The sequence below is a fragment of the Homo sapiens genome, chromosome 4, assembly GCF_000001405.40.
Source record: "Homo sapiens chromosome 4, GRCh38.p14 Primary Assembly".
Taxonomy (NCBI): Eukaryota; Metazoa; Chordata; class Mammalia; order Primates; family Hominidae; genus Homo; species Homo sapiens.
Window position 1 is genome coordinate 111,309,947 of NC_000004.12, and position 72,089 is coordinate 111,382,035.

Sequence of the window (72,089 nt, forward strand, 5' to 3'; positions counted from 1 at the left end):
TTTGGGATTCCAGTGAGAAAGTGTCCTGAATCTCTGTACTGGCTTCTGAGAGCTTGGTTTTCTATTTTCCTGGGATACAGAAGCTTTTTAATTAGTTTGTTGATTTCTAACAAAGAGAATTTATCCATAAATTGTTGCTGAATTGGTGCATTTGTGGGTGAAGTAGTGTCTAGGGCTTACTACTCTGACATTTTCCTGATGATATCCCCTTATCCAAATTTTGAAGAAAGAAAGGAACACTTCCTAATGCATGAAGACAGCATGACCTTAATACCAAAATCTGACAAGGAGTATTACAAAAGGAGAAATTTGTAAAAAAATATGACAAGCGCATTTACAAAAGAAAATGACCGGCTGATAGCTCAATATCTTTCGTAAACATAGATGCAAAAATCCTATCTCGATAACATACAAAGTACAGCCATATAGAAAAGATAGCTGGTATACTGCAGTTATATTTCTGGAATAACATATATTCCAGGTATGTAAGTTTGGTGTAACATTAAAAAATAATGGTATACATTTCATATAAACAAAATAATGGAAAATAAATGAACTATCTCAATAGATACAATAAAGGTATAAACTCAACACTTATTTATGATAAAAAACTCCTAGTAACCTAAGAATACAAGGTAACTTTTAAAATCTGGTAAAATATATTAACAAAACCCTATAGTTAATATCATACTTTGTAGTGAATTATAGTACTTTTCTTAATGATGAAATATTATTATTCCCAGAATTTATGATATATGTAAGAATGTCCCCATCCCCATTCCATTCAACACTGTACTGGAAATCCTAACAAGTTCCATAAGCCACAAAACAGAAATAAAACTCTAAAATGAGAATTTGATGACTATAATTGATAATATTGTGTTGTATATTTCAAAATTGTTAAGAGAGTAAATTTCAAATTTTTCTTCACAAAATATGTTAAGTATTTGAGGTAATGGGTATGTTAATGAGATTGATTTGATTGTTTCATATAGTATACACATATAACTTTGTACCCCCTAAATACATACAATTATAATTTGTCAGTTTAGGCTGGGCATGGTGGCTCATGCATGTAATCCCAGCACTCTGGGAGGCTGAGGTGGGCGGATCACTTGAGGTCAGGCTTTCGAGACCAGCCTTGCCAACATGGTGAAACCCCATCTCTCCTAAAAATACCAAAATTAGCCGGTCATGGTGGTGCATGCCTGTAATCCCAGCTGCTTGGGAGACTGAGGCATGAGAATCGCTTGAACCCAAGAGATGTAGGTTGCAGTGAGTCAAGATCTTGCCACTGCACTCCAGCCTGGGTGACAGAGCAAGAGACTCTGTCTAAAAAAAAAAAAAAAAGAAAAGAAAAAAGTTTAAAATAAAATAACAAAACTCAAATGATTGAAAGTATAAAAAAGAAAACTCTTAAAGGACATAATTGCATGGGTGGAACATTTTAAAATAATTTGCTAGCAACCCATTAGAATTAATAAATGAATTAAGCAAAGTCACTCAGTTCAAGGATAATTTAAAAAAGAATGACATTTCCATATAATCATAGAAAATAATTGAAAAATAAAATGTAAAATTGCCATTTATACTAACATCAATATTATTACATATATTGCTAGTGAGAGTTTAAATTGTTATAATCACTCCGTGATACTGGCAGTTTCTACTAAATGTACACATAATCTTGCCCCATGACCCAGTAATTTCATACCTAAGTATACATCCAAATGAAATTAATGCATATGTCCATCAAAAGGTTTGGATATTATGTTCATATCAGTATAATTCATAACAGCTCAAAAATGGAAACAACCTAAAAGTCCATCAACTGTAGAATAGCCATTAAACAACAATAGCAAAAAACTCAAAATTCCTGCTATGTACAGCAACATATATGAGATGACTCTCACAGACATAATGATGATCAAAAGGGAACAGAAGCAAAAACGTCTATGCAATTTTATTTCATTCATTTGAAGGTTAGAAACTAAAAAATTAATCTATAGTAAGAGCAAATTATGATCACTCCTTAGGGGTACATAGTATATGTGTAAAATTTTATATATTTACTATACACTTATGATCTATGCAAGTTACTATATATATATATGATACCTGAATAAATATATTTTAAAATGTAAAATTCACAATACACACAACAATAAATATGTATATGTTGCATAACCCACCAAAATTGTCATCAAATTATATAAGCATAAATTTTTAGACATGCAAAAATAATTGTTAGAAACCCAAATTTTTATTGCAAATGTTAACATTCTTTTATATAGCACTACAAAGTTTGGGGTAATAATGCATACATTCCATTGAAATTGTGTCAAGAGTTTAAATAAAGTTATAGATATTATCAGCTAATAAATACAAGATAACATCAATAGTCACCAATGTTATAAATCCAGAATCAGAAAAAGGAAGAGCTCTGATTTTTACAATTAATAGTTAACAGGGTACGCTTATAAAACACAATTGAATTAACTAAAAAAGCCTCAGAAAAATTTGGCCAGGTAATAAAATATAAGAAAGGATTTTTCTTATAGGTGCATAACTATGTAGATAAACTGTGTTTAAAATATTTTATTATACATTGGTGATAACTTTTAAACATACGTGGAAAAAAATAACTTGAAATAACATAAAATATATGAGAATAATTTGAATAAGAAATTCATGAGATTATAAGAAGACTATACTTTTTAAAAATAGATTTTGTATATTTTTAAGAGCAAATTTAGATTTTAGGAAAATTTAGTGGAAGGCACAGAGATTTCCCATATACACTCTCCCCCATGCATACATAGTCTTCCTCATTATCAACATCCATTACCAGAGTGGTACATTTGTTACAACCAAAGAATTTACATGAAGCCCCATTATCATCTAAGGTCAGTAGTTTAAATTAGGGTTCACTTTTCGTGTTGTACACTCCATGAGTTTGAACCAATGTATAATGACATGTATTCACCATTATAGTACCATACAGAGTAGTTCCAGTGCTCTATTCATCCCTCTTCCCTACCACCAATCTTTGACAATCATTGATTTGTATCCATAGTTTTGCCTTTTACAGAATGTCATGTGATTGAAATCATATAATGTGCAGCCTTTTTAGATTTGCTTCTTTCACTTAGTAATATGCATTTAAGGTTCCTTCATGTATTTTCATGCCTTGATAGCTCGTTTCTTTTTACTGCCTAATGATATTCTATTGTATTGATATAGCACAGTATTTTTTTTATTCATTCATCTACTGAAGGACATCTTAGTTGCTTCCAAGTTTTGGCAGTTATAAATAAAGACGTTATAAACATCCGTATGCAAAGTTTTTTTTGCAGACAGTTTTCAATTCATTTGGGTAAATCACAAGAAGCAAAATTATTGGATTGTACAGTAAAATGTATGTTTAGTTTTGTAAGAAACGATTAAACGATTAAACTGTCTTACAAAGTAGGTGTAGCATTTTGCATTCTACCAGCAATAAATGAGAATTCCTGTTTCTCAATTTCCTTGCCAGCATTTGATGTTGTTAGTATTCTGGATCATGGCCATTCTAATGTGTGTGTAGTGGTAATTCATTGTTGTTTTAATTTGCATTTCCCTGATGACATATGACGTGAAGCATGTTTTCACATATTTGCTATGTGTATATCTTCTTTAATGAGGAGACTACAGTATTTTGCCCATTTAAAAAATAGGGTTGTTTGTGCTGTTATGGTTGAGTTTTATAAGTTCTTTATTTTTTTAAGTAACAGTCCTTTATCAGATATGTGGTTTGTTTTGCAAATAATTTCTCCAAGTCTGTGAGTTGTCTTTCCATTCTCTTGATAGTGTCTTTCACAGAATAGAAATGTTTAATTTTAATGATGTCCAGCTTATCAGTTCCTTATTTTATGTGTTATATCTTTTATATTGAAACTAAGTCATAACCAAAGCCAAAGTCATCTAGATATTTTTTCGTATGTTATTATTTTCTAGGAGTTGTATAGTTTTGCATTTACATTTATGTTGTTATCCATTTTGAGTTAATGTTTATAACATATTACAAGTGTGTATGTAGATTCATATTTTGCATGTGAATGTCCAGTTATTCTAGCATCACTTGTTGGAAAACTATCTTTTCTCCATTGTATTGCATTTTTTTCCTTTATCAAAGATTGGTTGACTTTATTTATTTTTTATTGATTTATTTATTTATTATTTATTTATTTTTTGAGACAGAGCCTTGCTCTTGTCACTCAGGCTGGAGTGCAATGGCATGATCTTGACTCACTGCAACCTCCGCCTCACTGGTTTAAGTGATTCTCCTGCCTCAGCCTCCTGAGTAGCTTAGATTACAGGCACTGGTGACCATGCTCAGCTAACTTTTTGTATTATTTTTAGTAGAGATGGGGTTTCACCATGTTGGCCAGGCTGGTCTCGATCTCTTGACCTCAGGTGATCTGCCCACCTCAGCCTCCAGTTGACTATATTTATGTGGTTCTATTTCTTGGCCCTTTATCCATTCCATTGATTGAATCATATATTCTTTCACCAATACCACACTGTCTTGATTCCTGTAGTTTATTAATATGTCTTGCAGTTAGATAGTATCGGGTATGGTTTGGCTCTGTGTCCTCACTTAAATCTCATGTTGAATTGTAACCCTCCATTGTTGGAGGAGTGGCCTGGTGGGAGGTGATTGAATCATGGGGTGGACTTTCCCCTTGCTGTTCTCATGATAGAGTTCTCACAAGATCTGCTTGTTTGAAAGTGTGTAGCACCTACCGCTTTGCTTGCACTTCCTCCTGCCAGGCATGTGAATACTGCCAGCTTCCCCTTCATCTTCCTCTGTGATTGAAAGTTTCCTGAGGCCTCCACAGAAGCAGAAGCCTGTATAGCCTGTGGAATTGTGAGTCAATTAAACCTTTTTTTAAAATAAATTTCCCAGTCTCAGGTATGTCTTTATAGCAGTAAGAGAATGAATTAATACAGTCTTATTTTCCAATTTTATTTTTATTTTTCTGGTTTAATATTGATTTGGCTGTTCTCTGATTTTTGCTTCTTCATATAAACTTTATAGTAAGTAAGTTTGTCAATATCCACAAAATAATTTGTTGGATATATTATTTTTCTGAAAGATATAAAGCTATGGGGTGACTTGATGGAAATATTTATTATATTCCAGAGTAGAGAGAGTTAGTAAAATTATTCTTTGAATTATTCATGATTTTATTTCTATCATAACTATATAGAAAAATTTTAATACTAATAATGATAATAAAATTTGTAATATCACTTTGGAGTATGCATTTAATAATTTTTTCGTTGTGTTCATGTGATTGCACACATTTTTATTTCATAGGATTTAGATCATAAAGTTTTATGAACTATAGCCTCATAATCTGATACTTTCCAATAATATTATGACCAATTTCTTATTAAAATATTAAGAGAACAGTTTTACTAGTAAAACAAAATTACATTTAATACATCATTCGTAATTGACTTGATTTTTTAATCAATTTTTATATTTATTATATAGAAAATATCCCTATAAATGAAAATACATGTAATAAAGAAAGAGGTGTTCATTCTTTTCAAAATTCATTCTTGGGTTTAATGTAATAATTCTAACCAAAATGCCAGTGGGATCAGGGGTAGTAGCTAATGTTTCTAAACTCATGTAAAAAATGGCTAAAATTTTTATTTTATTTTATTAATATTATACTTTTTAAGTTTTAGGGTACATGTGCACAATGTGCAGGTTTGTTACATATGTATACATGTGCCATGTTAGTGTGCTGCTCCCATTAACTTGTCATTTAGCATTAGGTATATCTCCTAATGCTATCCCTCCCCACTCCCCCCACCCCACGACAGTCACCGGAGTGTGATGTTCCCCTTCCTGTGTCCAAGTGTTCTCATTGTTCAATTCCCACCTATGAGTGAGAACATGCATTGTTTGGTTTTTTGTCCTTGCGATAGTTTGCTGAGAATGGTGGTTTCCAGTTTCATCCATGTCCCTACAAAGAAGGACATGAACTCTTCATTTTTTATGGCTGCATAGGATTCCATGGTGTATATGTGCCACATTTTCTTAATCCAGTCTATCATTGTTGGACATTTGGGTTGGTTCCAAGTCTTTGCTATTGTGAATAGTGCCGCAATAAACATATGTGTGCATGTGTCTTTATAGCAGCATGATTTATAATCCTTTGTAATGGGATGGCTGGGTCAAATCGTATTTCTAGTTCTAGATCCCTGAGGAATCGCCACACTGACTTCCACAGTGGTTGAACTAGTTTACAGTCCCACCAACAGTGTAAAAGTGTTCCTATTTCTCCACATCCTCTCCAGCACCTGTTGTTTCCTGACTTTTGAATGATCGCCATTCAAACTGGTGTGAGATGGTATCTCACTGTGGTTTTGATTTGCATTTCTCTGATGGCCAGTGATGATGAGCATTTTTTCATGTGTTTTTTGGCTGCATAAATGTCTTCTTTTGAGAAGTGTCTGTTCATATCCTTTGCTCACTTGTTGATGGGGTTATTTGTTTTTTTCTTGTAAATTTGTTTGAGTTCATTGTAGATTCTGGATATAAGCCCTTTGTCAGATGAGTAGGTTGCAAAAATTTTCTCCAATTTTGTAGGTTGCCTGTTCACTCTGATGGTAGTTTCTTTTGCTGTACAGAAGCTCTTTAGTTTAATTAGATCCCATTTGTCAATTTTGGCTTTTGTTGCCATTGCTTTTGGTGTTTTAGACATGAAGTCCTTGCCCATGCCTATGTCCTGAATGGTAATGCCTAGGTTTTCTTCTAGGGTTTTTATGGTTTTAGGTCTAACATGTAAGTCTTTAATCCATCTTGAATTAATTTTTGTATAAGGTGTAAGGAAGGGATCCAGTTTCAGCTTTCTACATATGGCTAGCCAGTTTTCCCAGCACCATTTATTAAATAGGGAATCCTTTCCCCATTGCTTGTTTTTCTCAGGTTTGTCAAAGATCAGATGGTTGTAGATATGCAGCATTATTTATTTCTGAGGGCTCTGTTCTGTTCCATTGATCTATATCTCTGTTTTTGTACCAGTACCATGCTGTTTTGGTTACTGTAGCCTTGTAGTATAGTTTGAAGTCAGGTAGCATGATGCCTCCGGCTTTGTTCTTTTGGCTTAGGATTGACTTGGCAATGCAGGCTCTTTTTTGATTCCATATGAACTTTAAAGTAGTTTTTTCCAATTCTGTGAAGAAAGTCATTGGTAGCTTGATGGAGATGGTGTTGAATCTATAAATTACCTTCACAATATTGATTCTTCCTACCCATGAGCATGGAATGTTCTTCCATTTGTTTGTATCCTCTTAAAAAATTTAAAAGACATTGAAAAATGAAAGATGGATAATGGAAAATGACTTGTTCTATCTGTCCTATAAAATGCTATATATCCTTTTTAAACTTATTTATTATTGGTGCATTAATAGGTAGACTTGAAGCAGAACAAAGGAACATATGCTGCCGAAGTATGTTTCTGTTGTCCATACCTTTAAATGCCAATCTAACCACCACAAATACCTCCCAAGTAAAGCAAATGTGACAGTCTTCAGGCAGGTGAGCCTGAGGTAGAGCCCAGGACTCTACCAGCTTAGACAGAGACTGGAATAACCTATTGATTCTCTGTGCCAGAGGCAGTGCTTGAGGTCCAGAGGCAGAGATATCTGGGATGAGGATCAGATCATAGTAGAGCCTATAAAAATATTTGTTCTATGGGGTTCTGAGGTCACTCAAGGAAAATAGAGTCTATGGCCTGTGACATTATTAATTGTGAGGACCTGGACATCTCTTTGGCCCCAAGAAATTTGATTCAATTGCATAGTTAGTCTGAGTCCTTACTGCACTAAGGCTGGAGACTACATGAGCAGTTTCATCCAAGAGAACTTGGCAAAAGAGAGGCTTTATCCTGCCACCTGGTCAGAAGACAACCATCTTATCTCTTGGGACACTCACTACTGGTTCAGAGAGGGAAAGTACACAGATTATCTACTGGTAGGTAGACAACTGGAACTACCAGAGGAGACATAAAGCAACTTAAAGCAGACCTTAAGAAGACTAATGAGTACTAAAAACATCTTGGGATAAAAACTCATGCTATTTGAAAGAAGAAATGTTAGGAAATAAATTAAACTGAAGAATACACACACACACATACCCCACCATACATACATATATATATATATATATATATATATATATATATCTCATATATATATGATTACATCATGGGAAACCAAATCGAAAATTTAACTAAAAGCAGAGGAAAAACTATAAAAAGGATTGGAATCATGAAGAAAATGGAGGAAAGATAGTAAACAGAAGAAGAAAAAGAAGCAGATGGAGGGGAGGCAACATTATATGCCTGAGGACAAAAACACAGCTCACAAAGGTAGCAGTAGTTCTGAAATCTCGAGAGGAGAAGATGAAGAATAAAGAACAGTGTTAAGGAATAAACCTTGTAATGTATATATTAATAGTTAAATCTAAATGGATAATGACAGAATGCGCAAGAATATATCAGACAAATATGGAAAAATAAGAAACCTATAGCAGGGAAAAAACTAATAATGGTCCAAAAACCAAACATTTAAGTGACCTCAGCCAAAGTTAGGAGTAGCAGGGACAAAGACATGTTTCTCTAATGTTCTCTTAAAGTTCTCTTGAAATCGTCATGTGATTAGGTAACAAAGAGGGAAAAAAAATGCTTTAAATATTATCTCTTTCTTAAAGTTCTCTTGAAATCGTCATGTGATTAGGTAACAAAGAGGGAAAAAAATGCTTTAAATATTATCTCTTAGTGACAGAGGAAGGAGCAGGAGGAAAATAGACCACCTTGAATAAAGACTTATGGTTTGTATGTTGCTTTGATATAATAGCAGAGAAACAAATTGTGAACATTATAAATTATAAAATAATTCCTTGTTAAATGAAAAAACCAGAACTTTTAAATTAACAAAGGAAAAATTGAGCATGCGTGATCAAAGACTCATAAACAAAAACTGAAGGAGAAATAAAGAAAAACATAAAATACATACACAGCATAAAGTGAGATGGATGTTTTAAAATCACACCAGTTTTTATACTAAATATTGATTTGTGAATTTTCTCACTTTGGAAAAGAGACAATAAGGCTGAGTTAAAAAATAAAACCCATAATGTGTAAGATACCTAGTAAATGCAAGGACCAAAAAAAAGTGATTTTTAAGAGTAACCATTCAAATACAAAAAATAAAGAAAGAGTGGCAAGATCAAATAAAATTTAAAGTTAAAATCAGGATTTGTATCAAATGAAGACAAAAGTCACAGTTTATAAAGTGATGTAACAGTCATAAACCTACATATGGTTTTTAAAATCTACCAAATATAGGAATCATAAATTATAAGACAAGGAAGGAGTTCTTGAAAGATATTAAATGAAAAGAAAGATGTCAATACATTTTTTATGGACAGATTAGTAGACCAAAAATAATTAGTACTACAGAGCAATGTCATTCAATACAAACTAATGCAAGCCCATATGTAATTTTAGATGTTCTAGTAGCCACATTAAAATAAGTGAAAAGAAATAGATGAGATTAATTTTAATAATATTTTTAACTCGTGTCCAAAATATTATCATTTTAACATTTAATTCATTTAAAATTATTTAAATATTTTTGCATTTTTTATACTAAATCTTTAAGATCCTTTGTAGAGTTTACATTACATTTCAATTTAGACTAGTCACATTTCAAGTACAAAATTTATATATTACATACAACTGTTCAATATATACAATGTGGCTAGTACCCATTATTTTGGTCAGCACAATTATAGAGAAATTATATATATAATACAATAACAAACATGATATAAGAGAAATATATAAAATATTTTATCCCCTGAATAGGAAGAATATATTTTCTTCCATGTATATTTAATATTCACAAAATTTAACCATATATTTAGATATAAACAAAGGTTTAACATTTTTTAAATTGGAAGTTTTACCAGTCACATTCTTTGGCTCAGGAAAAATAGGAAATGTAAATGAAGAATGACCAAAATACTCATTCATTAGAGATTTAAAAATACTCCTGAATAATCCCTGGCTCAAAGAGAAAATCAAACTGAAATTCTGTACCTCTGGAAAGCAATGTAAAGAATACTTTATGTCATATTTGACACACAGAAAACTGAAAAGATTTGTTTAGGGTATATTTATTCATTATTAAGGCTGAAAAAGTAAGACTTGGAAAAATTTAATAAACTAGAAATGGAGTAAAATCAACCAAAATTGATTAGTAAAAGAAAACTAATACATATTTTTAAAAGGAGTAAAATGCAAAACAAAAAAAATTAATAAAGGATAAATAAATGTAAGAAATAGGTTTTTGCAAGACATAAACAAAATCTTAACAAGTTTCATCAATTAAAAAGAAAGCTGGCAATAAAAAATAGCACAAGCTTAAGAAGAAAGTAAAATACTTTTTAGAACCTTATTGTAGCACTATGACAGTAAATATTAAATCTAGGGGAAATCGATTCTTTTCAGTAAACTATAACATATGAAAACTAAGAAACAAGTTGAATAGAATAAATAACCACAAAAGAGATTGCAAAGGTGATAGAGGCTGTTTAATTTAACTGCTAAAAGCAGCCTCTCACATCAGAATACCTATGTTCAAATTCATTCTACCAAGTAATAGGTATTTGAGCATAAGCACGTCACATAAGCTTTATCTGCATTGATTTTCCTGTTTGTAAAAAGCAGATAACAATATTTATTAATTCATTAAGTGATTAAAAAGATCAAATGAATTAATAAATATAAAACTTTAAGTTTTCCTGACAGAAAATTTTGTGCAGCTGTTTGCTATCTTTACCATTCCATTTAGTAGCAGGCTCTTTGAAGAAAAAAAATCAATTACTCAAATATCACAGATCATAAAAATCATAGGATTGTTTTCTATTATGACATTAGTACTCAAGCATATTAGTAAAATGGTAAAGATAATCATTCTTTATGAACTTATAGTAAAAGACCTAAAATAACATGTAATCCATCAGAGCATGAAAAAAAATACAATATCAAGCAGATTTATTCCAATAACCCAAGGAGGGTTCAAAAGCATTAATTTCAAAGAAAGAAGTCATATAATTATGTCAATAATTACTGAAAAGGCATTTGATAAGATACAGACACCATTCCTAATAAAACATAAGCAAAATAAGAATAGATGGAAATGACCATAATACAATAAAGTAACTTACCCTGAACCACATACCACCTGCAAATTGTGAAATACTAAATTCAATTCTAGACAACCAGGAAAAGGAGAGGAGTGAGCAGTTGAATAGAATGTAATTATTTACTCAGAGATGATAGAATTACACCTTCATAAAATGAGAGTCTAGTAAAAACCAATGAAATTACTAAAGTTTGCAAGTGACTTGATGTCATATAATTTTTAAAATTTGCTCTATGCTAGCATTAAGTACCTTTAAATGGAAATGGGAAGCTTCCATTTATAAAAGCAACCAATATAAAATAATTAGGGATCAGTTTAATGAAAAGTATAGTACTTATATGAATAATGTAGCATTATATTTAGACATAAAATAATGTGTAATAAAAAGAAAAGATCTATTTTGTTATTTTATAAGAATATTTTGTATCCTCAAAAGTTAAATCTACCTTAAATTAGAGTAATGTCCATTAGAAGCTTTTGCAATTCCATTAGAACCTTCATAGATTTCTTTGAACTCTATAAAATAATCTTCAAGTATATATGGAAAAATAAACGTCAAAAATCAAGAAAACAAGAAATAAGAAGATGTATGAGATCATGGCTCATCAAATTAATATATAATATAATTCTTTTAGTCATGAGTAAATCATACTGCTTAGGCATAAAGCAATACTTCAGCAGAAGAGATTATAAAATACAGTTAAATATATACACGAACAAATACAATGGGGCAATAAATGGTACAGCAAACTGCTCTCTGGAAATAAGTAAGTAGGACCTTCTAATTTACTCTATGTGTTCAAATAAATTATAGCAATAGTAAAACTTTACATGTAAAATTATAAAACAAGCATATTTTTAAAAATCTTAGTAGACAATATTACAAAACCTTGGGGCTGGGAATATTTTTTAACTGAAACAAGACTTTATATATCCAAGTGGATGGATGACTAGCTAGACTGAAATAAAGGTGTATAGATATTCCTTTCTAAAAAAATGAAACCTAAAAATGATAGCAGGACAAAGTCAAATGACAAACTAGAAATAAGAAAAATATTCACAATGTAAGAAAGCATTATATTTACATGATGACCTTTAACATGCATATAACAACAAAAAATAACTCCAGTGAAAAATAAGGACAGGATATGAAAAGTCACGCCAAAATGGTAAGTTAAAATGTTTAATAAAGACATTTTAAAAAACCATCTGTTTGAGAATTTAAAAGATGAATATTGCTGATGAAAATGCAGGGATAAAATTACTCTCATACAATGCTGATGGTCAAGTTAATATGCTATGATTTATCTGTGAGCAAAATATTGAGAATAAATGCCTGTGGATAAGAGAGCAGCAGAATAAACCGGGGTGCATTCATGCTATTGAATACTATGTAAGAATTTAGGAATCTTTAAGATCTACACTTCTTCGCCAGTTCACCTGAACAGAGAGATACAGATCAACTACAAAAATATCCATTCAGTGATTAAAAACCAAAACAGCAACTTTAATGCCCTGTTATCCTGCTAAAAATTGTACATATGCTTTATTTTTTTAAAGTGTTCAAAGCCCTTGGCAAATTCTCCACTTCCTTACTATGCATGGGAAATTTCCTTCTCATCTGTATGCAATGAATGATAGCACTTACCAACAGATACCAAGACAAATATCTGTTAAAATTACCAAAGAAAATATATGTCAATTATATTTTTATGTGATTTTCATTTTGAGTAAATAAACTTAACTTCATTTGTATATCCTATCTGGCATACATATTTAAAAATGAGATATCATCAGCTTCCATGGCCTAACAAACAAAGTTCCGATAATTTTTGAATTCTTATATCTGCTTCACCCTTTGCTGCTCATACAATACAACTTTCAGAAAAAGCCTCTAGCAGAGTGAAGGCTTGAGGACATTGGGTACCGTGGATAGGAGGACAGAGTAGGACCATGGAGGGAAGAATGTTGAAGAAAACATACCAAAGTTTTATTATTGGTTTTCTTAGAGCTGTGGCATCCCAGGTGATTTAGATTCTTCTTTATAATTTTCTTTATTTGTTAGGCAAGGATTATTCATTATTGTTATTATCACACAATATAAGAAAGATATATTTTTAACAATAACACCAGCAATGAAAACACATGTCTTAAAGATGTAAACATTTTGGGGGTAGGGAGTTAGATAAAAATAATTGGCTTTAAGCTTTCTAGCTGTTAATATGAGAAAAGCAATCTGTTCAACAGGTCTAACTCTAATTTTTCCTCCTTTCATCGCTGTGACATGCTGACAAGAGAAATCACATTTTCCACTTGAGTAATTTTTGCTTATATACATTTGCTCTTTGGCGCTTTGGGTAGAATAGGGCAGTTTAAGAATATTCAACTTGCAGTCTAAGAAAGCAAAAAGAGAACTCCAATGAAAATGATCCTCTGAGTTGGTTAATTCCTGACATAGTTATCGGTTTAATCATGCATTCCTTTTTGTTTTGAGTAGAGAAGTGCTGTTAATGTTTTCGATGTGTGTTGGTTAGGAATTCATGGTTCGGAACCTGTCATATTGCTAACAATTCAATTTTGGACATAAGTTCTGAGTCTCATTTTTCATTTGGAGTACAGAGATCATTTTCATTTCTGTTAACGTAGCTAGTTTTGTGATAGTATGCATGAGATTTTTAATTATTGTACTTTTTCACAGTTTTGTATAACTTTCATGTTCTTGTCATAGAACCGTATTAAGAGCCTTATAGAAACGATGAACAGAAAGCTCTGAGGCACATGGCTTTGGTAGTAATTAAATGGCAGCACATTTCAAAGCTATGGATATTTAATGTCTCCAAAGTATCAGTTTCACATTCGGTTCAATACTGTGTGTGGGAATGAAATGCAGAACAGTGTGTTATCACTGCTTAATCATGTAAATGGTATTCACATGTTAGGCCTCTGTTCTTAATTGAATTCTTGCTTCTTTATTTAGAAACTAAGATTTCTTGATAAGGTTAAATTGGTTTTAAACAGAAACATATTCTTAAGAAATTAATTTTCATATTTTCTTGCTGTTACTCAGTTGTAAGTGAATGTCACAGTGTGTGGTGGTGTGAGGGTGCTTCACATTTTACCTTCATTCCGAAGATACAGCACAGAGCTGATGAGCAACGCAATGGAGATGGAATACTGACACTGGAAGCATATCTATGGCAATAATGTACTTTCATTCCTATTTCTGAACACAAAATGGTTCATAAACACCTGAAATTACTACAAACTGGAAATTTAAAAAAAAATTAACTACACTGATTTTTTAGTGTATCTTTCCTGAGGCAATAACTTTAGATGTATCTCCTGTATCTAAGTAACAGAAAACATTCAGATGCTTAAGTCTTTCAGGCAGCAATGGTTTTAGTTCGGTTGCATCTAACGGACATTTCTTATGACTTACTAAAAATAGCTACTGCAGAACGTGCTTTAAGGTATATGTTGAGAATCTTTTTATTTTTGAAATTACTTATTTTGCTTCCTGATCAATGAATCCTTCATATTAATGAGTTTTGGAGACATTATCAATTGGGCTTCTGAAGTTCTTTTAGGGTATATGAAATTCCAAGAAAGCAGCTAGTTCATTGTTAAATTAAACATGGTTATTTATATATTAATGACATGTATATAAAACATTTGCTTTTAATTTCAGTTATTTATTTTTTTAATGGAAATAAAACATTTGAAACATTAGAAAACCTGGTGAAATAGGAGACTCCTGACTATCGCTTCTTCCACAGACAAACTGAGTAAACACCTACACACAAATCAATTCTCTCCAAGAGAAAGGCAGAATCCAGTTGAAAGACTCCTACATACTGGATGACTGAGAAAACATCCGCATCAAACCAATAGGAAAAGCAGATACACTTGTGAATTAACCCCACCCTGAACACACTTGGGAAGGAAACTCCAACTTTCACTTTATCCTGAGGGGTGAGGGACTTGTAGCACACATAGTGTTCCACTTTCACAGTCCTTGTGAAGGGCTTGGCTCTTAAATCACTGTGCTGGAGGAATGAAAGAGACAATCTTCAGAGGATCTCCCTCAAACACAAAGAACAAAATGGGGGTTTGAACCATGTGAGCACCCTTAGCTGTTTGTTGTAGTCCCCTGAGATGAGCCCAGATTTCACCTTCCCCACTGATGAGGTGTGATCACATGCTTTTCCAGGAGCACCCTGTGGTTCTGGCCTCTAACAAGCCAGTATCTGGGAGCCTATATAGCAAGTAAGAATAAACCTCTTGGAGACTAAATGGGAGGATGATACTGCACTGCCCACACCTTCTTCCGTTGCTTACTCCAGTGATAGCTCTACAATCTCTGTGGTAAGAGGTTGGAGGCCACTACCAGCAAGAATGGAGGGACAGCACACCCTGTCTGCCCTGCCCTGCCATGCCCTCTTCCCTGGTTTGCTCCCATGATAAATGTCTGTCTGCAATCCCTCATTAGATGGTGGCAGAAGGACTCCTATGTGCCTGAAAGGGAAAGTAGGCACTCCCTGACTCCCTGAACCTTTTTCTCTGGATTGCTTCAGCAATCACAACAGAAGGCTCCCCCTGCAAGGGATGGGAGGTGTGAAACTTCTTCCACTTGCTTGAACAGGACAGCAGACACTTTCTGCACCTTTTCCACCAACTAGCTCCAGTGATAATCCTAGCCCTGAAATATCTCCATGAAAACACATTTGAGACCTGTGTCAGTAACCATGGAAGTTATGGCACTCCCCACACCTTCTTCTCTGGTTTGTTCTAGAAATAAACTCTTGCTGTCTTTCACTGGAAGGAGGCAGGGGGACATCTTCATGTCTCTATGGGAATGCAGATACTCCCTGCACCTCCCTCCCTTGCTTGCTTTAGCAATAAGTCCAGGCCAGAAGTCTCTGTCTATTAGGAGGGTATGAAACTTGTGCTTCCTTCAATGGGAGAGTGGGAACTTCATGCACTTTCTTCCCTGGCTTTCTCCTGAAATAATTCCAAATATACAGACTCTCTCTGAGAGTAACTTCTGCATGCATCAAGTGCCCCAGCTTTTCAGCCTTCATCCTAAGAACTGACTCCTAAATCGCCTAGCTCTGGGAGTTAACAGAGCTCTATACTATCGAGTTTCTTAGACCACAGAGGAAAAAAAAAAGTGACTTTTAAACCTTTAAATGGTCATCAGTATTTTCTGAGGTTCAAAGTGAGCAATCTGATCAAAACTACGGGCATGTTCCTCAGTCCCTCTTCTTGGTGTAGAGCAAAATGAGTGGAAGGTTAATTTTGGTTCTCAGCTTTTCTGCAAAGAAAGAAGGATAAATCTAACATAAATCTAACAAACAAACACCCCAACCTTTCCTGCTTTATCCCAAAGGACTGGCTTCTATCCTACCTCTCTCAAGGCAATAACATGACTTGACACTTTTTAATTTCTCTGGGGCTACAAATAACAAAGGCAGCAGGTTGGACAAATACAAAGAGTTGAAAGGCACCTAGAATCACTGACTGTGCTGACTGAGGAGAAACATATCTTACATAAGACCAGAGTAACAAAACTTAGAGAGCTTGCTTGTTCATTCATAGCATGTACTGAAATCAACACAGAGAGTCAAGGAAATTGAAGAAACAGGGAAACATATTCCAAATAAAAGAATAAAATACATCTCCAGAAGCCGATCTTAGTAAAGTGGAGATACAACCGCTCTTGAGTCAGCTTGTGGTGAATGCTGCCTGGCCTAGGACTCACACTTCAGGGCAATGGGGTCCTTTCTGGTTCAGGGCAGGTCCAGAAATGCCATCCAAGGGTCAAATTCTAGAATCAGGTACCCCAATAGCCTCCTTGGTGCTCTTCCCAGCATAGCCATACTGGTACCTGAAGCCAGTAAGTCTCAGAGGGTCACCCAAGGCTTGCTACATAGTACTTGGGTATTGCTCCTGGTCATTAAGGGCCCAAGGGCTCTTCTGTTGGGAGATGATGAATGCTGCCAGAACTGGGCCCTTTCTTTCAAAGCAGTGGGCCCCCTTCTGGCCCAGAGCATGTCTACAAATGTCATCTGGGAGCAAGATCCTGGAATGAGGATCTCATGACTCTGATTGGTGCCCCTCTCCTGCTATGGCTGAATTGATACCCAAGATGTAAAGCAAAGTCCTTCCCACTCTTCTCTACTCAAGCATAAGGAAGGGGTCTTTTTTGGAGCTGTGAACTGTGCAGCCTGGGGTTAGAGGAGGGGTGATGCCAACACTCCCTTAGCTGCCCCAGCTCGTGTCTCAGTATGTCACATCCCCGCACCAGTCCACTGTCTCTGGGCCTAGTTCAGCACTAGGACCTGCCTATGAGTTGTAGTTCTTGAGAATTCAAGTTTGGACTACTGGGATCAGCGAATCCCCTTCTGGTTAGGGCTGATCTAAATGCTTTCTCCATGGGCAGCATCAGCTGAGTTAGGTATGGTTTTCCTTTCTGCTCTAACAGGACAGCAGTGAGTTCAATGCCTTACAGTTGCTGTGTTCTCCCTCCCCCAGTGTCCAGATATGCTCTCTGCACCCTGCCACTGCTGCTGAGGGGAGAAGAAAGGGTGGTGTCAGTGATTAACTACTGCTTTTTCTACCTCTTCAATGCCTCTTTCAGTGATATAAAGTTACCACCAGGTACTATGAGTGCTCACCTGGTTTATGGTTCTTATGAAGGTGATTTTTCTGTGTAGATAGTTGTTAAATTGATGTCTTTGCAGGGAGGACGATTGGTTGAACCTTCTATTCTGCCACCTTGCTCCTCTGATTTGCATATCGTTTTCAATTGCACACAGATCATTCTCCAAAATAGATCGTATGTTAGGCCACAAAATAATTCTTAACAAATTTAAGAGATTGCAATTATATTGAGTATCTTTTCTGATCACAATGGCTTAAAACTAGAAATAAATAACAGGAGGAATCTTGGAAAACTCACAAGTAAATGGAAATTAAATAATATGTTCTTGAACAGGCCGGGCGCAGTGGCTCATGCCTGTAATCCCAGCACTTTGGGAGGCCACAGCAGATTGATCACTTGAGGCCAGGAGTTCAGGACCAGCCTGGCCAACATGGCGAAACCCTCTCTACTAAAAATACAAAAAGAAAAAAAAAAAATTAGCCTGCATGGTGGCACATGTATGTAATCCCAGCTACTTAGGTGGCTGAGTCATGAAAATCACTTGAACCCAGGAAGTGGAGGTTGCAGTGAGCTCAGACTGCACCACTACCCTCCAGCCTGGACAGCAGGGTAACTGTATCAAAAAAAAAAAATCTTGACACAAACGAAAATGGAAATAAAACACACTAAAACTTATAGAATCAGCAAAAGCAGTCTTGAGAGGGAGTTTATAGCAATAAGTGCCTTCATCAAAAAAGAAAAAAGATCTCAAATAAACAACCTAATGTTACATCTCAAATAACTAGAAAAGAAAACTATAGTTTGGCCAAACTTCACAGAAGAAAGGAAATAGCAAATATCAGAGAAGAAATCTGCTAAATAGAGACAAGAAAAACAATAGAAAAGATAAACCTAAAAGCTGGGTTTTTGAAAAGGTACACAAAATTGATAAATTTTATCTAAACAAAGATTATATTCATCGGTGAAAAGCTGAAAGCTTTTCTTTTAAGGTCAGGAACAAAATAAAGATGCCTACTCTGGCACCATCTATCCAACATAGTAATAGAATGCCTGGCCAGAGCAATTAGGCAAGAGAAAGGAATAAAAGCCATGCAAATCAGAAGGGAAGAAGTAAAATTATCTCTATTTGGTAATGGCATATCTTATATATTAAAAACTGTTATTTTATAAAAAAGTAAAAACTGACAAATTCAGTAGTTTCATGCTACAAAATTACCACACAAAAAATCAGTAGCATCCCTATATACTAACAACAAACTATCCAAGAAAACAAATTAAGAAAAAAAATCCCATTTACAATTGCATCAAAATAAAGAAATATAATACATAAATAAAATTTTAGGAAGTAAATTTAACCAAAGAATTGGGAGATCTGTGCACTGAAAACTGTAAATCATTGATGAAAAATTGAAGAGGACACCAATAAATGAAAAACTATTCCATGTTCCTAGATTGGAAGAATTAATATAGTTAAAATGTCCATACTACCCGAAGTGATGTATATATTTAATTCAATTTCTATCAAAACTTCATGTTATTTTCCACAGAAATAGAAAAGAAATCCTCAAATTTGTATGGAACCAAAAAAGAGGAAAAAATACTAAAATTTATATGGAACCAAAAAATACCCCAAATAGCAAAAGAAGTCTTAAGCAAAAGGAACAAAGCTAGAGGCATCCCACTTTCTGATTTCAAAGTATATTATGAAACTAATTGTAATCAAAACAGCATGATACTGGTATAAAAAGACACATCAACCTATGGAAGAGAGTAGAAAGTCCAGAAATAACCCCATGTATTTACAATCCTTTTACTTTTGGAAAAAGTACCAAGAACACACAATGAGAAAAGGACAGTCTCTTCAATTAATACTTCTGGGAAAACTGGATATCCCCATACAGAATGAAATTAGACCCTTATCTCACAGCATATACAGGCTGCTCTCCATATTTACTGCTTCTGCATCTGCGGATTCAACCAACCACAGATCAAAAATATTTGACAAAACTAACAATAAAAATAACAATAAAGCAATAAAAACAATACAAATAAAAAACAATACAGTACAGTATATTAACTATTTATATGGCATTTACTTTATATTAAGTATTATAAGTAATCTGGAGGTGACTTAAATTATACAAGAGGATGTGCATAAGTTATATGCAAATACTATATCATTTTATATAGGCATATCTCATTTTATTGTGCTTTGCTTTATTATACTTTGTAGATATTATGGGTCTTTTTTGTCTTGTGTTTGTTTTTTACAAATTGAAGATTTGTGGTGACCCTGTGTGGAGCAACACTATCGGCACCATTTTTCCAACATTATGTGCCCATTTCCTATCTCTGTGACATATTTTGTTAATTCTCACAATATTTCAGACAGTTTCATTATTGTTATATCTGTTATGATGATCTGTAATCAGTGATCTTCAATGTTACTATTGTAATTGTTTTGGTGCACCACAAACTGCACCTATATAAGACAGCAAACTTAATCAATAAATGTTGTGTGTGTTTTGACTCCTCCACTCACTGACTAGTCTATCATCTCTCTTCATCTCCTCAGCCCTCCTTATTCCCTAAGACACAACAATTTTGAAATAAGACCAATTCATAACCCTACAAGTTGCTGCAACATGGATGGAAATGGAGGGCATTTTCTTAAGCAAACTAATACAGCAGCAGAAAACCACATGTTCTCACTTATAAATGGGAGCTAAAAATTGAGTGCACATGACACGAAGAAAGGAACAATAGACCCCAGAGCCTACTTAAGGATGGAGGGTGGGAAGAGGATGAGGATTGAAAAACTACCTGCCGAGTACTGTGCTTACTACCTGGGTGATGAAATAATCTGTACACCAAACTCCCACAACAGGCAATTTACCCATGTAACAAACCTGCACATGTACCCACTGAGCCTAAAATAAAAGTTGGAAAGAAAAAAAAATGACCTTACAATGGCCTCTAAGTATTCAACTGAAAGGAAAAGTTGCACAGCTCTCAATTTAAATCAAAAGCTAGAAATAAAATAAGCTTAGTGAGTAAGGCATGCCAAAAAGCTGAGACAGGCTGAAAGCTAAGCCTCTTATACTAGACTTGTGAGTACAAGTTAGCCAAGTTGTGAGTACAAAGGAAACGTTCTTAAAGGAAATTAAAAGTGCTACTTCGGTGAACACAGGAATGATGAAGTGAAACAGCCTTATTGCTGATATTAAGAAAGTTTGCTTAGTGTGGGTAGATCAAACCAGCCACAACATTCCCTTAAACTAAAGTTGAATCCAGAGTGAGACCCTAACTTTCTTCAATTCTATGAAAGCTGAGAGGGGTGAGGAAGCTACAGAAGAAAAGTTGGAAACTAGCAGAGGTTGGTTCTTGGGATTTAAGGAAAGAAGCCATCTTCACAACATAAAAGTGCAAGATGAAGCAGCAAGTGCTGATGTAGAAGACGTAGCACATTATCCAGAAAATCCAGCTAAGATTATTGATGAAAGTAGCTACATTAAACAACAGATTTTATGTTGGATTCAGCAGCACACATACTGAAACTGGAATGATACAGAAAAAATTAGCATAGCCCCTGCTAAATGATGGCATGCAAATTCATGAAGTATTTCATATTTTTAGCTATAAAGATACTAGAGGCAAGCCTAGGAAAGACTCTTCTAGACATCGGTCTGGGTAGAAAATTCATGACCAGGATCTCAAAAGCAAAACAACAAAAACCAAGATAGTCAGATGGTACTTGATTAAGAAGCTTCTGCACAGCAAAAGAACCAATCAACAGAGTGAACAGACAGCCTACAGAATGGGAGAGGATGTTTGTAAACTATGCATCTGACAGGAAACTAATATCCAGAATTTACAAGGAACTCAAACAACTCAACAACAAACAGATGACCCCGTTAAAGAGTGGCCAGAAGATACTAATAGATATTTTTCAAAAGCAGCATAATTTTTATACATTTGTTGGCTATTTGTATAAAAATCTATTGAAAAATAGAAAATTTTCAAATTTTTATTTTCAATAGATATGTTTCATACAAATAGCTAACAAGCATATAAAAATGCTTAACGTTGTTAATCATCAGAGGAATTTAAATTAATGCCACAGTGGGATGTCATCTTATACCAGTTAGAATGGCTATTATATGAAAAGACAAAAAGTAACAAATGTGGTTGAGGAGGCAGAGAAAAGGGAAGGCTTGTGCACTGTTGATGAGACTATAAATTGGCATAACCTCTATTTAAAACACATGAGGATTTATCAAAGAACCAAAAATGGAGCTGCTGTTTGATCTAGCAATCACACTGCTGGGTATCTACCCAAAGGAAAAGAAATAATTATACCTATCAATAAGATTACTGCACTCATATGTTTATTGCAGCACTATTCATAACAGCAGAGATTTGGATTCAACCTAAGTGTCTATCAGAGGAGGATTGGATAAAGACAATGCATATACACACAATAGAATAATATTTGACCATTAAAAATAATTAAACCATGTCTTTGAAGCAACATGGATGGAACTGGAAGCCATTATCTTAAGTGAAACAACTCAGAAGCAGAAAGAAAAAAAATACTGTATGGTCTCACTTATAAGTGCAAACTAAACAATGTATACATGTGGATGTAATGTATGACTTGGAGACTCAGATGAGTGGGGATGGGAAGAGGGGTGGATGATGGGAATTACCCGATGGGTCCAATGTACATTATTTGGATAGTGGATACACTAAACACCCAGACTTCACAACCAGACAATATAGCCATATAACAAAATTGCACTTGTATCCCTTAAATTTATACAAAACAGGCCAGGCAAGGTGCACTTTGGGAGGCAGAGGCGGGTGAATCACCTGAGATCAGGAGTTCGAGACCACCCTGGCTCACATGACAAAACCCTGTCTCTACTAAAAATACAAATATTAGCTGGGCATGGTGGCACACACCTGTAATCCCAGCTACTCGGGAGGCTGAGGCAGAAGAATCGCTTGAACCAGGGAGGTGGAGGTCACAGTGAGCTGAGATTGTGCCATTGCACTCCAGCCTGGGCAACATGAGCAAAACTCCATCTCAAAAAAATACATATACAAAACAAATGAACGATTTTCAGTGGAGACAAAAAAGGCTTCTATTAGAAGAAGATGCCACCTAGAATTTTCATAGGTAGAGAGAAGTCAATACTTGACTTCAAAGCTTCAAAAGACAAGCCAACTCTCTTTTAGGGGTTAATGAAGCTGATGTCTAGAAGTTGAAGCCAATGCTCATTTACTCAAAAATCCTAGAGCCCCTAAGAATTAATTATGCAAAGTTTACTCTGACTCTGCTCTATATATGGAACAATAAATCCTAAATGACAGTACATTAGTTTATAGCATCATTTACTGAATATTTTAAGCTTATGATTGAGACTTATTGCTAAGAAAAAGAGATTCCTTTCAAAATATTAATGCTGCTTGACAATGCACCTAGTCACCTAAAGTACTGATGGAGATGTACAAAGAGATGAATATGGTTTTCATGCCTACTAACACATCTATCCTGTAGCCCATAGATAAAGGAGTAATTTTGACTTTCGGGTCTTCTTATTTAAGAAATATATTTTGTAAACTATAGCTGCCATAGACAGTAATTTCTCTGATGAATCTGACCTAAGTAAACTGAAAATCTTCTGGAAGGTATTCACCATTCTAGATGTCATTAAGAAAATTCATGATTATGTCAGGAGTCCAAAATACCAACATTAACAAAAGTTTGGAAGAAGTTTATTCCAACTCTTATGGATTACTTTCAGAAGTTTAAGACTTCAGTGAAGTAAGTAACTGCAGATGTGGTAGAAATTAAAAGCGAACTAGACTTAGAAGCGGAGACTGAAGTTGTTACTGAACTAAAATCTCATGATAAAACTTGAATGGATGAGGAGTTGTTTCCTATGGATGAGCAAGAAAGTGGTTTCTTGAGATCAAATCTACTCCGGGTCAAGATGCTGTGAACATTGTTGAAATGACCACAAAGGATTTAAAATATTACATAAATTTAGTTGATAAAGCAAACTGTAGGGTTTGAGAGGATTAATTCCAATTTGGAAAGAGGTTTTATTATGGGTAAAATGCAATCAAACATCACATGCTACAGAGAAATCCTTCTGCAAGGAAGAGTCAATTGATGCGACAAACTTCATTTTTGTTTCATTTCAAGAAATTGGCACAGCCATTCAAACCTTCATCAACCACCACCCTCGTCAGTCAGCAGCCATTAATATCAAAGCAAGACCCTCCACCAGCAAAATGATTATGACTTGCTGAAGGCTCAAATGATCATTAGCATTTTTATCAATAAATAATTCTTAAATTTAGATATGTACTTTGCTTTTTTAAACCTAATTCTATTGTACACTTAATAAATTATGGTATAATATAAACATAACTTTTATATATACTAGGAACCAAAAAAATTGTGTGACTTATTTGTGATATTTGCTTTATTGTGGTAGCCTGATCTAAACCAGCAATATCTTTTAGGCATGCCTTTAAAAGGGACTTGACAGCCTGTGGATTTTGGTATGCTCAGAGAGTCCTAGAAAAAATCCAATGAATACCAATCCAATGAGTTTAATCCCATGAATTCAAGGGACAACTAAACAAAAATCAACTCAAACTGGATAAAATACTTAAATGTAAGACTAGTTATTTTAAAGCTGTTAGGAGAAAACATGTGGGAAAAGCTCCATGACATTAATCTGGGCAATGATTTCTTGAGAAGTATTCCAGAAGCAAATGTAACAAAAGTAAAAATAGATATATAAGATTACATCACACTAAAGAGTTTCTGCATGATAAAGAAAACATTGTGGAAGTCAGTGTGGAGATTCCTCAGGGATCTAGAACTAGAAATACCATTTGACCCAGCCATCCCATTACTGGGTATATACCCAAAGGACTATAAATCATGCTGCTATAAAGACACATGCACACGTATGTTTATTGTGGCACTATTCACAATAGCAAAGACTTGGAACCAACCCAAATGTCCAACAATGATAGACTGGATTAAGAAAATGTGGTACATATACACCATGGAATACTATGCAGCCATAAAAAATGATGAGTTCATGTCCTTTGTAGGGTCATGGATGAAATTGGAAACCATCATTCTCAGTAAACTAAACTATCGCAAGAACAAAAAACCAAACACCGCATGTTCTCAGTCATAGGTGGGAATTGAACAATGAGAACACATGGACACAGGAAGGGGAACATCAGACTCTGGGGACTGTTGTGGGGTGGGGGGAGAGGGGAGGGATAGCATTAGGAGATATACCTAATGCTAAATGACGAGTTAATGAGTGCAGCACACCAGCATGGCACATGTATACATATGTAACCTGCACATTATGCACATGTACCCTAAAACTTAAAGTATAATAATAATAAAATTAAAAAAAATAAAAAATAAAGAAAACATTCATTTTGTAAAGTCAAAAAAAAAAACACATAGTGAAGAGACAACCCGTAGACTGGGAAAAGATATTTTCAAAGCATACATCTGATAAGGGGTTAATATTCAAAATATATAAGCAACTCAATAGCAAGGAAAAAGATAACCTGATTAAAAATTGAGCAAAGTATCTGAACAGACATTTCTCAAAAAAAGATACAATCACCAATAGATATATTTAAAAACATTCAACATCTCTTATCATCAGAGAAATGCTAATTAAAACCACAATGAGATATTGTGGTTTTACCACATACCTGCTAGAATGGCTATTATTAAAAAGACAGATGATAACAAGTGTTAGTGAGGGTATGAAAAAAAAAGAACTCTTGTATAATGTTGATGGGCATGGAAATTAGCATAGCCATTTTGGAAAATAGTATAGAATTTCTTCAAAAAACTAAAAATACAATTACATGTGATGCAGCAATCCCACTTCTGGGCATATATCTGAAGACATTGAAATCAATATGTCAAAGGGATAACTACACCCACATGTTCATTTCAGCATGATTCACAATAGCCGATATACTAAAACAACCAAAGTGTCCATCAATGAATGAATAAAGAAAATGTAGTATATATACACAATTGAATATTACACAGCCTTAAAAACACAATAAAATTCTGTCATTCATGATGACATAAATAGAACTGGAAGATAGTATGCTAAGGGAAATAAACCAGGCACTGAGGGACAAATTCTGTATCATTTTCCTTATATGCGGAATCTAAAAAAGTCAATCTCATAGACGCAGAGTAGAAAAGTGATTACCAGAAGATGGGGGAACGTGGAAGGGATGCAGAAAGAAAAGATGCTAATGAAAGAGTACAAAGTTTCAGACTAGAGATATAAGTTTTATTGATTCATTACACTTCTTGGTAACCACAGTTAATATATTTTATATTTCAAAATTGCTAAAAGAATAGATTTTTAACATTCTTACATAAAAAATGATAAATTTGTGAGGTGATGGATATGTTAATTTGCTTGATTGAATCTTTTAATAATGTATACATAGATTAAAGCATTATGTTGTACTCCATAAATATATACAATTGTTATTAGTTGATTAAAAATAAAATATAAAAAACTGAACCAAGCTAAGACAAAATATATAAACAAAATTTTCTTCAAAGCAGGAAAAAACTTCATTGAAACATATATACACATATACACCAAGGAAACATTGAAATATTTACTTCCTAAGTTATCCTTTTAATTTAGATAATAAACCCTTAACAGTAATAAAGTGCTTATTTAAACTCAGGAAAGTGGCACTTAAACTTAGGAAATTATTTGTCACTCTTTCAGTTTTTGAATGAGTACAGAGAATAAATTTATTGTCAATCAAATGTGTTTTGCATTGTAATAATATAGTTATCTTACACCATAATGTGCTGAAGAAAATATTGAGAATGACTGTCAGAATATTTTATAGAAGTCTAGGATTTTGAAGGATTTCTGAATTCAAATCCCAAACCTTGCAACTGGCCATGTAGTATTAACTAAACATTACTGACTCTCAGTATAAAAGTGAAAACTGGAGAGGAGCCAAGATGGCTGAATAGGAAGAGCTCCGGCCTACAGCTCCCAGCGTGAGCGACGCAGAAGATGGGTGATTTCTGCATTTCCATCTGAGGTACCAGGTTCATCTCACTTGGGAGTGCCAGACAGTGGGCACAGGTCAGTGGGTGCGCGCACCCTGTGCGAGCCGAAGCAGGGCGAGGCATTGCCTCACTAGGGAAGCGCAAGGGGTCAGGGAGTTCCCTTTCCGAGTCAAAGAAAGGGGTGACTGACGCACCTGGAAAATCGGGTCACTCCCACCCGAATACTGCGCTTTTCCGACCAGCTTAAAAAACGGCACACCACGAGATTGTATCCCGCACCTGGCTTGGAGGGTCCTACGCCCACGGAGTCCTCTCGCTGATTGCTAGCACAGCAGTCTGAGATCAAACTGCAATGCGGCAGCCAGGCTGGGGGAGGGGCGCCCGCCATTGCCCAGGCTTGCTTAGGTAAACAAAGCAGCGGGGAAGCTCGAACTGGGTGGAGCCCACCACAGCTAAAGGAGGCCTGCCGGCCTCTATAGGCTCCACCTCTGGGGGCAGGGCACAGACAAACAAAAAGACAGCAGTAACCTCTGCAGACTTAAATGTCCCTGTCTGACAGCTTTGAAGAGAGCAGTGGTTCTCCCAGCACACAGCTGGAGATCTGAGAATGGGCAGACTGCCTCCTCAAGTGGGTCCCTGACCCCCAAGCAGCCTACCTGGGAGGCACCCCCCAGCAAGGGCACACTGACACCTCACACGGCCAGGTACTCCAACAGACCTGCAGCTGAGGGTCCTGTCTGTTAGAAGGAAAACTAACAAACAGAAAGGACATCCACACCAAAAACCCATCTGTACATCACCATCATCAAAGACCAAAAGTAGATAAAACCACAAAGATGGGGAAAAAACAGAACAGAAAAACTGCAAACTCTAAAAAATAGAGCGCCTCTCCTCCTCCAAAGGAACGCAGTTCCTCACCAGCAACGGAACAAAGCTGGATGGAGAATGACTTTGACGAGCTGAGAGAAGAAGGCTTCAGACGATCAAATTACTCTGAGCTACGGGAGGACATTCAAACCAAAGGCAAAGAAGTTGAAAACTTTGAAAAAAATTTAGAAGAATATATAACTAGAATAACCAATACAGAGAAGTGCTTAAAGGAGCTGATGGAGCTGAAAACCAAGGCTCGAGAACTACGTGAAGAATGCAGAAGCCTCAGGAGCTGATGTGATCAACTGGAAGAAAGGGTATCAGCGATGGAAGATGAAATGAATGAAATGAAGCGAGAAGGGAAGTTTAGAGAAAAAAGAATAAAAAGAAATGAGAAAGCCTCCAAGAAATATGGGACTATGTGAAAAGACCAAATCTACGTCTGATTAGGGTACCTGAAAGCAATGGGGAGAATGGAACCAAGTTAGAAAAAACTCTGCAGGATATTATCCAGGAGAACTTCCCCAATCTAGCAAGGCAGGCCAACGTTCAGATTCAGGAAATACAGAGAACACCACAAAGATATTCCTCGAGAAGAGCAACTCCAAGACACATAATTGTCAGATTCACCAAAGTTGAAATGAAGGAAAAAATGTTAAGGGCAGCCAGAGAGAAAGGTCGGGTTACCCTCAAAGGGAAGCCCATCAGACTAACAGCGGATCTCTCGGCAGAAACCCTGCAAGCCAGAAGAGAGTGGGGGCCAATATTCAACATTCTTAAAGAAAAGAATTTTCAACCCAGAATTTCATATCCAGCCAAACTAAGCTTCATAAGCGAAGGAGAAATAAAATACTTGACAGACAAGCAAATGCTGAGAGATTCTGTCACCACCAGGCCCAAGGAAGCACTAAACATGGAAAGGAACAACCAGTACCAGCCACTGCAAAATCATGCCAAAATGTAAAGACCATCGAGACTAGGAAGAAACTGCATCAACTAACCAGCAAAAGAACCAGCTAACATCATAATGACAGGATCAAATTCACACATAACAATATTAACTTTAAATGTAAATGGACTAAATGCTCCAATTAAAAGACACAGACTGGCAAATTGGATAAAGAGTCAAGACCCATCAGTGTGCCGTACTCAGGAAACCCATCTCACGTGCAGAGACACACATAAGCTCAAAATAAAAGGATGGAGGAAGATCTACCAAGCAAATGGAAAACAAAAAAAGGCAGGGGTTGCAATCCTAGTCTCTGATAAAACAGACTTTAAACCAACAAAGATCAAAAGAGACAAAGAAGGCCATTACATAATGGTAAAGGGATCAATTCAACAAGAAGAGCTAACTATCCTAAATATATATGCACCCAATACAGGAACACCCAGATTCATAAAGCAAGTCCTGAGTGACCTACAAAGAGACTTAGACTCCCACACATTAATAATGGGAGACTTTCACACCCCACTGTCAAAATTAGACAGATCAACGAGACAGAAAGTCAACAAGGATACCCAGGAATTGAACTCAGCTCTGCACCAAGCGGACCTAATAGACATCTACAGAACTCTCCACCCCAAATCAACAGAATATACATTTTTTTCAGCACCACACCACACCTATTCCAAAATTGACCACATACTTGGAAGTAAAGCTCTCCTCAGCAAATGTAAAAGAACAGAAATTATAACAAACTATCTCTCAGACCACAGTGCAATCAAACTAGAACTCAGGATTAAGAAACTCACTCAAAACCGCTCAACTACATGGAAACTGAACAACCTGCTCCTGAATGACTACTGGGTACATAACGAAATGAAGGCAGAAATAAAGATGTTCCTTGAAACCAATGAGAACAAAGACATAACATACCAGAATCTCTGGGACGCATTCAAAGCAGTGTGTAGAGGGAAATTTATAGCACTAAATGCCCACAAGAGAAAGCAGGAAAGATCCAAAATTGACACCCTAACATCACAATTAAAAGAACTAGAAAAGCAAGAGCAAACACATTCAAAAGCTAGCAGAAGGCAAGAAATAACTAAAATCAGAGCAGAACTGAAGGAAATAGAGACACAAAAAACCCTTCAAAAAATTAATGAATCCAGGAGCTGGTTTTTTGAAAGGATCAACAAAATTGATAGACTGCTAGCAAGACTAATAAAGAAAAAAAGAGAGAAGAATCAAATAGACGCAATAAAAAATGATAAAGGGGATATCACCACCAATCCCACAGAAATACAATCTACCATCAGAGAATACTACAAACACCTCTACGCAAATAAACTAGAAAATCTAGAAGAAATGGATAAATTCCTCGACACATACACTCTCCCAAGACTAAACCAGGAAGAAGTTGAATCTCTGAATAGACCAATAACAGGATCTGAAATTGTGGCAATAATCAATAGTTTACCAACCAAAAAGAGTCCAGGACCAGATGGATTCACAGCCAAATTCTACCAGCGGTACAAGGAGGAGCTGGTACCATTCCTTCTGAAACAATTCCAATCAATAGAAAAAGAGGGAATCCTCCCTAACTCATTTTATGAGGCCAGCATCATTCTGATACCAAGGCCGGACAGAGACACAACCAAAAAAGAGAATTTTAGACCAATATCCTTGATGAACATTGATGCAAAAATCCTCAATAAAATACTGGCAAAACGAATCCAGCAGCACATCAAAAAGCTTATCCACCATGATCAGTGGGCTTCATCCCTGGGATGCAAGGCTGGTTCAACATACGCAAATCAATAAATGTAATCCAGCATATAAACAGAGCCAAAGACAAAAACCACATGATTCTCTCAATAGATGCAGAAAAAGCCTTTGACAAAATTCAACAACCCTTCATGCTAAAAACTCTCAATAAATTAGGTATTGATGGGACGTATTTCAAAATAATAAGAGCTATCTATGACAAACCCACAGCCAACATCATACTGAATGGGCAAAAACTGGAAGCATTCCCTTTGAAAACTGGCACAAGACAGGGATGCCCTCTCTCACCACTCCTATTCAACATAGTGTTGGAAGTTCTGGCCAGGGCAATTAGGCAGGAGAAGGAAATAATGGGTATTCAATTAGGAAACGAGGAAGTCAAATTGTCCCTGTTTGCAGATGACATGATTGTGTATCTAGAAAACCCCACTGTCTCAGCCCAAAATCTCCTTAAGCTGATAAGCAACTTCAGCAAAGTCTCAGGATACAAAATCAATGTACAAAAATCACAAGCATTCTTATACACCAACAACAGACAAACAGAGCCAAATCATGAGGGAAATCCCATTCACAATTGCTTCAAAGAGAATAAAATACCTAGGAATCCAACTTACAAGGGATGTGAAGGACCTCTTCCAGGAGAACTACAAACCACTGCTCAAGGAAATAAAAGAGGATACAAACAAATGGAAGAACATTCCATGCTCATGGGTAGGAAGAATCAATATCGTGAAAATGGCCATACTGCCAAAGGTAATTTACAGATTCAATGCCATCCCCATCAAGCTACCAATGACTTTCTTCACAGAATTGGAAAAAACTACTTTAAAGTTCATATGGAACCAAAAAAGAGCCCGCATCGCCAAGTCAATCCTAAGCCAAAAGAACAAAGCTGGAGGCATCACACTACCTGACTTCAAACTATACTACAAGGCTACAGTAACCAAAACAGCATGGTACTGGTACCAAAACAGAGATATAGATCAATGGAACAGAACAGAGCCCTCAGAAATAATGCCGCATATCTACAACTATCTGATCTTTGACAAACCTGAGAAAAACAAGCAATGGGGAAAGGATTCCCTATTTAATAAATGGTGCTGGGAAAACTGGCTAGCCATATGTACAAAGCTGAAACTGGATCCCTTCCTTACACCTTATACAAAAATCAATTCAAGATGGATTAAAGACTTAAACGTTAGACCTAAAACCATAAAAACCCTAGAAGATAACCTAGGCATTACCATTTAGGACACAGGCATGGGCAAGGACTTCATGTCTAAAACACCAAAACCAATGGCAACAAAAGACAAAATGGACAAATGGGATCTAATTAAACTAAAGAGCTTCTGCACAGCAAAAGAAACTACCATCAGAGTGAACAGGCAACCTACAGAATGGGAGAAAATTTTCGCTACCTACTCATCTGACAAAGGGCTAATATCCAGAATCTACAATGAACTCAAACAAATTTACAAGAAAAAAACAGACAACCCCATCAAAAAGTGGGCAAAGGACATGAACAGACACTTCCCAAAAGAAGACATTTATGCAGCCAAAAAACACATGAAAAAATGCTCATCATCACTGGCCATCAGAGAAATGCAAATCAAAACCACAATGAGATACCATCTCACACCAGTTAGAATGGCAATCATTCAAAAGTCAGGAAACAACAGGTGCTGGAGAGGATGTGGAGAAATAGGAACACTTTTACACTGTTGGTGGGACTGTAAACTAGTTCAACCATTGTGGAAGTCAGTGTGGCGATTCCTCAGGGATCTAGAACTAGAAATACCATTTGACCCAGCCATCCCATTACTAGGTAAATACCCAAAGGACTATAAATCATGCTGCTATAAAGACACATGCACACGTATGTTTATTGTGGCATTATTCACAATAGCAAAGACTTGGAACCAACCCAAATGTCCAACAATGATAGACTGGATTAAGAAAATGTGGCACATATACACCATGGAATACTATGCAGCCATAAAAAATGATGAGTTCATGTCCTTTGTAGGGACATGGATGAAATTGGAAATCATCATTCTCAGTAAACTATTGCAAGAACAAAAAACCAAACACCGCATATTCTCACTCATAGGTGGGAATTGAACAATGAGATCACATGGACACAGGAAGGGGAATATCACACCCTGGGGACTGTTGTGGGGTGGGAGGAGCGGGGAGAGATAGCATTGGGAGATATACCTAATGCTGGATGACGAGTTAGTGGGTGTAGCGCACCAGCATGGCACAGGTATACATATGTAACTAACCTACACAATGTGCACATGTACCCTAAAACTTAAAGTATAATAAAAAAAAAAATTAAATTAAATTAAATTAAAAAAAAGTGAAAACTGAAAAATGCTAAGTATAGAATTAAATAGATAATATATAACCTATTTTTAGATAAGTCTACTTGTTAGGTGTCTAAATAAATTACAACCCATTTAGGACCTACTTATCTTAATATATTCATAAGGGTGAGTTTGTTTATTATCCACAATATCTGATTCAGAAGTCATCCTTATCCTCGTCCATGGCACCTTACAGCTACATTAAAGCAATTTCTTGCTTATAGATTGGGCTGCTTGGATAGACTAAAAACTCCTTGTAAGCAGTAACTTTCTTAATCATTTTGGTACTGTAAGCACTTTTTTTGTAGCATTTACAAGTGCTCAATAACTGTTTCTTGGCTTTAGTTAAAAAGCCACAACTGATTCTTCAGTGATTTGAAACTCCTAGGCAGATAGTTTAAAAACCCTTTAAAACTTCAGGAACTTTCTAAGAAACAACCAGAGGAGCAATCCCAACCAAACCAAACCAAATAAAATCAGAACATCTGTGTTCTATTATAATTTATTCCCAGAAAAGTGGTTGCCTCATCTGTACTGAATATAAAGGGGTCTCCTGGCTGGTTCTTCAGAGAATTAAAAAGTTCTACTTCTAGATGACCTGAAGGGAAGGTCAGTAGAGTTGATGAGGTTATTTTAAGACATATTAATATAAAGTAATTTGGAAATATTCAGAAGAAGATGACAAGGACAACCCCAGGTTGTAGAGGAGAGGACTGGGTTGGACATTCAGATTGCATTATTACATGAGCTTTAAATGTCTTGTTAGTACTGTTAAAATTTTTTATGCATTTGGGTAGATTTGCCTACAGTATACTATCACTATAACTAGTATATTTATTCAATTAATTTCCAAGTGCAAATAGTGATAACACAGCCATTTTATCAGGGATAAACATATTATTTAAAGAACACACACCTTAACCTAATCATTTGAGTTAATCATTACTCCTGAATTCCTATTACTTGTTATGCTGAATATAAATTTTCATAGATGAAAACTCTTACATAGTGTAAGTTCCTAAAAGTACAAGTGCATAATTCTCCACCAGAGAATGAAAACATTGCTATACAAAATCCATCTGACCTTTAGTTTTAGATAAACAGAAGCTACTACCTGTGTGCAGAATAGACAAGGAGATTCAATGGGAACCTCCTCCTGTACAGCCCAACTGAACAACTGCCAACACAAGCAGAAAAGCAGATCTCTTTTCTATCCTCTGTACTCCTAGGACTTGAATTTGAAGGTCTACCATCTGCATGTGCCTCTTAAGTCCTGGATTTATCACTCCAGGCACCTTCATACACAAACAGGTGGAACTGAGTTCAAAATGCGAAAGCTTTCCCTTCCAACAATCAGAAGTGGTAGATGTGCTGATTCAGTGGAGAATATGTATTTACACATACACAAATGTGTGTTTACTCAAAAAATTGTTTACATATCATATAGGACAGGTTTGGTAGTTCAGCAGTTCAGGAAAAGGGGTACTACCATATTCTTTGTATTTATTTCAAGGGTTTAAAGTTTAAAAAGTCACCTAACTCCAAGAATTTTTCCCTGGGGTTGATGATAACTCTTAAAATTGGAAAACCTATCCCCTTTATTATAGACATTAGGTTCATTGTGGCCAAAAAATAAATAAATAAATAAACTTATGATTAGAGCCGTCTCTAAAGAAGGTAATGATTCATTTAAGTTTTTAAAAATGCTATTAGACCATCCTGGCTAACACAGTGAAACCCCGTCTCTACTAAAAATACAAAAGCAAAATTAGCTGGGAGTGGTGACGGGTGCCTGTAGTCCCAGCTACTCAGGAGGCTGAGGCAGGAGAATGGCGTGACCCGGGAGGCGGAGCTTGCAGTGAGCCGAGATCGCACCACTGCACTCCAGCCTGGGCAACAGAGCGAGAATCTGTCTCGGAAAAAAAAAAAAAAAAAAAAAAAAAGGCTATTAAATGAATTAACAGTATATCTGACTAGTCATTTAATAGTAAGTGATAGCAATTATAATGTTTTATTTATTTATGGTTTCTTCTTTCTAAAAGAAATACACAAATAAAATTTGGTTTATTCACTTATAAATAAATAAATATAGTGAATTTGTCATAATTTGTCATATATAAACTCTATATGAGGACATGTTAATCTGTCTCTTTAAAATATTAGAATATTTTTATTTCTATGATAATACTTTCCAGGTTTATTATAAGAATTAAATAAGATCAGTATAAAACACACAGTACAGCATCTGGGATATAATCTGTTAAAAATAGTAGCTATTAGATGATTACAAAAACATAATTTCAGTAAGAAATTATTATATCTACTTTTATAAAAATAATTGTCTTACTGAGTCTTTAAAACTTTACCTTCTTACTAAAATAATCTATGAAAACTAAAGAAAGTTAGCATTTTACCATGTAGCAACTGTATAATTATACAATTATATTTGATGAATCAAAAACTGAAAATAAGAATCTGTGATGCTGAAAATAGTTTTGTAAAGTTTGGTTAGACATTAAAGATTAATAAAATAAATGTGAATATTTTATCTAAAAATTTCTTTAGTCTATTATAAAGTGGGAAAAAACAAAACTTTAGGTACACAGATTCGTGTGACATTTACAGAAGAAACAGGGACAGGCCCTGACCACAAAGCCAGAAATAGACTACATGTTAAGTCTGTTGGAACTGAACAAATATTCCTTTTCCATTGCTCTCAAAACAAGGGAAGGTCCCTGTCAAAGAACTAACATGGTATTACTGACCAGGTGGACCTTGTCCTCAACAAAACTTATAAAATCTTGGAGTCAGTGAGAGCTCATGTCTAAATACTTCTCTGATCGACCTAGGACACTAGATGGTCTGAAAAAACAGCATTGAAATAAAATTATTTCAAAGTGTTTACATCACAAAAGACTAAACTTTTTAAATTGCTCCATTAATTATTTGTATTAAAAAGGAATAATCAAGAACCTATTTCAAACTTTACTGAAAGCATTCTCTTATCACTGTGAATAGACAGAGCCCTTTGTCCCAGAGTCCATTAGGCTCAACAAGAGAGCTGATGGCACATTAAATAGCCACCAGTTTGATTTCTCACTTCCAAACAAGAAACATGAATACTAGGGAGTGTACATGTCCTATTAGGTATCACACAATTCATTACTGGAAGATCCAAGTCTAAATCTCAAATATATTTATTCCATGAACTCCAAGAATGCCCCAAAATATTCTCAGTTCTATGTATCAATGGGACCGCATATGCGTTCAAAGTTTTGTTATGGTCTTCTTGGCTTTGTTTTATTTGTTAAATGATGTCAATGATAATTTTTTACAACGTAAAGTTAAAGATAAAATCAATTCCCTAGAAAAGGAAGAAATGAAATCATAAGCAGCAATTTCTTCCCAGCTCTCTGCAGAAATGGATGATGCTCAGAGACAGATAATTACACCCAATAGTTTAGTTTTCTGAGCCCAAATTTACTTGCTAGTAATCTGAAACTCTCTCTTTCCCTATAATGGATCTGGAGAAATTTGCACACTATATCATTGTAATTATTACTATTTTAAAATTTATAAGTATCTAGCATGTGCACATTATACCATGAGTCTCCTAAATTTGTTAGAGGCCATAATTACATTATCATTTTATTATTATTATCTTTCTTTAAGGATAGTGATTTTTGTCAAATACATGAGCATACTGATTTCATTTATTTTGTTTTACTTATTACAAGTATGTGACCAAAGAGAAGAGAGAGTTGTTAAAATATACATAAAAGCTAATAAAAAGTTGTGTTGTTTTAATTTTTCTCATGAATACTATTAACCATTTAGCAACAACTTCATCATGTATACCAGTGAATCCACATAACTGAACTGGCTTTTCAGGTCAGTAAATATGCTCTCTTAGAAAATGTTTACTTCGGGTTTACTTAGAAAATGTTTTACAAGTCCTCTCTTCTAGCCGTTTTGAAATATACAATACATTGATGTTAACTATAGTCACCCTATTCTGCTATTGTGTATTGTAACTTATTCCTCCTATCTAATTTTACATTTGTTTCCACTAACCGACCTCTCTTGACTCCACAACCCTGCCATTCCCAGACTGGTAACTATCATACTACTTTCTACCTCCCTGAGATAAACTTTTTTGTAGCTATTGTAAATGGGATTGCATTCTTGGACTATCTTTTTCAGGTTGTTCATTATTGATGTATGGAAACACTATTGATTTTCATATGTTGATTTTGCATCCTGCAAGCTTACTGAATTTGTTTATCAGATTTAGTTTTTTGGGGGGAATCCTTAAGGTTTTTAAATATTCGATCATATCTGCAAAGAAGGATAATTTGACTTCCAGTTCTTCAATTTAGATGCTTTTTATTTTTATTTTTCTTGCCTAATTGCTCTGGCTAGTACTTTAGTACTGTGTTGAATAAGAGTGATGAAAGTGGGCTTTCTTGTCATATTCTAGTTCTTAGAGGAAAAGCTTTCATCGTATCCCCCTTCAGTATCATGTTAGCTATGAGTTTGTCATACATGGCCTATATTATGTTGAGGTATACTCCTTCTATGCCTAGCATGTTGAGAACTTTTATCATGAAGAAATGTTAGTTTTATCAAATGCTTTTCTGCATCTATTGAGATGATCATATAGTTTTAGTCCTTCATTTTGTTAATGTGATATATCATGTTTATTGATTTGTATATGTTAAAATATCTTTGCTTCCCTGGTATAAATCCCACTGGATCATGGTGTATTATCTTTTTTGATGTGTTATGGGATTGATTCAGTTTCCTAGTATGTTGTTGAGAATTTTTGTGTCTATGTTCACCAGGAACATTGGCCTGTTGTGTTTTTTTTCTTGGTTGTTGTTGTTGTTATGTCCTTGTATAGCTTTAATATCAGGGTAATGCTGGTTTTATAGAATGAGTTAGGGAGAATTCCCTTCTCATCAGTTTTTTTTTTTTTTTTTTGGAGTGGTTTGAAAATAATTAGTGTTAGGTTTCTGGTAGAATTTGGCATTGAAGCCATCAGTCTGGGCTTTGCTTTGTTGGAAGATTTTGTATTACTGATTCAACATTGTTACTAATTATTGGTCTATTGAGGCTTTCTATTTCTTTCTGATTCAATCATGTTAGGTTGTATATGTCTAGGAATTGATCCCTTTTCTGTAGGTTTTCAAGTTTCTTAACATATAGTTGTTCATAATAATCTCTGATTATCTTTTGTATTCTTGTAGTGTCAATTCTAAGGTTTCCTTTCTTATTTCTGATTTTGCTTGAGTCTTCTATCTTATCTTCTTTGTTACTCTAGTTAGTGGTTTATTAATTTTGCTCATCTTTTCAATAAGCTCACTTTTCATTTTGTTGATCCTTTGTATTATTGTTTTAGTCTCTATTTCATTTAATTCTGTTCTACTCTTCATTATTTATTTTTTCTACCTTTTGGGGCTTGGTTTGTTTTTGTTTTTCTAGTTCCTTCAGGTGCATTGTTAGGTTGTTTATGTGAAATCTTTCTACTATTTGGAAGTAGGAACTTCTTGCTATAAACGTCCCAGTTAGCATTGTATCCCATAGGTTTTAGTATGTTGTGATTCCATTTTCATTTGTTTCAATAATTTTTAAAATTTCCTTTTTAATTTCTTTATTAATAGTCATTTAGGAACATGTATTTGTCTAATTTCCATATATTTGTACAGTTTCCAAAGTTCCTCTTGATAATGACTTCTACTTTTATCCTATCGTTTCTGAGAAGATACCTCATATGATTTCAGTTTTTAAAAATTTGTTGAGACTTGTTTTGTGGCCTAACATATCCTGGAGAATTTTCCTTTTGCTGATGAGAAGAATATGTATTTTATAGCTATTTGATAAAATGTTCTATAAATGTGAATGTTAGTTCCATTTGGTCTAAAGTCTCATTTAAATCCAGTGTTTCTTTGTTTTCTCTCTAGATTATCTGTTTAATGCCATGAGTCAGGTGTTGAAGTCCCCAACTATTTTTGTATTCAAATTTATCTTTTCTTTTAGATCTAATAATATTTGCTTTATATATTGGGGTGCTCCAGGGTTAGGTGCATATATATTTTGAATTATCATATACTCTTGCTAAATTGATCCCTTTGTCATTATGTAATGACCTTCTTTGTCTCTTCTAAATGTGTGTGGTTTTTTTTTGTTTTTTGTTTTTTGTTTTTTTTTTTTTTGCGGAGTCTTGCTCTGTCACCCAGGCTGGAGTGCAGTGGCACAATCTTGGCTCACTGCAAACTCCACCTCCCAGGTTCACACCATTCTCCTGCCTCAGCCTCCTGAGTAGCTGGGACTACAGGTGCCCGCCACCACGACTGACTAACTTTGTTTTTGTATTTTTAGTAGAGATGGGGTTTCACCATGTTAGCCAGGATGGTCTCGATCTCCTGACCTCGAGATCCGCCCACCTCGGCCTCTCAAAGTGCTGGAATTATAGGCTTGAGCCACTGCACCTGGCAGTCTCTTCTTAATGTTTTTAACTGTTTTTAACTTAAAGTATGTTTTATCTGATATAAGTAAAGCTACTCTTGCTAACTTTCAGTTACTGTTTGTGTGGAATATCTTTTTCCATCCATTTACTTTCAGCCTATATGTGTCTTCACAGATGAAATGAGTTTCCTGTAGGAAGCATATAGTTGGGTCATTTTTTAAAAAATATCTATTCAGCCAGTCTCTATCTTTTAAGTGGAAAATTTAATCTGTTTACATTCAAGATTATTATTGATATGCAAAGACTTATTTCTGTCTTTTTATTAATTGATTTCTGGGTGTTTTCTATATCCTCTGTTCCTTTTCTTCTCTCTTATCATTTATCATTGCAGTTTGGCATTCTTCTGTTTTGATAAACTTTGAGTTCTTTGTCTTCATCATTTATTTGCTCTACCAGTGTGTTTTATATGTTCATGTGTTTTATGATACTAGATATCCTTTTGTTCTGCTTCCAGGCATAGGACTTGCATAAGCATTTCTTGAAGGGCCCCACAAGGGGTGATAAATTTTCTCAAGTTTTTCTTGTCTGGGAAAGACTATTTTTACTTCATTTATGGAGAACAATTATTCTGGGTATAGTATTCTTAGCTGATAGTTTTTTTTTTCTTTTGTCATCCTCAGGGCAAGTGCAAGTATGCTGTGGTCTTGATGCTAATGAGAGCAGAATTTCTGTCATTGGTAGTGGCTACAGATAGGCAGCTTTCAGGCTCTGGGAAGCACACACTTCGGCTCCCTTTGACCCAGCCTTCCTAGTGTGATACACTACCCATTCCTTGGAGTTTAGGGCACTGTGTGGGCTAGAGTTCTGGAGAACTTACTGCACTGCTGAGTGGTAGGGTATCACACCACTGAAGCCCTCCAGTTGGACATGGGGGATGTCAAGGAGGTAGAGATACAGGTATTGTTAGGCCCCAGGACGGGATGCAGTCTGGTGGGGTGTGGGCTCTCAAGATGGTGTGTGATGCAGCTATATGTCTCAGGGTTGTGTGGGACTCAACATGAGCTCCCTCTCTAAGCACTGCTCTCACACAGACACCAGGCAGCTCCTATATTAGTTGCAGGGCCCCTAAGGATGGAGAGGGCTTTTCTATGGCTAGGATTACAGAAGGCTGTGATGATTCTGGCTGGGCCAACTGCCTTACTTCTCTCTGCTTATGTGCCTAAGGTGTTTCCTATCACTTCTCTGCTGAATTCAGTGTTCTTAAGTAGATGCTCTATTCAGAGTGGGATTATCTGCTCACTGATTTGGTTCTTCTCTGTGGGGAGGGTAAGTGTCAAATGCCTCTAGTCAGCCCCCTTGAAGGTCCCTCCTCCATTTCAGTTTTTATGTATTAACCTTGTATATTAACTAGTATAGATGGATGAATAATATGAAGATTCTCTAAGTATGAAGGGAAATGTATACCAATGCTAGCAATAATCATTGTGGGGCAAAGTAGCAATCAAGGTTCAGTAGTGAGGGGCTGGCATAGACAAACTATGGTTAGGTGCCATTTTTGTTGCTTTCAAGTACAGTAGGAATATTTTATGTTCTAGTATCCATATTACAATGGATATGGATCTGAATCTTATTTACATTTAGCACATATGCAAATAAGATTAGTTTTAATCACAAATATGTAAAAAAGAATTGGCTAGAAAAACAGAAAAATCAGATAACCAGTAAAAATAGTTAATACCTTCTCCTATAAATGAGAAAGGTATGGAATTTGTGACATTAAACTGAATATGTGCATATAATTTGACATATGAACATCAACAGGATTTTCATTATTTTCTTCAATTTATGAAAGCCAAAAATATTTTGGGAATATGATTTTGTAAAAAATTTAAAAATTAATGTTAAAATCACTCTCTCATATTTGAATATTAATATTTTTAATCTTAAAATGTACATTATAGCATTGAAGAGTCTATTTTATATGGACTCAAGCCATCCTTATAAATCAAAGAGCAAATGGTTTTACCTTCACAATCTTCTGTTCATGGTAGCAAGTACAAGGTGAGAGAAGTGTACATTAACATCTATATTTCTGGAGTATTAAGGACTTTTGAGGAGCTTTTTAATGTACACTCTCCAGTAATACCATGAATGCTTTCAGAAACTTTCTAAAGAGAAATAAAGCCTAATAAATTTGCAATATACTAATTACTATAGATAATGCATAGCTTCACATTTATCAGTCAAATTTTCTGTACAATATTTGTCCTTATATTTAACAATTTTCAGAGACATTGAGTACTATATTTGACATTTTATTGGAACATTTAGTACTGGGTAGACTTACAGGGTTTAAAGAATCATTGCTCTATGTTTTTATATAAGTAAAGTAGTAAGAGAATGGCTTGTTGGTGTCATTTACAATTTACACAATATTTTTCAATGAGATGTGGCTTTCTAAGAAAAACATATACAATACTTAGCTAATTAGGCTGGGTGCTGTGGCTCACACCTGTAATCCCAGCACTTTGGGTGGCTGAGGCAGGCAGATTACCTGGGGTCAAGAGTTCAAGACTAGCCTGGCCAACATGGCAAAACCCCGCCTCTTCTCAAAATACAAAAATTAGTCGGGTGTGGTGATGTGTGCCTGTAGTCCCAGCTACTAGGGAGGCTGAAGCAGGAGAATTGCTTGAACTCAGAAGGTGGAGGTTGCAGTGCTCCGAGGTTGTACCACTGCATTCCAGCCTGCATGACAGAGCAAGACTCCATCTCAAAACAACAACGACAACAACAACAACAACAACAATATGTAGCTTATATAAAGTGCTCTCAGATACTTTTTTTTTAAAATTCAACAACACAACAAAAATTTTAGTGTGTACTATATCCTTGCACTCAAAGATTTTGCAATCTGTTTGGGAAGACGGGCATGCAAACAAAACAAATTACACAAGTAGTATGTTATTCGGGCTTGACTAAGAATACAAAATATTGTGGTTCCACCAGTGTAGAAGATATTAATTCTAATAATTACAGAAGAATCTAATTTATAATTTTATGATGCCCAGGGCATAATTTTTAAATGGAAGACAACAAACCCATGAGTTTCTCTTGAACATGTGCCCAACTATTTAATAATTTTTGACTAAATATATACTTTTAAAAATTTTTATTTTAAAATAAATAGCATTTAAGTAACTTTTAAATAAAGAGATACTTTTTAAATAGTAAGAGTTTTATTATTACCATTATTTAAAATAGAGAAACATAAATAAATATATTATCGCTATTAGGATTTTTCTCTTTTTCCCTCATCTCTAGGGACATAAAATATGTAGGATAGTCTATGAACCTACAAAGTCATCCAAAAGATTGATAGATTTTGTTAGATTCATTCCAACTGCTTTTCCTCTGGTTCCTAACCTGTTAGCAAAATCAAAGTTGATTTCACACAGTATGTGCTGCTTCCCACTTACATAGCAGGGGGAATTTATGTTCCAGAAAACCTTTGGTGAAAGTTGGATTTAACCTCACAGCAGCAGTAGGTTGAAATTAGACCCTTAAATAAACAGAGTTATATCTTGGCCAAAAAAGAAACCCTCCGAGAAGATTTGTAAATGCTTTAAATTTATCTTTAAGGAGGACACCAAAGCTGAGGATTCAGAAACAAAAAACACAGCTCAGTTGTGATTCACATCAGCCATAAAAAATGAACAGGGACAAGGACTGGGCAAGAAGGAGACCCATTGGGTATACCCTGTTCAAACACCACTTCCCAGTACTGTCACTTTGCAAAGCTTTTATAATAGCACACCATCAGGAGAAGGAAAATGGCCATGTCATAGATCACAGATCAGTGACAACATGGACAGGACTAAAGGCGTGGTGACAGATTCCTTGCTTCTGCAATGATTTAGAAAAATAAAAATCTCACAGTATTACAGCTTTCTTAGGCAAGCTCCGAATTATGAAATGTGTGTGTGTCTACAAATTATATAAAAGACTAGCTGTACATGTTACTTTCTTTATCTGTTAGATTTTTAGAAGACACAAGTAAGAGTGCATGAAATTATTTCAGGCATAAAACAAGAAGCAATTATTACTCACTTTTACAACTGCTATAAATGAGAAATAAAGAGGTCAATAGAAATTGAAATGAGGAAGTTTGTTTAATTTTGGAAGTTAGGGAAGATTCTTCTAGGTATATAATATCTAAATAGATATCACAAAGATCATTTGTTATTCAGGTGAAGAATGAGGGCAGGAATTTATCAGGCAGTGGGACTAGCATGTGTGAAAATCAAGGAGTGTGGCAAAAGCATGCTGGCTTCACATAACTGAATCACAGGAGGTCCATATGTGTGAGGCTTGGAGGGTAAGGGAAACAGTGATAAGAAAGGAGGCTTAGGAGGGAAGCAGGTGACAGTCTATGCAATTTCTGACAGCTACGTTAATGCTTTTGAACTTTTTTTTACTAAGTTCAATAGGATTGCATTGAAGAGTTGCATAAGAAGACTGATACGATCAGATTTTCTTTGAGAAAGCTTACTCTGACTGGTGATTGGAGAATGAATTGGGGTGGGCAAGAGAGAAAACAGTGAGTACAGTTAGGAGATGAGACAATCCATTCCTTTTTATTATAAGATCTTTGATTTTGTCTAGAGTAACAATTTGCCCAGCCAAAGAGATATAAACAGAAATTACTGAGTGGGAACATTTGGGGGAAATTTTATAGTAAAGAGGGTTTGCTATCATTTGAATGTATTTGTCTCTCTAAAATTCATATGTTGGAACTTAAAGCCAAAGGTGTTGGTTTTGAGAGGTGAGGGTTTGGGGAATTGTCCAGGCCATGAGGGCTCCATCCTCATGAATAGGATTAATGCTCTTATAAAAGAGGATTCAGAGAGCTGCCAACACCTTCCATCTCCCCTGCCATGTGAGGACACAACAAGAGGCGGCATCTATGAAACAGAAAGAGAGCTTTCACCAGACACTACATCTGTTGGTGCCTTGATCTTGAACTTTCCATCTTCTAAAACAGTGAAAAAATAAATTCCTGATATTTGTAATTTACCCAGCCTGTGGTATTTTGCGATAGCATTACAAATGGATTAAGGCAGGATTAGATTTAGCAAGCACCCCCACATTTGGTACTTTGGTCTTCCCTTCTTCCTTTTGGAATATGGACTTGATTACTGGAGCTCATGTTCATGATATAGCCATGAGGAAAGAATCTCAGTATAGCAGATCAAAGATGACAGGCAAAGAGCTGAAGGAAACCCAGGTTCCCAGTGGCACGAAGGAGCCATATATGAGCTCTGGATAATCTAACTCTAGGTTCTTTATTTTATAAGGAAAATAACCTACTAATTAGTTTAAGCCACTGTTTGGTAGAGTTTTATATTCTGAGCAGACAAATCTAATCTTAATTTATGCAAATTTAGTGCTGGAGTTAGGTACTGAAAGCAACAGAACCAAAAATGTGAAGTTGGTTCAGTATACATATCAAACCACTGTGGGCCCAAAAGATTTCTTATAAACTTTGTTCTGCAGCTCTATTTGGGACACAGTCTGTGGACTGTAGTTTTAGGGAAAATGATAGGTAAAATCCGGAATTTGGTATATACTTGTTTTTGAGCTTGAAAAGGTCCTGAAAGAAGAAATGAGCCCTGACTGGAGCTTGCCAACTTGCAAATAAACATGGAAGAAAAGAGTGGTTTGTTAAGAGAGACATTCCACTCCTGAATCCAAAAACCTCAACATAAGATTCCTGAGTACACCCAAATTTGGAAACTGGCAGAGTTGACAAAGACAGTTACATCTACACCTCTCTTCCCTTAAAGCTTATTGCAGTAAGAAAGCTTTTTTAAGAAGGAGGTAGTTATCAATATTGACAGTACTGTCAACCACACAGACTCACATTACACATCCACCTACCCACATGCCCACTAAAGGTGAGACCTAAAATATAGTCTATTGGAAACTTCTAGTTAAAGATGGCGGATTTAGCGTATGCATTTAACTTATACTGTCTCCCAAATCCTTAATTTAAAAAGTCAATGAGGACAAAGAGAACAGGAAAGAAAACAATACATTTTGAAAGGTGGAAACCAGATGGATGAACGTGGAAAGCAAAAAATAAAATAGAAGCTACTAATAAATCTTTGGCAGACATTCGGGAAAGCCAGAAAGCAACTGCAGAATTCTCTGTATCTTTAGGAATTGGTGGCACTAGATATTTTTAGACATGAGAGTACAGATGGAATTAAAAATTGGAGATAGGTTTAAAGTCAATTTAGGAAGTTGTTTAACACTTTACTCCATAGCTGGAAATGCCCTTCACCATCTTGGCAGGAAACAAAGCTCATTCTCTGAAATGACTCTTTGTACTTGGGGATATAGGGCAGTGTGCAGGGTGGGAATTTTGTATCAAAAATAGAAAACTAAGTAAAATCTTACATGCTGAATATTGAGATTTCCAGCATTCTGCCAAAGCTTGTCCCTGAAAATCTAGGCAGCTCTGTGACTATTTTCTAAAGTACAAAAAAAGAAAAAAAAAAAAAAGAAAGAAAGAACGATCTCTGGAGAATCTGACAGCTCGGGGTGGAAACCTAAATTTATGACAATAAAATTCTCCAATAGTAAAGGCCAGGCAGACAATACTGCCGCAGTAACCACAGATGGTACTCTCCACCATGCACCCAGAACTACTAGCTTTTTTATACACCACTCTTAAATAAAAGCAGAGAATCAAGGGTCACTCAGACATTTGATAAAAGCAATTAATATGAAAGACAGGGAATAAAACAAACAAAAAGCAACAGGGTGAAGAAAACTTTATTTGTTCTCGGGGCTTAAGAGAAAAAATGCAGTAATGAAAGAAGATCAGGATACTATAAAAAGGAAAATTAGAGAAAAGGCACCTTAGAAATTAAACATATGACAGCAGAAATGAAAAACTCAATGGATTGGTGAGAACATAGAATTGAGGATTTCTCCCAGAAATCAGAAGAAAATGAAATAAATAGAATATAGAAAAGACAAGGAATTTGGAGTTTCAATCCATGAGAGACGATGCCCAAACCATAACAGTTGAAGAAAGAATACAGCAGTATAAACAACCATATCTGCACAACTATCCTAAAAACAATATAGAGAACACTAAATAGATGACAGACATGGTATTATAATATTTTATATATAAATAACATGCTAAGTGTAGAAACTATTATCCACAATAAAGATTTTTAAAACTATACTTGGTATCTTTATTAACTCAAATATATAGCAAAAGTAGAATTTGTGCCAGATTGTATCCGTTGTCACTGAGTTCCATGAGTTCACAATTCAGCTTACAGTGGCTTTCTTGACCCACCAGTGGGAAGCCTGTGAAAGTACATTTCCAGGACTTTCTTACCAAGTAGTTTCCATTAGGCTCTGATGCTGTGATGCACTTGAGGGATGTCGGAGGGATACACCCTCTGACGAGGGTGATGATAAGAAGGGATAAGTCTTTTCCTCCAGGCTATGGCAGTGCTTGTGATAATTACAGCTGAAGCTGCTCTGAACACGGGCTCTTAGGTAGGTTGGTTCTATCACCATCAGCTCAGCTGCACATGTAAAAATACTGAACATATTTTTCTTTGGTCACTAATTTTTCTAATAACTTACTTTCTTCTTGTTTGTCCTCCAGCTCTCTAAACATCTTTATAAGCAATTTATTTTATTTCATTTCCTCTGTTTGAAATACTCATTTTTGTTTTCTTAATTAGACCTTGACTGATAAAGACTTGGTTCCAGGAGCTATCCCAAAAAACTGAATCTTGATTATTGGGATTTAGGATATTTTGCCTAATTAAGTTTTAATGCATTCCACTACAAATGGAATATGTGATTGCTGGTATATAGTGGCAAAAAAGTTGCTTAATTATCTTCTCTGATTACCAAAGAGCCTATTGATAGCAATGTAAATGGTTACTGCAGTGTGAATATGAATTTCTCAAACACTTGGTACAGTTGTTCCAGTCTGCACTGGAAAGTTTCAGAAAGAAAATCATAAGCTCAGGACTGTACCTTCTCAGTTTAAGACACAGAACCAGAGCATTTCTATGATGGTTTGAGTAGGATTTTGCAAACTTTTTCTGTAAATGTCCAGATAATAAATATTTTAAGCTTTGTAGACAATGTGGTGGTCTCTATCACAACTACTCAACTCTGCTATTATTACTTGAAAGCAGCCACTGATAAGGAAAGCCACTGATAAAGGGATGGGTATGACAGTGTTCCAGTAAAATTTTATTTACAAAAACAGGTAGCAAGGTAAATTCTATATTATCTCATACCTCAAAACTTGGGTCCAAAATGTGATCTCATGCTTTATGAACACAGCATGCTGCCCTCTTCAGTGTAGTCTGTATCCTCAATAAGTTCTTAGCATGTAAAATTTGATCTCTATGTTCACGCCAGTTTATTCCAAAGACTGTTGGTATACCAACACCAAGTATGGGGCACTCTTACAAAGAGGGTATTGTCCATAGTGTCAAAAGTATTATTGTGAGAGAATATCTTATACCATGGCGGTCTCAGCAGAGGGATTGCAGAGGTAATTTTGGGATGTGGGGATTAGAGATCAGGGAAGCATAGGTTCTGGTTTGTCAGTTGTTAAATAGTTATGTTAGCATGCATGGCTATAGGGAACTTTTCACATATTTTTTGGTTAAAAAATTTGTGTACACTTATTAATTAAACAAATATGACTCTCATTGGCTAAGTATAATAAAATTATTGCTGAGCCAAATTCTAACTACATAATTTAAGATTATTATTGCAAATAGCTAAGTGAAAAATTCCATTCTCTATATTTTAGCATAGTTTCTATGTGCTATTTCAAGCACTTTACATATATTATTATAGTTTATCTTCAAAACAACCCTATAGAATAGGTACGATTATTATTCTCATTTCATAGATGAGAAAAAAGAGTGACAGGAATCTTGTGAAATCTAAACAAATTACAGTGGTAAAAATAGAGCCCTAAAAATTGTTCACATAAACTTTCTTGGATAACATTTTTAAAGTCTCAATAATTCAGGTATAAATTTATTTGAATCTTCTAGCACTGTAACTTTTTAAATTTTTATTTTTTTATTAATTTTATTATTTTATTTTTAATTGACAAATAACTGTATATATTTATTGGGTACAATGTGAAGTTTTGATATGTTTACATTGTGAAATGATTAAACCAAGTATGTGAAGTGATGGCTTTGTTAATTACCCTGATTCAATTTCCAGAATCTTAGTAGCTTTTGATAGACAAATACGTTACCAATGTAATCCACATCTTCATTCACCCTGAGATCATTAAAACAATTTGTATTCTTCTCAAAGTTGCCAATAAAAAAATAATGATGCTAGTGTTCACAAAAAGAAATAAAGGTTAAAAAGTAGTTTCAAATAAATGATCAGAATTTAGACCTGTCTACATGATCTGCTTCATGGTTTATATCCACTACTTGTGTAAAATTCTATTTGTCACTTTTTTTTGATATTTTCTAGTTTCTGTCACTTCGTTTTCCTTTTCCTCTCCTTTTTTTCTCTTCACCTCTTGTCTCTTTTTCTTTTTCAAGAAAATTGGTGCTGGAATAATTATGATACAGATTCCTGGGCCATTACCTTTAACATACCAAGGGTCAACATGAAAAAGGAAGAACTTGAGTTTACATTGAGTTTACAACTTTACATTGAACACATTTTTGGAATGAAATCTCAGGCCAAGAAAATGAAAATCTTTGTTACGCCAAATGGGATCAGTTTGTTACATATCTTCTGTGTAACAATTACCAGTGGGATAATGATGCCTCCAATGGTAAAATGCATTCCATTGCTAGGCCTGACTGCCTCTGCTTTAGTCAACATAAGACAAGTGAAGACCTTCATTGTCCCTTATCCCACCTCGCCTCAGCCAGTCCACATTTTAGAGTCTTCCTTTGCAACACCTGTATTAGGCAGGACTCTGTGGAGAGATACCAAAGCTTTAGCTATCTTAGGTATAAAGGAGCTTTATCGAAAGGATACTATGTAGTCTCACCAAAGTGCTCATAATACAGGGGTATATTTGAGTTTTGAGGGATTTCAACGACACTGGGACTCTCACTTTTTATATCCCTTCTTTTATCTAAATTATCTATTTGCCTTCATATCATCTACTGGCTTCCTCTTAAAAAAATGGAATAATTCAGTCAACAAATCTGGGCCTGTTTCATGACTTTCTCTACTAGAGAGGGCCTGAATCTTTCTTTTGGTAGTTCCAGTTGAAACACTGTTATTTTGCCTAAATTGAGTCAGGTGACTATCACGTGATCAATTAACTATAGGAACAGGGTTAGAACCACAAAACACAGAGAAGAATCTATGCCTCAGGAACATTTTAGAGGAAGGGGAATCGCTGTGAGCTGGCTGTGGTACTACTCAATTGAGACTCTGTGATATTCCTCATTATTAATTATGATTTAATTATTAGTTTTCTGGACTACTTAGGGAAAAAAATCAAAAACTTTTAAAAATGGTTTATGGAAGTAGTTATTTAAAATCTTGGAATGGACTCCAACTGCCTCTGTGCAAAAAGCATCGTTTACTAACACCCTGGGAGTTCTAGTAGATTCACACGACAAGAATTTGTCGTTACATTTCAGAAAACATATAATTGATCCTTTTCTCATCCCATCTCTTTTTACAGAAATGAAACTTTCTTACATGTTAACGGTATTCTTTTCCACTTAAAGAAGCAATACAAGAATTTTCTTTCAGGAGAAATTTTGTATTTCTTGGTTTATTTATTAGAAATCTTTATCTTTGATGGGGTGGTAAATGCAAGTATTTTAATCATCTTAAACTCATATTCTAAATAACTTTCGCATGAATAGAATACTGTAGTGAATTTTGGAATTTTTGCCCAAACTGAGATTTTTTTGGCTGGATACTTTACTGATTTACAATTATATTAAAATGTTTATATTTGGTTTTACCGATGTCATCTTGACATATAATTTCTGATTTTGTCCTTACATTGTGTATTTCCTCATTATCCTCTATATTTTACTACATGGATTCTGTTTATTCTTTTGAATTTGATTCTTGGCAGTTATTTGGGAGTTATTCATCCTGCCTTATTTTTCCTGCTAATAGAGGGTTTTTTTATTGTTTTGTTTTGTTTTGTTTTTGAGATACAGTTTTGCTCTTGTCACCCAGGCTGGAGTGCAATAGTATGACCTTGGCTCACTGCAACCTCCACCTCCTGAGTTCAAGTGATTCTCCTGCCTCAGCCTCCTGGGTAGCTGGGATTACAGGTGCCTGCTGCCACGCCTGGCTAATTTTTCTATTTTTAGTAGAGATGGGGTTTCACCATGTTGGCCAGGCTGGTCTCAAACTCCTGACCTCAGGTGATCCGCCTGCCTCAGCCTCCCAAAGCCAGTAGAGTTTTTAAGTTAAAAAATAAGTGTGTGTGTGTGTGTGTGTGTGTGTGTGTGTGTATTTTTTTCTTCAAGTAGTAACTTTAAGAGTAAAACAGAAGTTATCATAATCAGGAGTTGTAAGTCATTTGGCTATATTAGTCAGAGTTTTTTGGGTAGAAGTGACAAAAACATGACTCAAGCAAGCCTGACACAAAACAAAACAAGAGTGACTGAATTGTTTCACATTACTAAACTTTATGAAAAGTTGAAGAAAACTAGCTTAGTAATAAATGTAACCAGAGACCTACAAATTGTCAAGACCGTGTCCTTCTCCTCCTTTTGAAACACTGGCTATGTAGTTATTTTTTTGTTTGCAATCAAGGTTTTTTAGTGGCTATGATTATAATCCTAATAGTGTCTTATCTATTAAAAAGAAAAAAAGCCCAGCCATCAGATTTAGAAAAAAATATTAGGGAATTATTCTCTTTGGCCTAGAGTAGGTTATGTGCCCATTCCAGTTGCTAGGAATGCTAATTTAGGAAGATTGCAAGGCTGCACCCATAAATCACAGGAAGAGCTTCTACACAAAACAAGAGGAGGGGCACTCCACGTTAAAAGGATAAATGTTCACTAACCTTCCCACAGTTACATAGGTGACAGTCACAGAATGTGATTTGGACATGGTAATTAGGACTATAAAGTCTATAAACTTTCTAAAACATGAATTGGCCACCCTCAAAATTCTGAACCTTTGTATGCATTTTCCTACGTAAATAATTTCTATGATTATTTTCCACTACATCCAGACTTTACACTGCTTGAAGGCTAGGTATAAGCTTGATTTTTCTTGAAAACTCTCCTAGCATACATAACAAAATGCTTTGCACAGAGTCAGTTTACATGTTTGAAACTGACCAATAGCTCAACTATGAAAAAATTTCCTCAATGTATTCAACAATTTTTATATTCATCATTTGCAAATGCAAACAAATTTCTTAAATGAGGGAAGAGTAAAAAACGATAGAATAAATAAAATACGTAAGATGTTTAAGGTTATCCAGAGAGTTTTAGAGAGAGAGATTCTTCCAGTTTTTAACATGCTTATCACTATATTAAAACCCATGGAGAGTCCAGGAAAATAATTGACCTAAGAAGCATGGTTAGTAAGCACACCTGTAGTGCTGAAGGTGAGAAGACCATCATGGCTTCTGTATTACACTCCTTATCAGTAATGATTTAACTTTTCAGCCTTTACTTCAGGTTTTAATTTGTGAGTTTATTTTAAAATCAGGTGTGCTATTGGTATAAATCAGTGATTATTTTAACTAAGTGCTTTTGTGTGCTGGCCAAATTATTTTCAGCGCCTGGTGTTTGTTTTTTTTTTGTTGTTGTTGTTGTTGTTGTTTGTTTTTTCATAGACTCTGGGTTAATTTTGAGTAATTATCTGGATGTAATCTACATATAGAATAACAATTTCTCACTTTTAAAAAATGTTTTCTCAGAAACACACCTAAAATTCCTAAATATGCTTCTCTAAAAATCAATTTTGAAAGAATTTAACATGCCTTTGATATGTTTTAACATACAGGGGGACAAATTTATTTTTTTCTTACTAATCCAGTCTTGAATCAAATTTATGAAATCCTAGAAATAAAGGATGTCCTCAGTAGTCTTGTTATATGGTAGTAAAAATTTTTCTATTTATATATATTGAAATGGAAAAAGTGTACCTACCTAAAAAATCTATTACCTTACCAAACATAGATATAAGTCCCATCAAATAATATTTCTAGGCATATTACCTCAATTTGCATTGCTTTGAAAAAAATTATATAATTTATTTGTGATTACGTTTATTTTGTATGAACCTTACCTTCGTGTAAGATTGACTAGATTTGTGGTTGTTGTTAAATCCTTTTGAAGACATCGTGGCATTGCCTGTGAAGATTTACTTTTGTGAAAGCCTTTGAACTCTTAGCGCCAGTACTGGAAGCTTTATGCGGTATAAATGAGGAGGAGAATTCTTGCTATGCCAATTGTCAGCTTAACCACAGCTGTGTCACAAAATCTGGAAGTTTCTGTTGGAAAGGCAGCAGCAGGCACAGATGTTGGGCAATGATAGCAAGCATTTTTCAGTCACCCTTATGGAGATGACAACACACACACACACACACACACACACACACGCACACACACACTCAACTGAGCTTACAGAGGAGGCTGAGTTTCTTCAGATGATCCTAGTCCCATGGGGCTTGGTTACTTAAGAATTAGAGGAGTCTTTGTTGTTACTGGACTCCTTCCTGCCTTTGCAGGGACTGATGATTTGGAAAATCCAAATTGCTTGCTTTGTATCTTCCAAGTCTATAGCTGAGGTTGGGCAGGCTTTCAAGATGAGCTACTTGAACAAATAGAACTGCAGGCACAGAACCAATATTTCCCAGGGTGCACTGCAGTCTATTTAACAGAATGAGCTCCTTAGCATACAGAGAACGGCAGGGCATCTTATTTACCTTCACTTCGTATTGTATGTTTTATGCACCCAGAATAGACAAAAGGCAATATGACTACTAACATCTAATTCACATTAATTTGTAGCAGATTGGAGAACCCATGTTTTACCAAGATGCTTATGGTGAAGCTACCCTTATTACAGAAGAAAAAAGAAATATGGCATTCAGCTGTTTGCTAAATTGATCATTTATATTAATGTATTTTAAAAGCAATTATTTTATTAACTGATTCTAATATACTGGGTGTGTGGGATTAGCATGGTGTTACATTGTGCTGGCTTAAATTAAAGCTGTGCAAAACTATCAAAAATTTGATGTATTGGTAAAATGTCTTTTCTCCCATTTGTATGAGGTTTTGAAATCTACCACATTCTCAGAGAATTCATATTGACCCCAAATGGCCTGGGAAATATACATTTTAGAAATGTTCATGTTGAAATGTTAGCACATATGAAACTGAGACTCTTTTCTCAAGGATCTCTCTGATGTCTTTCTACTTCTTTGGTATATCTGCTTTGTCATGTTATTTGTTTGGCTCAAGAATCTCAGGAGCATCTGGTTGACATTGGCCTAAGAATACATAAACCATAGATGTGTAGGTTAGCAGCATTTTCTACTAAGCCTGACCACATAGCCACACCATTTAGTTAGCATGCAGAAAGATATCCTAATCCTGGACTATACTCTCCAAACATATATGATGTCAAATATACTTTAAAGCTACAGTAACCAAAACAATATGGTATTGGTACAAAAACAGATAAAGAGACCAATGGAACAGAATTGAGAACCCAGAAATGAAGCCACATACCTACAACCATCTGATCTCTGACAAGGCTGACAAAAACAAGCAATGAGGAAAGGACCCCCTATTCAATAAATAGTGCTGAGATAACTGAGTAGCCATATGCAGAGCATCGAAACTGGACCCTTACTTTTCACCATATATGAAAATTAACTCAAAGTGAATGAAAGATTTAAATGTAAAACCTAAAACTATTAAAAAATCTTGGATGAAAATCTAGGAAATACTCTCTAGACATTGGCCTTGACAAAGATTTTTTTTTGCTAAGTCCCCAAAAACAATTGCAACAAAAATGAAAATTGACCCATGGGATCTAATTAAACTAAAGAGCTTCTGGACAGCAAAAGAAACTATCAACAGAGTAAAAAGCAACCATTTGACAACCTATAGAATGGAAAAAATATCAGAAACTATGCATTCAACAAAGATCTAATATCCAGAATCCATAAGGAACTTAAATCAGCAAGCAAAAGGCAAATGATCCCACTAAAAACTTGGCAAATAACATGAAAAGACACTTCTCAAAGAAGACATACATGTGGTCAACAAACGTGAATAAATGCTCATCATCACAAATCAACAGAGAAATGCAAATCAAAACCATAATGAGATACCAGCTCACACCAGTCACAATGGGTATTATTAAAAAGTCAAATAATAACAGATGCTGGCAAGGTTGTAGAGAAAATGGAACACTTAAAAATTGTTGGTGGGAATGTAAATTAGTTCAGCCACACTGGGAAGCAGTTTGGCAATGTCTCAAAGATTTTAAAACAGAGCAGCGATTTGACCCAGCAATCCCACTACTGGGTATGTACCCAAAAGAAAAAAAAAATGTTCTGCCAAAAAGACACACATACTTCTATGTTCATCACAGTGCTATTTATAATAGCAAAGACTTAAATCAATGCAGGTGCTTATAAACAGTGGATTGAATAAAGAAAACATGGTACATATACACTATGGAATACTACACAGCCCTAAAAAGAATGAAATCATGTCTTTTGCAGCAACATGGATGCAGCTGGAGGCCATGATCCTAAGCAAATTAATGCAGGAAGAGAAAACTGAACACCACAATATTCTGACTTATAAGTGGGAGCTAAATTTTGGGTACTTATGAACATAGAGATGGGGAAAATAGAAACTGTGGACTACTAGGGGGAGGAATGGAGGAAGACATGGGTTGAAATACTACCTCTTAGGTACTATGCCCACTACCTGGCAAATGGAATCTGTATGCCAAACCTTAGCATCACACAGCATACCCATGTAACAAACCTACACATGTACTCCCTGTGTCTAAAATAAAAGTTAAAATTATTAAAGAAAAAAGGAGAAGGTGATGATAATTAAGTGATTATTATCAACAGAGACACTGAATTTATTTAGTTATTTATATTACATATAGAGGGAATTTTACTGTGAATTATCATTGAAGAGTCATCTCTTAGACAAGTGTATTTATTCATAAGCATGCATGTCATGACCATGTTTTCTTATCTGATATCTCACCAAGCTTTATAATCTGATATGGACAGTTTTCATTCAATTTTTCAGTAAGGCTAAAACAAATGATCATGTTTATTATATCAAACCAAAACACATCATTTAAATATTATATACATTTTAAATAATTCTATTTGTTTTCAGAATTCAGAGTCTCTCCTCAGTTAAAAAAAATACTAGTTTACTTTAAGGACAGTTTAGTCCAATTTAAAATATAAAGAGGGTTTAACACACACTATTTATTGTTATTATTTCTTAGGAAATTAAGTGCCCTCCAATGAGTGAACTAATACCAATCTACTTTATAACATCAAACGTGTACAAAGGCCTACAACTATCATAGCAAGTAATTTCCATACCTAGTATCCCATTCATCTTCAGTAATCCCTTGTGGTGATGAATATCATATCTTCTTTGCCTTTATAAACATTCTCAGCTGCAACTCAACATTGGAAAGGTACATAATAAGCACACTAAGTTGATACCCCTGAAGGGTATTGATTCTTCCTTATTTCCTTGAACTTTAAATGTTGGAGTGTTCCAGAACTTGGTCTTTTGATCACTCATTTATGTACAATCGCTCCTTTTGTTGTCTCCTGGATTATCTTGAAACCATGTGATCCTATTGATTCATCTCTTATTCTTAAAACATACTTTTCTCTAGGTTTCAGAAACATTGACTCCTGATAGGATACTCTCCTTTCTCGGTTTTCCCCTTGTGGGTGTGCCATAAGAAATGGTTTTATATCTCTTGTCATTTTTATATGGTCTCCTCGGAATATCTTCTTTACTTCCATGGGCTCAGTTGCCCTCTATATGCTCAAGATTCCCAATTTCATATTGATGGGTCATTACCTTTGGCCTGGACCATTGAAATAACCTGGTATTTGATCTATTCAAATTTGCTTTTAGTCTCATACAAGTAATTCAATTCCTTTGGGGAAAAAAGTGTTCAAATATAAATTCTGAGTATGTTAATTCATGCTTAAAATCTTTAAATAGGTTTTCATTGATCTTAGATAAGTATCTAAATTCTCTAGCCCCTGGGAACCTCACAATCTCAAACACCCGATTAAGTTCCTCCTGAAACATATAGTATAGATTACGTTGTTTCTTTCTGTTGCTTGAATAGCGCATGTACCCTTTGGCCTTTGGACATTTGTACATGTTAGTTCCTCCCCTGGGCCCATACAATTTCACTTCTTTGCCTGGATAGCTCCCAGGAATTCCTTAGATTTCAGCTTAAATGTTAACTTAAAAACAAGAATTCCCTGACCCAATGCTTTACAAGAACTATATGATATATTATTTTATTTATTGTTTAAATATCAACCTTTCTTGCCTCTGCAGAATCCTTGAAAAAAAGAATCGTAATAGACTTTAAGTCTATCATATAGTTAATGATCCATTAATATTTATCAGGAACACAGAGACAAAAGAAATTGCCTCTCTACACTAAGATTTCAGACTGGTGGGAGAGATTGACACACACACTCAAAAAACAGACAATGACAAAAGGAAGTATAAAGAATAAAATACTTGAGAATGAGACAAGAGAGTGTATTTCAAGCCTAAATGGAGAAATAGACTATGGTGTAATTTTTCTTCTCAGGTTCTCTATGCTCTCCATGAAATATGAAGCAAGCAAGAGGAATAACAAGAGATGTATTAAGATAGAAGAGGAGAGGTATTTATAGTTTATTTATATGACTATTTATAGTCCTCACCGTAAGAGACAAAAAAATGGACTTTCTAGGGAAACATAATTGGACTTTCGTTCTTCCAGGAAATTTTGAGAGTCCACCTCAGGCTGCTGATTAAAAACCCAAAGTGAAATTTTCAGACCTGGTTGTGTAACTTTTCTCCAGGCAAAATTAGCTCTCTGGGTGCAGGTGATGAAGAGGTAGATAACGATAGCTGAATAAATTTCTGAAAATACTGTATGTTAAATATTTTTGCCTAGAGGCAAAAGAAGGCCAAGTAATCCAGATTGCGAGGATCAAAGATGTCTTCCAAAAACTCCTTTCAGCAAAGGAGAGTTTGAAGAAGTAAGACATGGTATTCCAGCCAGAGAAGTGTGCATATGTCTAGATCCAGGCATATGAAACAGCACGGCACATCAAGGATCTGTAAAGAAATTCAGGGTGCCTAGAACACAGGGCACTCAAAAAGTGGCAGAAAATGTGATCACAGTGCCCAGGTCCTAAAGGCCATCTAAAGATGCATGGAGGAGATTGGATTGATCCTGAAGCTTTGGGGTACTACTAAAGGATTTTAAATGAAAGAGTGACTTAATCAGAATTGTTCTGGCAGTAGGGTATAAAATGAGTTTGAGTATAGGAGGCATAACAATTGTAGCTATCTAATTATGAGAAAACGAGAGAGAAACTGAATTAAGGTGATGATGGTAGGCATTATTTTTATTATTATGTGTTGGTATAGTACGAAAAAATTCTCAGAGAGATTAAATTATTTACTTAAGATTTCACAAGACTTTAGCCATGGAAATATCACCAACATTTAGAGCTGGCCCCAAGTCCAGTGCTCTTTCCACTACATTCATGGGAAGCTCCCCATTTATATAGAGTTGGAGATCATACCTTACATCAGCTAAACCACATGTGAATGCAGGAGGCACTGAATGCTGGGGAGGTGAATTATCCCACACTGTCAGGGCAGAAGTTAGAGAGATGCTGCATGTATTTTTTTAGCAGCTATTATTTATCCTGAAGGAAGAAGGACAAATCGGAAATGTGAAGTCTCAACATAGAGTTTTTGGAAGGGGATTTCAAGCTATTTGGTCTGGCCAGGGCAATCAGGCAGGAGAAGGAAATAAAGGGTATTCAATTAGGAAAAGAGGAAGTCAAATTGTCCCTGTTTGCAGATGACATGATTGTATATCTTGAAAACCCCATCGTCTCAGCCCCAAATCTCCTTAAGCTGATAAGCAACTTCAGCAAAGTCTCAGCATATAAAATCAATGTGCAAAAATCATGAGCATTCTTATACATCAATAACAGACAAACAGAGAGCCAAATCATGAGTGAACTCTCATTCACAATTGCTTCAAAGAGAATAAAATACCTAGGAATCCAACTTACAAGGGATGTGAAGGACCTCCTCAAGGAGAACTACAAAACACTGCTCAATGAAATAAAAGAGGATACAAACAAATGGAAGAACATTCCATGCTCATGGGTAGGAAGAATCAATATCATGAAAATGGCCATACTGCCCAAGGTAATTTATAGATTCAATGCCATCCCCATCAAGCTACCAATGACTTTCTTCACAGAATTGGAAAAAACTACTTAAAAGTTCATATGGAACCAAAAAAGAGCCTGCATCGCCAAGGCAATCCTAAGCCAAAAGAACAAAGCTGGAGGCATCACCCTACCCGACTTCAAACTATGCTACAAGGCTACAGTAACCAAAACAGCATGGTACTGGTATCAGAACAGAGATATAGACCAATGGAACAGAACAGAGACCTCAGAAATAATACCACACATCTATAACTATCTGATCTTTGACAAACCTGACAAAAACAAGCAACGGGGAAAGGATTCCCTATTTAATAAATGGTGCTGGGAAAACTGGCTAGCCATATGTACAAAGCTGAAACTGGATCCCTTCCTTATGCCTTGTACAAAAATTAATTCAAGATGGATTAAAGACTTAATTTTTAGACCTAAAACCATAAAAATCCTAGAAGAAAACCTAGGCAATACCATTCAGGACATAGGCATGGGCAAGGACTTCATGTCTAAAACACCAAAAGCAATGGCAACAAAACCAAAATTGACAAATGGGATCTAATTAAACTAAAGAGCTTCTGCACAGCAAAAGAAACTACCATCAGAGTGAACAGGCAACCTACAGAATGGGAGAAAATTTTTGCAATCTACTCATCTGACAAAGAGCTAACATCCAGAATCTACAATGAACTCAAACAAATTTACAAGAAAAAAACAACCCCATTGACAAGTGGGCAAAGGACATGAACAGACACTTCTCAAAAGAAGACATTTATGCAGCCAAAAGACCCATGAAAAAATGCTCATCATCACCAGCCATGAGAGAAATGCAAACCAAACCCGCACACCAGTTAGAATGCAATCATTAAAAAGTCAGGAAATAACAGGTGCTGGAGAGGATGTGGAGAAATAGGAATACTTTTACACTGTTGGTGGGACTGTAAACTAGTTCAACCATTGTGAAAGTCAGTGTGGCGATTCCTCAGGGATCTAGAACTAGAAATACCATTCAACCCAGTCATCTCATTACTGGGTATATACCCAAAGGATTATAAATCATGCTGCTATAAAGACACATGCACACGTATGTTTATTGCGGCACTATTCACAATAGCAAAGACTTGGAACCAACCCAAATGTCCAACAATGATAGACTGGATTAAGAAAATGTGGCACATATACACCATGGAATACTATGCAGCCATGAAAAATGATGAGTTCATGTCCTTTGTAGGGACATGGATGAAGCTGGAAACCAACATTCTCAGCAAACTATCGCAAGGACAAAAAACCAAACACCGCATGTTCTCAGTCATAGGTGGGAATTGGACAATGAGAATAGTTGGACACAGGAAGGGGAACATCACACACCGGGTCCTGTTTTGGGGTGGGGGTGGGGGGAGGGATAGCATTAGGAGATATACCTAATGCTAAATGACGAGTTAATGGGTGCAGCACACCAAAATGGCACATGTATACATATGTAACAAACCTGCACGTTGTGCATATGTACCCTAAAACTTAAAGTATAATTAAAAAAAAAAAACTCAACACGTACATACTTCATTTTTCTTCCATTTCATGTCTACTTTTCCTTCCAAAAGGGTCATGTTGTCACTCACTAGTAACAGTCTTAAATACTTTTGAGTGACATACGTGTTACTGACTTGTTGAAACCCCTAGATTCCCTTTTTCATTTTCTCATGAATGCAGTATTCATTATCAGTTTGCAAATGGAACATTCTCAGTAGCAGGACCTATGTTACCTTTACTTTAAGTAAGAAATGCTATGTACAGTTACCATCTGATGCTGTGTGAGATAGCAAGCAGAATAGTAGGATTTCGTTGTAGTGTGTCCATAATTTCATTTCCTAACCTGGATAAAATCTAGAAGCTTGGAAGTATGAAAACTTAGCTATTTTGTTTCAACTTTTATTTACTTATATCAGATGTGTGTCAAAATGAAAGAAAGAAAATACTGAACTAACAAGATGATTGAGAAGAGACATGAAATAATTCAAACAGCTCTGCCACTCTGAATGTTAGAACCGCATTCCAGAAGATGTCATAACTCTGCAACTCAAAGCACAAGTTCATTTGCGACAGCATCACAAGCATTATGGAAGTCATGGATTTCAGGCCCACTGTCCAGTGGATGTTGTTACATATGTTGATAATTTCACTTTACTGTCACAATTTAGACTTTTATTTTAGTATGTCATATTTTTATTGAGGAAAATATCTGTGGTTAACTAATAAATACACAAAGCTAATCAGATGGGTCTATAATGTTTAATGAACAATAACAATAGTAATAATGGCTGCTATTAAGGGTTCTTAATTTATGCTAATACCAGTGTAGGTAACTTGGAATAAATTAACTCATTTACTCTTCAGATTCTATTAAATGGTAATATTAACCCCATTCAGCCAGGGCAAGCAAGGCTAGATATTAATCTCATTCTCAATGATTCTCAAACTCAACTTCTTAAAGGCTCTGCTTTACATTTCGCTTGTAGGAAAAGCAGAATATTTGCAGCTAGTGAACTATAAGGGTAGGTCTCCCCATCTGTCATTACAGTACATCTGCTAACTTTTCTTACCATTTTACATTGCATCTCAGGCAGGCACACAAATATTAGGAGAGTATAGTTCTCAAAACCATTTAGCCACTTATTTATTCATTCAATGGATATATATTGAGTACCCACTATATTCCAGATATTGTTTTGTTTTAGGTGCTGAATAGAAGAACATATGAAATGTGCATAACCCTGTGGAATGAACTAGGAGTAAAATATGTTCGCTATAATTGTGAATATAAAATTAAAGAAACTATGTCGAAACAGAAGAAAAATCTGTAACTAAGAATGTTCAAATGTTCTGCAATTTTTCTATTAGATTTACTGCTTTTTCATTCTTTTACTCCTCTGCTAGATATTGCTAACAATTTAGCACTAATTGATAGAATAGGTTTGATAGTGAAATGTGCACGAAAGAATAATAGAGAAATTCTAAGGCTTTTATGTTTTTTGCAAATTGAGGTAAGACTTTTGTTATTCAATTTGCATTCAACTCAGGTCAAGAAATATCAGTATTCTCTTAGTGCATAATTTGATAATTACCAACATGGGATGAATCAACTCTAAAAAATAAATTTATATTTATATTTTGGATATACTTTGAAGATTTCAAGCAATAGAGAAATGCTGTTAATTAATGGCTACCATATTAAAAGTACTTGCTATTTCACCATAATTCTAATTTGTATTTCATATGCATTAAAACATTTAATATTCCCCCAAAAAAACATGAAATAGGTATTCAGTTGCTCTCTATTTACTGAAGACTTCCAATGCCATATTTTAAGTTTATTTTAGATGAGAAAAAATATGCTTAAGAGGTTCAGCACTTGCTTAAGATCACATGGTAAATAAGTAATACAGCCAGGATTTTAGAATAAGACTTTTTGCTTCCAGCACTATGTAATTTTCACAACATAGCAACACTGTCTTCCACTACCATCTGGTATTTGGATAGAGAAAATATCTAAAACATTAATTATTAAGTATTCTTCTGAATATATAAGGTAGGAAATTATTTCTATTCAATTGACTGACTACTATCAAATACTGTGACTAACATTACATATGGAGATTTGCTCAAAGGGACACAAGAAGGGGCACAGGGGAAGAAGATATATGATATAGGAACGTCCTTTTCAAATCTCTCACTTCTAAGTAACAAAAATGTCATAAATAATATTTTAAATGTCATACATTGGATTATTTTGTGCATAGCACTCACACTTAAAACAAGGTTCTTGGAACAATATAAAGTTATAACAACATTTTTGGGGAAGGAAGTAGTTGTGATGTGAACACTAATACTTCTGTAAAGCCCTCTATGGAGCAGAATTTTTTCATTTTTTTAGAAATATTACCTACAAGTCATATGTGCAAGTCTGCAGATTGCTAATATAACCCTACCTGCTCATTCCATTTAAGAAACATGAGGCTGAAATGGAATTCTACATGAGTTTAATAGGGGAAAAAAGATAATGAAAATGTGACTTCCATGCAAAAGTCATGTGATCTGGAAAAAAACAGAAATTGATCTTGTAGAGCTATAGCTTTTCACTTTTGAACAGTTATTTCCTCTCAACCTAGAAGTACCTATATATTACTGAGGGAAGTGAAGATTTCTATGAAAAAAGTGTGCAAGTTGATTAGTTTCTTTGAATGGGAGCATAACCAAGAAGAATATATGGGCGGAGAGGAAATAATATTTATCTACTTGGATATAGGGAAAATTTAGTTAAACGAAATAATTTGTAAAGAGCAAATGTAGTTTATACAATTAGAGCATCAATATCAGATAACCCTGACATAGTTTTGACCATATAAATAAAACAGTGCAATACAGAGGTTATACATTTAAACAGAACAAACTAAGGAATGTAAGATCAAAACTGTCATAACAGGAAATGTAATCCTTTAAATGACTCATTTGAGAACCTAAATAACATTGAAAAACTAGATAGCCATGAAATGTTACTAGATCTTCAAAAAGCATGAAAAATTACACTGCTGTCCACGGTATTTATATAGTCAAAATATTTTTCAACCTCATCATTTACATTGGCTTTTGTTTTAAAAGCCAATTTTGTTCTAAAAAAATAAAAAGTAAAGGAAAAAAAGATCCAAATATCTGTCTTATTTTCAACCAATCTAAAATCATAAAAGTAAACGAATTCACACATACAACAATCTACAAAAGTATTTACAATATTACGGTCATGGAAATACACACACACTTCCAAATGTGCAGTGCCAAATTTCCTGAAGCCTCTCAAAAGTATTTTTTTCAATCGTTATGGCTTCAAAAAAAATAGTTTACCTTAATTACCCAGGGAGCGCCTCTATTTTACATACAAGACATATGGAAAAATCTCAGATTTCAAAGTAAATTCATTTTAGAGCTATTTGTAATTTCCAAAATAACTTAACTGATTTTGAAGTAGAAAAAAATAAATACATATTTACAACAATATCAAACTCTAAATTGTTCCATGGTTGTGTATTTTAGGCAAACTTAGAGTCTGGGCAAATAATAATATTTCAATCATAATTTAATAACAATTACTCACAAATTATACAATTTGATTTTTTACCTATCAAAAAGTGATTAAAATTCTGAATCTCCCAGTAAATAAATCTGTCTCAACATTTAATCCTTAAGGAGACTATGATCCTTTAAAACAATTATTTTCATTTGCAGCATCGAGGACCAAGACAAATTACAGACTATTATAATAGAAAATAACTTAAAAACCAATTTGTCCACTATTACATGTCTAGATTTTAATATACCCTAGTAAATGATTACTCAGGACTATAACATTATTAATTATCTGTTTTTGCTATTTTAAATACCATAAAATGTAAACCTTGGTTAATTAAAGATCTTAGAAAACCTTCTAAGTGTTTAACTGCAGAGTTTTAACATCGGCATTACCCAGTGTGTATTCCAACTAAATACTAATTCTGTAGAACATTAAAAGGAGTTCCATGAAACAAAAAATTTTCAACAAAATAAAGTTTAAAGAAAGCTGGGTTAATCAAACAAAATGTCTTCCTGTAGAACTACATGCAACATTAAACAGACATTTAAAATGATGAAATACTTACCAGTTGCGGTGGCTCACACCTGTAATCCCAGCACTTTGGGAGGCTGAGGGGTGAATCACAAAGTCCAGAGTTCAAGACCAGCCTGGACAATATAGTGAAACCCTGTCTATACTAAAAATACAAAAATTAGCCGGGCGTGGAGGCACGTGCCTGTAATCCCAGCTACTTGGGAGGCTGAGGCAGGGAACTGCTTGAACCCGGGAGGCAGATGTTGCAGTGAACGGAGGTTGTATCACTGCATTCCAGCCTGGGCAACAGAGTGAGACTCCATTTCAAAAAAAAAAAAAAATGAAAAACTTAAAGGGAAACTTTGTTCATGAACAAATCAGATTATAATATAGACTAATATTTATTTTATATACATATTTAGTTTATAATATAGATTATACATAATGTCATACATTACATATAAGTTCATATTACATATCTATATAATTACACATTATATATTGCATATTATGTTATACATAATTACAGAGAAAAGAGAATTATCTTTGATGAGATTATGATAATCATAATTGTCTTTTCTACATTGTCCTCAAGGAAAATCACTACAAGAAAAAGTGTTTTAATACCTTAACTCGTATATTATGAAGGCCAATTTGAGCATCTTAAGAGTGAAATAATTCACTTCTTAAAAATTCATTAAAACTATACCCTAAACTCTGGATTTAGAATATACAACATATCCTGATAGTAAAAACCTTCATAAAGTTGACACTATATTCAGGCCTGGCGAGGTGGCTCTCACTTGTAATCCCAACACTCTGGGAGGCCAAGGTGGGTGGATCACTTTAGGTCAGGAGTTCAGACCAGCCTGACCAACATAGTGAAACTGCATCTCTAGTAAAACCACAAAAATTATCTGGGTGTGGTGGCATGCTCCTGTAATCCCAGTTACTCAGGAGGCTGAGGCATGAGAATCACTTGAACCTGATTGCAGTGAGCCAAGATCCCACTGGAGAAGGTTGCAGTGAGCTGAGATCATGCCATTGCACTCCAGCCTGGGTGACAGACTGAGACTGTCCCCTTGCCACACAAAAAATGTTGGCACTATATTTAAAGTTTAAATGGTAAACACAGGATAAGTTGACATCCACATTCTCTTCATAAAACTGTTCTTTGGATTTTGCCTTCTTATTTTCTACGCTGTGTTAGAGATTTTTTAAAAATTCCATTTTGCCTTTGAAAGAAAAAGCAAACTCCCTAAAGCAAATTCTCTCAAGTTTTTAGAATGATACTGTCTTAAATTGTTGGGAATAGATTTTAATACTACATGTTTATGGTGTTACACATTATTTGTTCCCACAAGGAAAGTTAAATCCACAAATAATTTGAAGTCACATTTAGAAGGAAGTTATTCATCCAGAATTGATTTCCAATTTGAAAAATATTATCAAAAGTCATGTTAAAACAACTGGTCTTATCACTGAATATGAGCCCTACAGATGCCAAATTTAACTTTCCAATTTTGGCTAAAAGTTGGTGTGAACAGATATATCAGTTTCTTTGAAAAGTCTTATTAACTTGTTGTTCAATTATGATTATTAATCACACTTTTCCACATTCATAAGTTAAATAAGATAGTTATGTGATCTGATACATTATATGGTCATCTGAATTAAGTAGAACCACTGTCACCACAACTTAACAACTATGATGTGCCAAGAGGTTTCATAGACTTTATAGTCTGATTAGGCCTAAGAGCTGGCTTTTAGAATTTACTATCTGTTATTGAAACTGCTTCCTTGACTGGTATATCTAACAGTTTGGTCAGATAACTTCATCCTAAAATTACAGAAGTGAGAAGGGGTTAAAGCAGCAGTCCCCAAACTTTTTGACACCTTTTTGACCAGTTTTGTGGAAGACAATTTTCCGTGGACTGGGGAAAGGTCCAGGGTTGTTTGAGGATGACTCAATGATTCAAGTGTATAACATTTATTGTGCACTTTATTTCTATTACTATTACACTGTAATAAATAATGAAATAATTATACAGCTCACCATAATGTAGAATGAGTGGCAGCCCTGAGCTGTACTAGACAGTCCCATCTGGGGGTTATAGAAGACAGTGACAGATCATCAGGTATTAGATTTTCATAAGAAGTGTGCAGCCTAGATCCTTCACATGTGCAGTTGACAATATGGTTCATGCTCCTATGAGAATCTAATGTCGCCACTGATGTGATAAGAGGTGGAGCTCAGGCGGTAATGCAAGTGATAAGGAGCACCTGTAAATACAGAAGAAGCTTTGCTGGCTTGCCTGCCACTCACCTACTGCTGTGCGGCTCAGTTCCAACAGACCATGGACCAACACCTGTCCATGGCCCAGGGGTTGGGGACCCCTGGGTTAAAGTATGCAGTTTGTGCCTACTTCACTCTCTCTATTATATATAATATTTGCAATGTATACCATACATCAGAATAATTTTTTTCCTCCATTGACCTTCTACTTTTCCCTTAGAGGCACTCCCCTCTTTACTGAGTATTGTTTAGTTTTTTCATTGTTCAGTTTGTTTATTTTCTTGTTTTGATTTGTTTTATTTGCCTGAGGGAATAAAATAATTCTTTTAAATGTTGGAAAATTTAAAGAGTGAATTCAAAATTATTTCTGCTTTCTGGTCTGTTGTTTTCCCTCCCTGAGGGAATAAATCCTAAAGGAACAATAAAATTAAATGAGGTGGGCAAGGGGGAAGGCAAAGAAGAATATATTGAATGAAATATAATATTGAAAAATTATTATTCCATCACATTTTTTTTAAACCACACTTACATCACTAGACATAACAAATGGTTAGAGATAGAAACTGAAAATGGGAAAGTACAAAATAAATTATGTTTAAAGAAAAAAATCTATCCATAAATTATTTTAAAAATAATTTGTTGACAATAAGTCTTTTGTTTTAATTGAAAAAGTCACTGTTGGGCCGGGCGCAGTGGCTCAGGCCTGTAATCCCAGCATTTTGGGAGACCGAGGTGGGCAGATCACGAGGTCAGGAGATCGAGACCATCCTGGCTAACATGGTGAAACCCCATCTCTACTAACAATACAAAAAATTAGCCAGGCATGGTGGCACACACCTGTAGTCCCAGCTACTCGGGAGGCTGAGGCAAGAGAATGACTTGAACCTGGGAGGCGGAGGTTGCAGTGAGCCGAGATCATGCCCCTGCATTTCAGCCTGGGCGACAGAGCGAGACTCCGTCTCAAAAAAAAAAAAAAAGGGGGCGGGGGGGTGGAGCCAAGATGGCCGAATAGGAAGAGCTCTGGTCTACAGCTCCCAGTGTGAGCGACATAGAAGACGGGTGATTTCTGCATTTCCATCTGAGGTACTGGGTTCATCTCACTAGGGAGTGCCAGACAGTGGGTGCAGGACAGTGGATGCAGTGCACCCGGCGCGAGCCGAAGCAGGGCGAGGCATTGCCTCACTCAAAAAGTGCAAGGGGTCAGGGAGTTCCCTTTCCTAGTCAAAGAAAGGAGTGACACACGGCACCTAGAAAATCAGGTCACTCTCACCCTAATACTGCACTTTTCCAATGGGCTTAAAAAACGGCACACCAGGAGATTCTATCCCGCACCTGGCTCAGAGGGTCCTACGCCCACGGAGTCTCGCTGATTGCTAGCACAGCAGACTGAGATCAAACTGCAAGGTGACAGCGAGGCTGGGGGAGAGGTGCCTGCCATTGCCCAGGCTTGATTAGGTAAACAAAGCAGCCGGGAAGCTCGAACTGGGTGGAGCCCACCACAGCTCAAGGAGGCCTGCCTGCCTCTATAGGCTCCATCTCTGGGGGCAGGGCACAGACAAACAAAAAGACAGCAGTAACCTCTGCAGACTTAAATGTCCCTGTCTGACAGCTTTGAAGAGAGTAGTGGTTCTCCCAGCACGCAGCTGGAGATCTGAGAACGGGCAGACTGCCTCCTCAAGTGGGTCCCTGACCCCCAAGCAGCCTAACTGGGAGGCATCCCCCAGTAGGGGCAGACTGACACATCACACGGCCGGGTACTCCTCTGAGACAAAACTTCCAGAGGAATGATCAGGCAGCAGCATTTGTGGATCACTAATATCCGCTGTTCTACATCCACCACTGTTCTGCAGCCACCGCTGCTGATACCCAGGCAAACAGGGTCTGGAGTGGACCTCTAGCAAACTCCAACAGACCTGCAGCTGAGGGTCCAGTCTGTTAGAAGGAAAACTAACAAACAGAAAGGACATCCACACCAAAAACCCATCTGTACGTCACCATCATCAAAGACCAAAAGTAGATAAAACCACAAAGATGGGGAAAAAACAAAGAAGAAAAACCGGAAACTAAAAAGCAGAGCACCTCTCCTCCTCCAAAGGAACACAGCTTCTCACCAGCGATGGAACAAAGCTGGATGGAGAATGACTTTGATGAGTTGAGAGAAGAAGGCTTCAGATGATCAAACTACTCCAAGCTACAAGAGGAAATTCAAACCCATGGCAAAGAAGTTAAAAACTTTGAAAAAAAAATTAGATGAATGGATAACTAGAATAACCAATACAGAGAAGTCCTTAAAGGAGCTGATGGAGCTGAAAGCCAAGGCTCAAGAACTACGTGAAGAATGCAGAAGCCTCAGGAGCCGATGCGAGCAACTGGAAGAAAGGGTATCAGTGATGGAAGACGAAATGAATGAAATGAAGTAAGAAGGGCAGTTTAGAGAAAAAAGAATAAAAAGAAATGAACAAAGCCTCCAAGAAATATGGGACTATGTGAAAAGACCAAATCTATGTCTGATTGGTGTACCTGAAAGTGACGGGGAGAACGGAACCAAGTTGGAAAACACTCTGCAGGATATTATCCAGGAGAACTTCCCCAATCTAGCAAGGCAGGCCAACACTCAGATTCAGGAAATACAGAGAACACCACAAAGATACTTCTCGAGAAGAGCAACTTCAAGACACATAATTGTCAGATTCACCAAAGTTGAAATGAAGGAAAAAATGTTAAGGGCAGCCAGAGAGAAAGGTCGGGTTACCCACAAAGGGAAGCCCATCAGACTAACAGCCGATCTCTCGGCAGAAACTCTGCAAGCCAGAAGAGAGTGGGGGCCAATATTCAACATTCTTAAAGAAAAGAATTTTCAACCCAGAATTTCATATCCAGCCAAACTAAGCTTCATAAGTGAAGGAGAAATAAAATACTTTACAGATAAGCAAATGCTGACCGATTTTGTCACCACCAGGCCTGCCCTAAAAGAGCTCCTGAAGGAAGCGCTAAACATGGAAAGGAAAAACTGGTACCAGCCACTGCAAAAACATGCCAAAATGTAAAGACCATCAAGGCTAGGAAGAAACTGCATCAACTAACGAGCAAAATAACCAGCTAACATCTTAATGACAGGATCAAATTCACACATAACAATATTAACTTTAAATGTAAATGGGCTAAATGCTTCAATTAAAAGACACAGACTGGCAAATTGGATAAAGAGTCAAGACCCATCAGTGTGCTGTATTCAGGAAACCCATCTCACATGCAGAGACACACATAGGCTCAAAATAAAGGGATGGAGGAAGATCTACCAAGCAAATGGAAAACAAAAAAAGGCAGGGGTTGCAATCCTAGTCTCTGATAAAACAGACTTTAAACCAACAAAGATCAAAAGAGACAAAGAAGGCCATTACATAATGGTAAAAGGATCAATTCAACAATAAGAGCTAGCTATCCTAAATCTATATGCACCCAATACAGCAGCACCCAGATTCATAAAGCAAGTCCTTAATGACCTACAAAGAGACTTAGACTCTGAGACAATAATAATGGGAGACTTTAACACCCCACTGTCAACATTAGACAGATCAACGAGACAGAAAGTTAATAAAGATACCGAGGAATTAAACTCAGCTCTGCACCAAGTGGACCTAATAGACATCTGCAGAACTCTCCACCCCAAGTCAACAGAATATACATTTTTTTCAGCACCACACCACACCTATTCCAAAATTGACCACATAGTTGGAAGTAAAGCACTCCTCAGCAAATGTAAAAGAACAGAAATTATAACAAACTGTCTCTCAGACCACAGTGCAATCAAACTAGAACTCAGCATTAAGAAACTCACTCAAAACCACTCAACTACATGGAAACTGAACAACCTGCTCCTGAATGACTACTGGGTACATAACGAAATGAAGGCAAAAATAAAGATGTTCTTTGAAACCAATGAGAACAAAGACACAACATACTAGAATCTCTGGGATGCATTCAAAGCAGTGTGTAGAGGGAAATTTATAGCACTAAATGCCCACAAGAAAAAGCAAGAAAGATCCAAAATTGACACCCTAACATCACAGTTAAAACAACTAGAAAAGCAAGAGCAAACATATTCAAAAGCTAGCAGAAGGCAAGAAATAATTAAAATCAGAGCAGAACTGAAGGAAATAGAGACACAAAAAACCCTTCAAAAATTAATGAATCCAGGAGCTGGTTTTTTGAAAAGATCAACAAAATTGACAGACCGCTAGCAAGACTAATAAAGAAGAAAAGAGAGAAGAATCAAATAGATGCAATAAAAACTGATAAAGGGGATATCACCACCAATCCCACAGAAATACAATCTACCATCAGAGAATACTACAAACACCTCTATGCAAATAAACTAGAAAATCTAGAAGAAATGGATAAATTCCTCGACACATACACCCTCCCAAGACTAAACCAGGAAGAAGTTGAATCTCTGAATAGACCAATAACAGGCTCTGAAATTGTGGCAATAATCAACAGCCTACCAACCAAAAAAAGTCCAGGACCAGATGGATTCACAGCCGAATTCTACCAGAGGTACAAGGAGGAGCTGGTACCATTCCTTCTGAAACTATTCCAATCAGTAGAAAAAGAGGGAATCCTCCCTAACTCATTTTATGAGGCCAGCATCAACATGATACCGAAGGCTGGCAGAGACACAACCAAAAAAGAGAATTTTAGACCAATATCCTTGATGAACATTGATGCAAAAATCCTCAATAAAATACTGGCAAACCAAATCCAGCAGCACATCAAAAAAGCTTATCCACCATGATCAAGTGGGCTTCATCCCTGTGATGCAAGGCTGGTTCAACATATGCAAATCAATAAATGTAATCCAGCACATAAACAGAAGCAGACAAAAACCACATGATTATCTCAATAGATGCAGAAAAGGCCTTTGACAAAATTCAACAACGCTTCATGCTAAAAACTCCCAATAAATTATGTATTGATGGGACATATCTCAAAATAATAAGAGCTATCTATGACAAACCCACAGCCAATATCATACTGAATGGGTAAAAACTGGAAGCATTCCCTTTGAAAAGTGGCACAAGACAGGGATGCCCTCTCTCACCACTCCTATTCAACAT

The 72,089-nt window shown here is 35.6% G+C and overlaps 1 pseudogene, besides 2 other annotated features; it reads left to right on the plus strand.

The window, feature by feature from the left end:
• RNU6-289P (RNA, U6 small nuclear 289, pseudogene) lies at nucleotides 21,466-21,572 on the plus strand (annotated as a pseudogene).
• Nucleotides 26,707-27,302: an enhancer, noted in NCBI's record as "NANOG-H3K27ac-H3K4me1 hESC enhancer chr4:112257809-112258404 (GRCh37/hg19 assembly coordinates)". NCBI's record gives its function as "activates a minimal SCP1, AML or CMV promoter by ChIP-STARR-seq in naive H9 embryonic stem cells {active_cell/tissue: H9 hESC(naive)}" and the evidence as "EXISTENCE:reporter gene assay evidence [ECO:0000049][PMID:30033119]".
• Nucleotides 27,303-27,898: an enhancer, noted in NCBI's record as "NANOG-H3K27ac-H3K4me1 hESC enhancer chr4:112258405-112259000 (GRCh37/hg19 assembly coordinates)". NCBI's record gives its function as "activates a minimal SCP1, AML or CMV promoter by ChIP-STARR-seq in naive and primed H9 embryonic stem cells {active_cell/tissue: H9 hESC(naive and primed)}" and the evidence as "EXISTENCE:reporter gene assay evidence [ECO:0000049][PMID:30033119]".